Source organism: Eleginops maclovinus, chromosome 18 (assembly GCF_036324505.1).
Source record: "Eleginops maclovinus isolate JMC-PN-2008 ecotype Puerto Natales chromosome 18, JC_Emac_rtc_rv5, whole genome shotgun sequence".
Taxonomy (NCBI): Eukaryota; Metazoa; Chordata; class Actinopteri; order Perciformes; family Eleginopidae; genus Eleginops; species Eleginops maclovinus.
Window position 1 is genome coordinate 23,716,783 of NC_086366.1, and position 72,089 is coordinate 23,788,871.

At 40.2% G+C, this 72,089-nt stretch overlaps 3 protein-coding genes across 3 annotated transcripts in view; all 3 read left to right on the forward strand.

Annotated features, from left to right (window-relative positions):
- Positions 1–2,183: 2,183 nt before the first annotated feature.
- Positions 2,184–31,854, forward strand: LOC134880071 (kinase suppressor of Ras 1-like). Its single transcript, XM_063906770.1, has 18 exons — positions 2,184–2,295; positions 10,972–11,113; positions 12,191–12,566; positions 14,069–14,226; positions 14,331–14,397; positions 16,571–16,654; positions 16,736–16,797; positions 21,699–21,811; positions 22,014–22,188; positions 22,318–22,375; positions 23,281–23,337; positions 24,234–24,474; positions 25,484–25,680; positions 25,784–25,880; positions 26,479–26,612; positions 26,727–26,858; positions 27,636–27,771; positions 28,861–31,854. Exons 1-18 carry the CDS (start codon positions 2,293–2,295, stop codon positions 28,996–28,998), a joined length of 2,370 nt encoding a protein of 789 aa, XP_063762840.1. The 5' UTR covers positions 2,184–2,292; the 3' UTR covers positions 28,999–31,854.
- A 2,657-nt stretch (positions 31,855–34,511) lies between these two features.
- LOC134880128 (galectin-9-like) lies at positions 34,512–47,107 on the forward strand. Its single transcript, XM_063906857.1, has 8 exons — positions 34,512–34,618; positions 38,901–38,989; positions 39,840–40,047; positions 40,635–40,754; positions 40,930–41,211; positions 42,392–42,480; positions 45,024–45,180; positions 45,664–47,107. Exons 1-8 carry the CDS (start codon positions 34,586–34,588, stop codon positions 45,808–45,810), a joined length of 1,125 nt encoding a protein of 374 aa, XP_063762927.1. The 5' UTR covers positions 34,512–34,585; the 3' UTR covers positions 45,811–47,107.
- A 1,865-nt stretch (positions 47,108–48,972) lies between these two features.
- LOC134879752 (unconventional myosin-XVIIIa-like) overlaps positions 48,973–72,089 on the forward strand; it is a 125,068-nt gene continuing 101,951 nt past the window's right edge. Inside the window, 2 exon segments of the mRNA XM_063906248.1 lie at positions 48,973–49,139; positions 51,272–52,405. Coding sequence (XP_063762318.1) covers positions 51,380–52,405 — 1,026 coding nt within the window. The 5' untranslated portion in view covers positions 48,973–49,139; positions 51,272–51,379.

Here is a 72,089-nt window from a genome sequence, read left to right on the forward strand (position 1 = left end):
GAAAACGGGGCTGAAACAGAGGGATAGCGGACATGCTAAAATCAATGATCTGTTTGGTATTTTGAGCAAAACACGTCAGAGACATGTGTTTTTTATATATTTGAGACCTATAACATAGGCCATAACATAATAATAATAGACCTTTAATAATTAATTCCTTAGTTATCTGTAATGCAGGATGTTTCACCTGCATGGCAGAGCTGGCGACCCATGCACTGGTGCTCATTCCTGGCTTGACGAACACGGTTACAATTCTGACCTGGTGCCCATTTACCCTCGTCATCCTCTCTGTTTCTCCTCTTTCAAGTCTGTCTTAATAACTGGCACTGGTGGTCCAAAAAAAAAGGCGGCACTGTAAGGTGAACTGGGCATCACAGAAACAAGCTTGTATATTTCTTCATGTAATTCATCAGTATGCACACTTCCTTGGTTTCATATTGTGCGTGTACATTCCTGCCGTGTGTTGCTTTGGAGGAGTTGTGCAGTGCGGGATCAGACGTGTTTCCACAGTGTTACCTTGACTGGGACAGTTTAGTGAAATGCACTAAGAGGGAGAGAGAAAGAAAGCTGCCAGCTCCTCTCAGGTTCTTACCCGAGCCAGATCCCTTCATTTCCACACAAGGCATGAATTACTGAACCTAATAGACCTGAAACAATCCGTTGATGAGCAAGCAACATTTTCCAGGGGATTTTCTGTGGTTCTGTGTTAAACTATGATAGAGGAATGAACATATCTAGATTGTATGCTGTTGGTCAGACAACCTGACGGCAAGATCCTCACTTTCATCTAATCAATCATCAGTTTCTGCCCTAATATTTAAAAAGCGATGTAATATTGTCAAAAATCTGTCAAATTAGCAATCCTAGTATCTTCTAAACTCATTCAGCACCTTCGTTCTCTAAAAGTGCAGTGCAAAAGAAAGTCTAATTTGTCCTATTTTCTACTCTCTACTTTTTCTGTTTCTCTTTTTTATAATGAAACAGCGTTGTATCATTGACATGTTGATCATTTTAACTTTAACAGAGTAAGCAGAGTGTGTCACAGTGCACCTCTGCTATAGTTGATATTTCAGTCCTAACCTGTTACCTTTAACCACCGCATGTAGAGGGTTATGATGTACATGCGGTGAAACTTCTTCTCTGTGTTGGAATTCACAAACACTGGAATGGAGAGGCGGCCATATATGTAGAGATTGAGATTTACGAATCATTTGCAGTGGTCTCTTACTTTTTCCGGAGCTGTAGATGGGGTACAGGTTTATTCAGACAGACAGTAGACAATAAAGATTTCTTTTATTAAACTTGTTCTGGTAGAAACCCAAAAATGCAAATGCAAACCCTAAAATTAGCAAAGTATGTGCCATTTAAGTACAAGTACAACCTATACGCCTGCATAAACACATAAGGCCTATAGTGGGAGTTGAGAAATTCCAAGGATCAACTTTTTTTTTAACAGCTCAAAGATACATTTATGGTCTATTTTATGTAGGTATATGGAGCCTACATTGAAGTTGGCCTTTTCGAAGGGGATATGAATGCAAGGAAGTGATTTAATCTGACATGTTTTGCCTATAAGCTTATCAGTTTGAACTATATTTCAAAGTCTGGTTGCTTAAAAATACTTTTATGCAGAACTTTTGACACAGTGTGTATTTTCAGCCTGTCCCCAGTTTCGGCTCAAGTTCTCTGTTTCCTGTCAACTATGCCCCCCCCCATGCTACTTTCCCTTGCCCTCTCATTACGATCTTAGTCTTATATGGCCTGTAGTACAGGGGCATGGTACAGAGGGAGAAGGCATGCAGAGGAAGCTGAGGATCTCTTCCAAGGTAGGGTGGGGTGCAGGACTGATTAGACATGTGCACTGAAAATGATTTAGGAAATGTAACTACAGCATGTGTTTCACAGCTCATCACAGTGATACCAAGAGGCTGCATTAGTTGTAAGACTGTTACAAAGTGGTTTAGATCATTTAAAGAGTATGCCAAAAAAGATGTCTGGCTTATAAAACAAACTTCCCAACCGGCTGACCAACCACAAAATGAAACCATAATGGACCTGATGTTTTCACAGAGTGTTCCATGGTCCGTCGCTGATGCACAGCACTGGCATGTCAGGAAGACGGAGAGACAGAGGGGGAGGGATATGTAAGAAGGAGGGAGGAGAAAAAACAGGGAGTGTGATAACAGTGCTTGGAAGATTCGTTGGCATCGTGTCAGTGCTTCCCAGCAGCCTGCTGCACTCACGGATTATTCAGAGCCTGGATTATGAGAGCAGGAAGAGACCGTCACCCTCATGGTAATGTAGCCTTGGTAATGACCTCGTCTGTGTCTGGGTGCCAGATTTCAGCACGCTGACCTGTGAGAGAAGCTGTTTCCCTCATTTCCTTATTTGACAGAAGTCCCGTAGGAGAATGACTCAAAGCTCATTTCAGCTGTTTCAGGGTGTGTGTGTGTGTGTGTGTGTGTGTGTGTGTGTGTGTGTGTGTGTGTGTGTGTGTGTGTGTGTGTGTGTGTGTGTGTGTGTGTGTGTGTGTGTGTGTGTGTGTGTGTGTGTGTGTGTGTGTGTGTGTGTGTGTGTGTGTGTGTGTGTGTGTGTGTGTGTGTGTGTGTGTGTGTTCTTCAGCTGTTTCCTTCCTGTTGATTTGGCAGCGGTGAGCTTCAGGACAGTTGGTATTTGCCTGTTAGGTGGAGGCGTTTATCCAGAGCCACGTGCCAATTAGCGTGGACTCTGATCCACTCGGCCTCCTTCACTGTTTACTCACAAGTCAGTTTCTGTGTGTTGAAGGAACCCCGTCATTAATGTCAGGGGAAGATATTTCAGGAGACGAGTGAGTGATTTACCTTCCTGGGGTTGAAGGAAAGTATTTTTCTTGTGTTCTGTCTCTCTGTGTCAGTGCTCAGGCTTTCGTCACCTGTAAACACAGGCAGCGGAGGCATGCCCAGGCACTGCCCATGTATCGGTATGCGTCAGCTATGCAAAGTGTGAAGTGTGTTACTCCAACCTTAATCTTTTACCATTTTATTTTTCATGGAAGGGGAGTTAACAGGGTCTTTACATCTAGAGAAAACTTTTACTATAACTGCAGAGAGTTGGTCGAAAAATAACTTCTTGCCTTTTGCTCACCCTATCTTGACATGTCTTAAGTGGAACGCTTACTGAGTGGTGCGGGCGTAACTCCCAAGCCCAGAAATTAGCTGGTATTTAGCAGTCTGGACTCCGTCAACAACATTTTTTTAATATTGTTTTTTGTTCAGATGCCACAATTAAGATATGTGGTAATTATAAGCTTAAGAGATGTTCACATTTTGTTTTAGGACATAAAATACCTCAGGAAACACTGATGCATGTCTGAGGCTTTCTTTCTGTCATCATTCTGAATATTAGCCGCATTTAGCTTAGCGGTGGTGACTTAAAGTCATACGACCCTGTTGTAGTTTGTTTAAAGCCTAACGTATCATAAAAAAGTGTTTGAAGAGCTCATTTTATGCAAGATTAGGAAATCAAATGAAAAATTTGTATCCCTATTTGTCCACGGAGCCCTTGCAATGCTAGCTTCCTGGCAATAATATTTAATTACTTCCTCACTCTAGTGTCTTCAGAGAGAGCTGTTTAAATCTGTTAAATAGTGTGATGTCACTTGAGACAGTGTCCGTTGCTCCTGAAGACTCTTGAGTGTTGGCTAGTAAAAGAAAGTAAAGATGTGGATTTGGAGCGGAGAGCTCTTACACAACTCTCTTCTACAGACTACGTTAGCCGCTACTAGCATAACACGAGGGAATTTCAGTGGTCGAAATGTGTTGTGGGGAATGTAGGTGCCAGGTTTTGACCAGGAATAAGTGTGTGTGTGTGTGTGTGTGTGTGTGTGTGTGTGTGTGTGTGTGTGTGTGTGTGTGTGTGTGTGTGTGTGTGTGTGTGTGTGTGTGTGTGTGTGTGTGTGTGTGTGTGTGTGTGTGTGTGTGTGTGTGTGTGTGTGTGATAAAAAGAGCATATCTTGGGTTAAAGTGCACAAATATTTATACCTTAGCTGTCCATTTTGACAACATTAAAGTTTGTGATACTACATTGTTATTATTGTTGTTGTTGTCATTATTATAGTAATATTATTATATAGTCTAAAGCAGGGGTGTCCAAACTTTTTTCACTGAGGGCCACATACAGAAAAACATACAAAGGGCTGGGCCCCTCACTAAAGGTGAAGTATATTGCCTCATAAGTTAAGATATAATCAATCAAATATGCTTAGAACTTCAATATGCTTTCTATACTGTTTAATTTATTTAGTTACAAAATCAGTTTGGAGCTCATCCCTTACAACAGAAGCCTGAGATTGCTAATAAGGGGAAATGGGAAGGGTATATTTCAAGCTTGTTATGGAAATCATTTATTTGTAATAATTTTTTTTTTTTCAACTAAGATTTGTTAGAAAATTATTTGAACTTTAATTGACTGAATTTATTTGAAAAGGGGGCTTATTAACTCATGAATACTATACCGTGTGATATATATGTTTAGATATATATTTAAGAAGTACAATATAACAAAAGCATACTTTTGGAATTTGTTGAGGGCCAATTAAAAATGGACAACGGGCTCAGTTGGCCCCCAGGCTGCAGTTTTCACACCCCTGGACAAAGTATTTTAACACATACAATCTTCCTGTTGCTAACTTGTGTGATGCTTGTTCCCACAGCCCTAACTAAGTTTTAGCAAATCCAATTGGTATAAAATAAATCCAGAGGAAGGGAGTGGATGGATAAGTTATCAGCCTGTGTGTTTGAGCCCTGTGATTGGGTGGACCTAAGCTACTCGTGGTTTGGAGTGGACCCAGTGCAAATAATTTATTGTGGGTGCCATTGTGACAGTATCTATCCAACATCGCCTTTGTTCAAATGGCAAACAAATATGTCGCCTGAGGGGTGTTTCCATAAAAAAATCGTTTTTGAAATCATTTGAAAATGTCAGGCCAAGACATAACGTGTGGCAGTGATTATAAAAGTGTGGTCAGTGCGGAAGGCATTCGGAGAAGTTGTCTGATATTTTTGGAAAAAGTTTCACAAGATGTACCACTAAGGCACCCTCTCAAAATCTCTCCAAAGTATTTTATCATAAAACCAAATCTCTTTCCTGGAATTCCCTCTGGGCATGCAGACCATCGTCATGAGTGTGGGAAGATGCTTTTTGAACTTGTGCAACCATGCCGTTTGTTGTGCTGTCAGATACTCCCAGTGATGAGTTCTATAGACGCCTCAAAGAAGCCATGCTCGGATGTTTATCTCCTTTCTCTGCTTTTCTGGACTTTGATATGTGAATTCAATTTGTAGCTCTTCTGAAGGGACTCAGACTTTCTAAGAAAGTCTGTAATTGTGCTTTAGTAGTATTAAGTTCTATTAGTTATCTGACAGGTCCCAGCTCGTTGGGAAAAGGTAAAAAACACAAAACCAGATTTACTTGTTACAGTAAAGTTGTTTGATGATAATCTCAAATTAAAGGGATACAAACAGCCGTGCTTTAAACACAAACAAAATGTTGTGTGACACTAAGAAACACAAGGACTCTTAAATAAGTGTAATGTTGTCCTCTAACAATTTGTTGACAAAAAAGCCATTTGTGATTTGTGATCTAATTGAACAGAACTATCAACAGGGCATTAGTTTGTCTAGACCAGGGGTGTCCAAACTACGGCCTGGAGGCCAACTGCGGCCCATTGTCCATTTTTAATTGGCCCTCAGCAAATTCAATATATATTTTTCTTATATTGCATGTATAAATATATGAAATATACAGTATGTGTAAAAAACAAAACAAATATCACAGTATTATTCATGTAACAATAATAGTCCCACTCTAGATTTTTTTTCCTAACAATTCTTAGGTTAATGGGCATTTTTTTATCAACTATTTGTATAACAAGCTTGAAATATATCCTTCACATATATTTTTACACAATATATAGGTACAAATATATGTAACACAGTATTATTCACGTGTTAATAAGCCCACTCTTCAAATAAATTCACTCAATTAAAGTTGAAAATGTTCTAAAAATTCTTACGTGATAAAAAAAAAGCCCATTATTTATTTCCATTACAAGTTTCAATTATTTTTGTTCCGTGCCTCAGCAGTACCAAACTTAAACATAGCATTCTGGGCGACGGGACATGAGAAAACAGATTTATTTTTGTAGTGTTTTGGGTGAGGAAAGATTGTTTTTAAGGTTAAATTACTTTTTTGGAAAGGATTTTGGAAAGTCCATTGTTTGGGAAACAATGTGGTCATGGTTAAAAGAAACAAGTCACTGGCTTTGTTCAGGTTTTCAGGAATATAACATGCTTGCTTCTTGGAATTATCACCAACTACAGTCATGATTCACACAGGTCCTCGATTGGATGACTAAATGACAATAACAGGCTGTGTTTTGCATTTGTACTGATGACAAACGCTGCTGGCAGGTCAGTCTTGACTATTTGCACATCAAAGGCAATGTTTTTCTTTTTTCTTCTGTTTTTTTTTGTTGTTATCAGATATCCCTGTCTGAGAATGATCTTCCACCCCTATACAGTGGAGATTGAGTGACATGTGAAAAATAGCATCAGTGCTTACAGAAACAAAGTTCTGGTTATTCTGGAAATTCCAAATACCCAATGATCAACAATTTTCCTAGGGACTGTTTCTTTGAGAAGGACTGGTTCCGATGAAATTGGTCAAACAGAAACCCCCTGATATCCAACTGTCTTTGTCCTGTGATGACCGTCAGGTGGGACAACATGCTCCTGCGGCATTCTGGTAACTTTTGTCAAGTAGTTTTCTAGGAAATGGGATGTAGTTTCCTGGACAAACACTTTTAATACTTTTTTTTGCTTTTTTTATTGTTTCTACTCATGCTGCAGCCTTCCTCTAACTGTAGAGCTTTTAAACAGCTTTAGCTCATTAACTTGACCGATTAGTTGCTTGCAGGATAGCCTTTAAACGTCCATTACTGGTATCCAGTTCTCATTTGAAACAATAGAGTCTTATTTCTTAGTGAATGAATATTATGGACACTAGAGGATAGAAAAGTGAATAGTTTTTGATGATTATAATATATATACAAGGGGGAGCAAAAGCCATAAGTATAATAGAACACCCCAAAGGGTCTTGACGCTGGGGGTGATGAAGAGGAGGCTGTAGATTTTGATATGATCATAACTTTAATGAGCTTGTAATGTCAGTGGAGTAGATGACTGGAGAGGGATGGGTCAGAAGAGGGTCACAGCGGTAATCCCAGAAATGAGGAGTTGCACAATGATTGGAAAGAGATCATTATGAATGAACGTACTGGGGAAAACCTCTTGTAAATATTTATTATGTGTTATTTTCTCTTATTAATCGTGGTGGGAATGTTCACTGGAGCTTCTGGTTTTATCTGATTGCTCTCATCTGGTCACTTTGGTTTTTTTCAATTGCACTCACAATCGCATTCACAGCTTTATTCAGTATATTATTAATTGGATTGAATTTTTGTGAGGTGGAAGAATCAATTATTGCCCTTCAAGGTGTTCTCCCAAGTTAAGCCCTATAGTGGCTTTCTTTCAGACTGTCTTCAGCGGCTGTATGTAGTCTTTCTGATTGACCTTGTGCTGAGCTTCATTTCATTCAGAAGAGACTTTTTTCAAAGGGTATTCATTAGATGCTGAACTCAAGTTTGGTCTCCATCTCCTTTTATAAAGATGGTTTATACCATGTCTCAAAAAGTCCACAGTAGCCAGCACCTCCGGATTCACAATTCATGCTTTAGCTCTTCAAGCTTCAGCTGCTTTAAGGCCTTTGAAATGCATGGCAGTGAGCAGCAATAAAGAAATCTACCGTTTGCCATTACCTCTTTTTTTCTGGGGCTGGTCACAAAATTGTCTAGTGAAAAATGTGTAACCAGGGTTTTTTCCAGAAAAGTATAGTATGAGGGCAATACTGTGACACCAATCTTGTATATAAGATATATACGAACATGCCGCCCGGGGAAATTCATCATTTTGACCTGAAGGCGCACGCCGAAAGTAAGAGGGTACAGTGCCCCTGTTACCCGGTTTAGACAAAACCCTGGTAACTATTTCTCTACGGACTAGGGAAAACTGCATGCCGGAAGAAAAGCTTCTAACTCCTTAACTCAAAATGCTGTAACCTCCTAGGAAAAACATAACAGCAAAGACAATGATTCAAACTAAATGCAAGCTACCTGATTTATTGAGAGCAGAGTTCATAGCATCTTATCAACCATGAAAGACCTTAAATAATCTACGGTTTGATCCGAGTAGGTCATTGGGCTGTGGAGGTATAACCAGCAGGATCTTAAAATGACTGATTCCTGATATAAGTTTAGCTGAACTTAGAGATCCCATTTTGGCACCTAACATAATTTATTTTGGAAAAGCTTTAAATTCAGACCCAGCGTTGTCTCCCATAAACGTCGCATAAAATTACTGCTACCCTGCTTGTCCCTTCCTTTTATCCCGGACACAATGCAGAAAACCAGTTGCCAGGAGATTAAGCCAATGCCTGTCCCCCATTCTCTTCATCCCACACACACACTCCAGAACGTGCACTCACACAGGGCTGAGAAAACACATTCCAGTTAAATAAAAGCAGTGTAGAGTAGAACTTGTTTTCACAGTTTGCCAGCAAATTCCAGGAACCAGTCCGGCATTTAAAACAGTTCCCAAAAAAACGAAATGGTTTTAGGCACACGGGTATTTACCACAGAAAGCCCATCACTGTTTTATTGCCCAATACTTTCTTTAGTTTGCAAATGACCAAATTGTTCCTCGATGACAACCTGGGTTTTCTGTTAATTCCCACTTTGTAAATCCAGTCCATGTTCTAGAAACCCAGCTGTCAGATGAGCCAACCTTTCACAGAATACCTACCCTTCTCTACTTGCAAAAACTCTGTTGAAGCTTGCCCTGCTGCCTAAAAATAAAGAGACTGACAACGCTTTAGATTTTATCTAACACTGTGCCCTTTAAAGTCTCTCTTTTTTCAGGTATACACAGTCTTTTACGGGATTTACTGGAGCATGGATGAAAGCCAGCTATTCAGCAGAATCAGATGACTCAGTTTTACGAGGTTTAGATAAGCAAATGACATGTTTGCTCTGAATATGATGTCATACAGTAGATAGCCCACTCACTCGTCATAAAAGGTATCCTATTAGGTTTAACCTAAGGGGTAACTTTAAAATGTGTTCTATTACAATATCAATTTATATGTAAAAACATGTTATCAATAATCTAATCCATCAGGATGTACTAGTTATATAAACTGATCACTTTCCAGGGCTTTTTGGTTATCTTAATACCAAATATAATGAAAACAAATACAAGAGAAAATAAATATCAGTGTTTGGTCTAAACCGGCACCATATACCATATATTTTTTGAAGAAAAACCCCCTTTATATCAACAAGATATTTTTTTTACTTTAGTCTATTATGTAAGACAACATAATAAATGTACCCTTAGAAACGAAGAAACTAAGATGTTTAGTTTAGTATTTAAGTATATTTTGATGCTAATACTTTTCTACTTATACTTGAGTGGCATTTTGAATGCAGGACTTTTACTGTAACAGACAGACTGTACACTCTGGTACTTCTACTTTTACAAGATCTAAGTACCCCCCTCTGCTCATTACTCCCCAAGCCTGCACACACAGACACCCAGAAACACACACATACAACCAACATCACCATGGCCATCTACCTGCTGTATATCGTCTGAGTAGTATTTAATGAATAGATAGAGAAAGTAGAATCATTTTACTGTTTCCAGTTGAACATACTATCTGTCAGGGTCAGAAACATGGAGAAGCAGCGTTCAGTTATCATGCTCCATAAAACTTGAACATTGTCCCAGAAAACTGCTTGTCTGCTGCAACCGGCAATTCATTTAAGTCAATGAAGTCTCTTCTTTTCCTCAATGCCTTCTATTAAATCAAATAACTATTCATATCTGACACTGCCCTCTGTAACACACACTATCTTATTCTATTTGAGCTTGTTTGATTGGTATTCTCTTGGCCTTTAATGACCTTCGAATCACTTCGGTATAAAAAACCTGCCTTGCCTCATAAAGTGATATTCACACTGACTTTTACTCCAGGAACGTATCTCATTTCCTGGTCAGTGTTTCATCCCTCTTCTGATTTTTGCTGAGGCCATTTTCCTCTATAGTGTATTCAATTTCTGTACTACTGTTTATACCCAAACATACATAGGTTAGTATGTGTATGCTGTATTTATATCATACTGTACATCGCAGTGCGCTTTACTGCTTATTATGTGCTTCTGGTTAGACGGTGGAGACTATTGCTACTCGGATTGATACTGTGATTCTTTGTTAGTCGCGTGCGTTCTCTGATTACGACCACGACATTCTTGCTATTAATACCATTTATTAAACCGAAATCAGTGTGTGTTTGCAACACGGTGGAAAACTGATTGCTCACACAGTATCAGTCACCCCCACCTGTGCCGGTGACGTCACCTCAATACACTGTGCGCCATCCATTGCTCAAAAACAACAACAAAAACATACAAAGGGGCACAACACGGCTTGCAATGTATTAATCTAAATAGTTATCACTGTAATGAACAGTATTTAAATTCATCTTACTGTACAAAATGTATCTTCACATTCTGTTCTTGTATGTCATATTCTATTTACGTATATAGACTTCTGCTGCCACTATTTTATTATACTTTTTATTTTATTTTATTTTGAATTTGAATATGTCTTATATAACTATGTTGCATTGTTTGAGGAGCCTGGGACCTACGATTTTCATTGCCATTACTACACTATAGCTTATGTGCATATGACATTAAGTTCTTTGAATGGTGAATCTTGAACAACACTAACTTTATTTTGTTGTCTTCATACTTGAGCCCTTACAGTCCAATTCCAATCTAATGTATGAGGGAATGTGTCATCACATTCGCAGGCTGCAGCAGGGAAGCTCTCATTGGAAGGGTCGCTGCAGAACTCCAGCTGTGAGCTGCAGGACACCATGAGACGCTCCAACTCAGACGATCGTCCTCGCCTCACTGGTGCCCTCTCCTGCCTGAAGAGTGCTAATGAAACAGGTGAGCCAGTGAGCTGCCCTGCATGCTGTGAAGGGCATATGTATAGGAAATGCATAAAATGCAATGCATTAATAGAGATAAAATAGTAACGGTAGTAAGTAGTATTTTGTTCAATCTTATGAGCTTGGTTTTATTTTTACAATGCGTTATATGGGAATGTTAAGAAATGGAAACTTGATTTGCATTTGAAACTTCATATGAAGTGTTATTTTTCAACCTTTAACATTCTTTCGTTTCAAACCAAATGCACAAAAACAACCAAACACAGAAATACAACACAGTAATGTCGCGGCTTCATTCCTCTGTTTCCTTCTAGCCACTTTTCCCCTTTTAAACATCCTATTTTTAAGAAGTTTTCCTTTACTTTATTAGTTGTACCCACAGTTGTGATGACTTGTTTGGCTTTAGATGGTGTGTCGATGCTACATGAAAACATTTTCTTTCATGTGGCCCTAATCCTCTTCCGTACTCTTTCTATCATGTTTAATGTAATATAAATGAACGGTTAAAAACTGAGTTCCAAACACCTTGCTCAGATCTGTGTCTTTTTAAAAGGCTAGCATTGTGGGAATTGTAGTCTTTCATAAGTCCCTAAGTTGACAACATTTGGCTTTCCCACAAAAACAAATAAAGGACTATAATAAGTAAAATTTGATGGATGTTTTCTTCATTTGTTTTGGTTTTGAGTGGTTGACTTGGGACACCTTAGCAGTTTAATTTTGGCATGAAAACACTACTTTTGTGTATAAACATGTTTAACTAAGGATTTTTAAGAGTTGTGAGTACAGCTATCATTTCTTGCCCATTGGCCTGGCCACTTGTTCAGAGGCATTGTATTGATATCGATCTGTATGCTGATGACACCCTGCTTTTTGTAAACATTAAATCTGGAGACAATCTGAATGTGTGTCAGACCTCAAGAGCTGGATGCCACAAAAACAACCAATGGGATCTGAGCTACTTTGTTTTGCGCTAACGTTGCTGGCAGCTTCTTTATATTCAAATATTTATTTTCATTGTGTTTGAACATCTGGCTGTATGTTCTACTCTCTGATTTGTCATCTTTGACCCTTTCAGGTGAGATGAGGCCTGCCTCCAGCTCCTGCAGCTCTGAGCCCCAACAGGACAGTGATGCCTTCTCTCCCATTAGCCCCCCCTCCGGCTTTGTCAGCCCCTCCTCCCACCTTCCGCCCACGGCCCACGGCCGCTCCATCTCCATATCAGTGGTACCTTGTTCAGGAGAACACAAACCCTCCGTATTAGCTGAGGACGCGTTCATGCAAAACACCCCTCCAGCCACTCGAGCCTCAAAGGCACGCACTTTCAGGCCCTCACAAACCCCCCCGCCAGCTTCCCACAAACTGCTGCAGCTCCTCCCCAACCTTACCCTGCCCAGAAGCAAGAGCCAGGAGTCCCAGCTGGCCAACCGCATCGAGGATCCGGCGACAAACAAGTGGGTTTAAGAATTTCTGCAGTTCTGTGTTAATGTGGTAGCGATGGTAGAGCAGAGTCTCCCTTTTTGAAATGTGCATTACCTTTCAGCTGCCAAATATCAAACAGAAATAAAAATGGCGGGAAAGGAGTGATGGCATTCAGCTGTAGCCTTAGATATTTCAATTCTAATATTTTTGATTCCCAGAAGAAGATATGTAAAAATGTTTGAGTCAGACATACTGTCGTCAAGTCAATGAAGTGACAATTTGTGGCAAATGCAACGACTTCTGCTTGAACTTTCACTTCCTGTCACATTTTACTTTCTGTAATCAAGGTTCAAAACTTCCCCATAAATACTCCAAACATCTGCAACTGATGCCAAACCTTACTGTTCTGTATGAATTCAGGAAGCAATAGAGGTTAACACTAAACCATAAATCCCCTAACCTTAACCTTGCTCAGGTCAAGATTAAGGTCAACTTTTAATAATCCCGGAGGGGAAATTCAGTTTTATATTCTCACAAGGATTTGGTGCCTTAGTCAAGGACACCTCAGTAGTGCCCGGTAGGTGAACTGGTACATCTCAAGCTACCAGGCCACACTCCATATATTTTTTGGTTCGGTCAGGACTTAAACTGGCAATCTTTCAGTTCCCAATACAAGTCCCTGAGGTACTGCCGCCCCTGGAAATCAACAACATTTTTGTCCCAACTATATAAATATATAAACAATTATTTCTAGTTAATTAAAGTGTTGTCACCTGCCTAAAATGTCAGCTTTGCACACAATACTTTAACATTACATAGCATTTAGCTGACACTTTTATCCAAAGCGACTTACAATAAGCTCAATAAAGCGTAAAGATTCAAACTAAGGACAACAAGAACAGTGCTGAAATATTTATTTCAAAAAAGCAATATCATTGTAACTGCTGATGAATAAGCAAAACTCTTAAGTGCTTTTCTTTTTTGATTATTTGCCATGTTATAAGTGAAACAGGTGTGTCCTCAGTTTGCAATGGAAAATATATAGACTCTCCGCTGTCCTGATATCAGTGAGAAGCTATTTCCACTATTTGGGAGCCAGGATAACATAAAGGTGTGTTTTTGTTGGCGTGTACCTGGTTCCACTTCACAGTGAGGGAGGAGCAAGTTGATCGGCTGAAGCAGAGCGACTTTTTCCTTCATGCAGCCTATGGGCTTAAAATTGTCAATTCTTTGCCAATAGGCTGAATATTTGAGTTTATTACCTTTCCTGTAATGCCAATGCAACGGACACACTTTACATGTGTAATCCTAATACGTATAAAAATGTACGATTTACAAAATTGTCATTAAGTTGATCATCCTGTCCAACACAGTCTCCAATGTCACGACCTTCTGTAATTTGGCATTCACACACAGAAATGAAGGAAAAAACATCAATATGTATCCTTAACTATGGTACCTATGACATGACAGTTGTGTATTCTCAGGATGAAGGGGACTGCTGTAGTAGTTGTTGGTTGCTCTGTGCTTGCAGAGGCGGTAAGAGGAACAAAGTGTTGGGTGCTCTTCATATCAACGGGAACACTCCTGACGACTCAGCGCTGCGCTCGCCGCCGCTCTCTGCTCGAACACCGGGCCCCGTCCCGGCCTCGGCCCCGTACATGATGCCCGCCACCCCCACCCTTCTGGACAGTGAGTCGCCATCACAGATTCCCGCTCTCTTTGTCCTGCTGTGATTCTGCCTCTTTTTCCTTTTGCCTCCTTTGTCTTTCTGACACATTTTATGCTCTCCACAGATGTCTCTATGCACAGGGGTTCCCCTCAGACAATGAGGAGAGACATTGGCCTGGCTGTCACACACAGGTCAGTGATCACCATCCCTACTGTCCTGTTGAGAATAAATCATTTTATCTAAAAAAGTTCTATTCATTATGCTGTGGATTCTGTCGTTATGAACTGTTGACACTGAAAGGATCCTCTTGTCGTTAGAGTGGTGTTGCAATGGGTCGGGACATTTTCTAAGTAAAGTTAAGCTCCGACATGTTGCATTATTATAATAAAAAATCATACCTGGGGCATAGGGGATAAATTCGATGTCAATCTGTGTCGGTGGTTTGATCCACAATCCCTGGTGTCAACATGTTGAAGTTTTGGGCAAGCTACTTAAAGGGGGCATATTTCGCCCATTTACAGCTACATATTTGTATTTAGTCTCTCTACTGGGACATGTCTCCATGCTTTAATGTACAAAAAGCTCTTTATTTTTGTCATACTGCCTGTGTTGCAGCACCTCTTTTCACCCTCTGTCTGAAACCAGAGCCCAGTCTGCTCTGATTGGTCAGCTGGCCTGCTCTCTTGTGATTGGTCAACATTTAGAGATGTCAGAAATTGTCCCACCTCTAAGCTTATCACCTACAATGTATGCAAGCAAATAGAAGTGTGTGTGTTACATAGTGATGTCACTATGTTATGGTAGTAAACTAAGGAGTCCAATGGAGGTGTTTCGGGCAGGGGTGTGTGGGAGAGCAACTCCCTCTGGAGGGAGCTTTGGGATTTTAGCCTTTGCAGAACATGCACAAAAACCTATATAACACACTTCAGGAAAAGAAAACCCCCAACAGCATAATAGGGCCTCTTTAAAAGCCTTCTTTATTTTGATACAGGCTATTTACCCACAGCCAAAAACACATCTATATAGTGCTGACTGCTCAGAAAAATGTCTTCCTTATTCATAATTTAGCTCTGACTCTGACACAAGGAGTAAGTAACATCACTTTATAGACCGCCAGGAAGCGATGTATGTAGCACACACAAGTGTAATAGCTAATTTCCGGTAGCTACACATCCTCTTGCACAACTCCCGCTGTGGACTCCGTGCATCTGTGTGTAGAAAATCAAGAATCTGAACACTGTAGAGCGCTCAGTGTGAACAGGCTAGAAACAGACGCGCTTCTGCCACATCTATTCTCAGCGCAAAGTCTAGTACGTACTTTCGACCAAAATACCACCAAGTAACTTACTGCTGTCTTTTTAAAATAAAGTTCCTTGCTGTTGCGCTCTGTGCTTGGCGCGAAAGTACCTCAGAAACATGCAAAGAGGATTTTAAACTCGAGAACATACCAAAGCAACTGGTCATGTGGACTCTGTCAGTGTTTTAACATTTACTGATTTACTGACTGTTAAATTACCCAGATAAAATGTGTTTAATCGTACCAAAAAATAAAGTGGGCTTTACTACTGCAATAACTTGATTAAAACCTCATTCCTGTTCTGTAGAAAGGATCATGATGGCTCTAAATAATTATTAGACTTTTTAGGAGAATTGAAAAGCTTATTCACATTTGCTAGAGAATAAACTATCACCTCCTGAAGATGAAACCATTTAAAGGAGCCCTATTATGCTCATTTTCAGGTACAGTATATAATAATTGTATGTAGTGCCTCTCCTGTGACAAGTCTCCTTGCTTAAATGTTCAAAAAGCTCTTTATTTTTCTCATACTGCCTGTGCTGCAGCACCTCTTTTCACCCTCTGTCTGAAACCAGAGCCCTGTCTGCTAGCTGACTCTGTTTTGATTGGTCAACCACTTAAAGATGTCCCGCCCCTTAGCCTTTCAAGTACAATGTGTTGGAGCACTAGCCAATAGTGATGCAACTATGTTATGGGAGTAAACAAAGGAGTCCAATGGTGGGGATTTTAACCTCTGCAGACCATTTACATGCACAAAAACCTATATAACACACTACAGGAGAGGGAATACCCCAAATAGCCTAATAGGGCCTCTTTAATTGCAGACGTTCCTTTTGCAAATGTATGTTTGTGTGTTACTACCCCTGAGATGTGTCAATGGAATTGCCAGATTGGCTTGACAATGTATCCAAATCCTCCAATGACCTTCCCTTTAGCCTCACCCTTACATTTAAGCAGCCTTGTTATGTAAAATATGGTGGTATTGCAGTCACTGAATAAAGGGCTGAATTGCCATTAGGTTAATTAATCCGGATGTCTTCGAAGACCAAATGTTTTTTCTTTTGTAGGTTTTCCACCAAGTCCTGGCTCTCTCAGACGTGCCAAGTGTGTCGCAGGAGTATGATGTTTGGTGTCAAGTGCAAACACTGCAAGTAAGAATCCTAAATACAAGCCTCTCCCCTCTGTTTGACTTCTGCTTGACATGGTTTCACATCATAACCATCTGTTCACAGGTTAAAGTGCCACAACAAATGTACCAAAGAGGCTCCCTCCTGTCGGATATCATTTCTCACATGTAAGCATCACGCAACGCCTTCTGTTTCTTGCCTTTTTTTCTCTTTTTGGAATTAGAGTGTCAGGAAAATATAGTTTTTAGTGCTTCTGTGATGTGTGTGTATCAGCTCATAACATCCAAATAAAATTACAATAAGTAATTGCATTACTAAATTGCTCCTCTGACAATTTGATCATATTTAGTTGGATGGGAAAAGAGCTAAGTCAAGTTAAGCAAGTTTCAAGGTTTCAAGGTTTCAAGGTTTTATTTGTCATATGCACAGCAGATACAGCGTATATGTTGGCAATGAAAATCTTATGTCGCGTGCTCCTCCAACAACTCAACATACATGGTGCAAATCAGATAAATAAAATAGTGAAAAAGAGAGAAGAATATTTACAATATCAACAATACAGATTTGAGGATGTGAAATATATACATATGTGGAATACATTGAAAGTATTTAAATACTTTACTCTGTGGAATGAGGAGGTATGGACAGATGCATTATGTATAACAGATGTATATGGCAGATATGTATAATATATAGATATGTGTGTACTATAAACAGATATGTATGGCAGATGTGTATAATATATATATATATATATATGTATGTGTGTACTATAAACAGATGTGAGTAGACATTCACAGAGCTCAGGAGTTCAGTAGTCTTATAGCCTGTGGTATAAAACTGTCTCTGAGTCTGGTGGTCTTGGTCCGGATGCTGCGGTACCGTCTGCCAGACGGCAGCAGACAGAACAGATTGTTGCTGGGGTGATGGGGGTCCTTTAATATCCTACCGGCCTTCTTCCTACACCGCTGGGTGTAGAGGTCCTCCATGGATGGCAACTCCGTCCTGGTGATGTGCTGAGCAGTTTTCACCACCCTCTGTAGAGTCTTACGGTTGAGGGCGGTGCAACTGCCATACCAGGCGGTGATGCAGCCAGTCAGGATACTCTCGATGGTGCACCTGTAGAAGTTGCAGAGTATCCTGGAGTCCATGTTGAACTTCCGCAGCCTGCGGAGGAAGAAGAGCCGCTGTCGAGCCGTCTTGGATATGACCCTGGTGTGATGTGTCCATGTCAGGTCCTCACTGATGTTAACCCCGAGGAACCTGAAGCTGCTGACTCTCTCCACAGGAGTCCCGTCGATGGTGATGGGTGTGTGTGCTTCTCTCTGCCTCTTCCTGTAGTCCACAATCAGCTCCTTTGTTTTGCTGACGTTGAGATGGAGGTTGTTGTCCTGGCACCAAGATGTCAGGGCTCTGACCTCCTCTCTGTACGCCGTCTCGTCGCCGTCTGTGATCAGGCCGATGACGGTCGTGTCGTCAGCAAACTTGATGATGGTGTTGGAGCTGTGTGTGGCCACGCAGTCGTGCGTGAACAGGGAGTAGAGGAGAGGGCTGAGCACACAACCCTGAGGGGCTCCGGTGTTGAGGGTCAAGGTGGAGGATGTGATGTTCCCCATCCGCACTGCCTGAGATCTGCCCGTCAGGAAGCTCATGATCCAGTCACAGAGGGCGCTGTTGAGCCCAAGGTCCCTGAGCTTAATGATGAGCTTGGAGGGCACAATGGTGTTGAATGCTGAACTGTAGTCAATGAACAGCATTCTCACATAAGTGTTCCTCTGGTCCAGGTGGGAGAGGGCAGTGTGGAGGGTGAGGGAGATGGCATCATCCGTGGACCTGTTTGCTCTGTAGGCAAACTGCAGGGGGTCCAGTGAGTCAGGGAGGGAGGAGGTGATAAAAGTTTTGACTAACCGCTCAAAGCACTTCATGATGATGGAGGTGAGTGCAACTGGGCGGTAGTCATTGAGGCAGATGGGTTTTGTCTTTTTGGGGACAGGGACAATGATGGACTCTTTAAAGCATGTGGGGACTACAGACTGGAGCAGTGACCTATTGAAAATGTCTGTGAACACATCTGCCAGCTGAACTGCACACACCTTGAGAGCACGGCCAGGGATGCCATCAGGTCCTGGAGCCCTGTGTGCGTTGATCCTTTTCAGAGATCTACACACATCTGCACTGGTTAAAACCAGTGAGCAGGGATCCTGGGCCTTTTGTGCCTCCACAGCCGGGGGCTTCTCAAAGCGTGCATAAAATGTGTTCAGTTCATCTGGGAGAGATGCAGACACTTCCTCAGCACCACTCGTTGTCCTTTTGTAGTCTGTTATTGTTTTTAGTCCAGACCACATATTTCTGGCGTTGGAGCCCTTGTAGTTCGACTCCACCTTGTCCCTGTATTGTCTTTTCGCACTGCTAATAGCTCTCCGGAGTGCATACCTGGAATTCCTGTACTCATCCAAATCACCGCCGCTGTGCGCGATGGCCCGTGCTTTAAGTTTAGCTCGGACCTCGCCGTTTATCCAGGGCTTCTCATTTGGGAATGTCCGTACAGTAATCCGCGGCACGACGTCATCGATGCATTTGCCGATGTAGCAAATGACCGCGTCAGTGTGTGTGTTTATATCGTCCTCCTCAAACACACACCACTCCGTGATGCCAAAGCAGTGGCGGAGAGCAGAGTCAGACTGCTCGGATCAACGCTGCACTGTCCTTGTCACAGGTCGGTCCCTCTTCAGTCTCTGCCGGTAAACAGGGAGCAGAAGAAGAGATATGTGGTCTGACTTGCCGAAGGGGGGGCGGGGGAGGGCTTTATATCCATGCCGGAAAGGAGTGTAAACATGGTCCAGTGTATTTCCACCGCGCGTGGGGCAGCTGACGTGCTGATAGTATTTCGGCAGGACTTTCTTCATGTTGGCTCTGTTAAAATCCCCGGCCACAATAAATGCGGCCTCTGGCCGAGAAGTCTCTGTCCTGTCGATAATCCCATACAGCTCCTCCAGCGCTGTGTTGTTGTCAGCGTGCGGCGGAACATACACTGCTGTTAGAACAACAGATGTGAACTCCCTCGGCAGATAAAAAGGCCGGCATCCGATCATGATGTGCTCTAGGCTGGGAGAACAGTCCGAAGAAATGATCTCCACATCTGAGCACCAGTTGTTGTTGATCATGAAGCAGACACCTCCTCCCTTGCTCTTCCCTGAGTTTATTGTCCGGTCCTGGCGATGAATGGAGAATCCGTGTGGAGCAATGGCGGCGTCCGGTATCGTGGGGTCGAGCCAAGTCTCCGTGAAAACCAAAACATTACAGGTCTTAATGTCCCGTTGAAATGCCACCCTGCTACGGAGTTCGTCCAGCTTATTATCCAGGGATTGGACATTTGCCAGAAGTAAACTCGGTAGAGGAGGCCTGTTTTCACGTTTCCTCAGCCTGACCAGGACCCCGGCCCGGGAACCTCGTGGTCTCTTCCTCCTGCGCTCCACAGGTAGAGCTCCAGCAGGTAAACACGGAGACTCTCCATTGTTTGCAGGTCGTCGTGGATTGTTGCTGTCCACCAGCGACCTGATGTGTAAAAGTTGTTCTCTATCATATTGGATGATAGGGCTCGCTTGGGCGGTTTGCATGTTGCAAAAAAAGTTAAAAACAACCAACAAAGTAAAACAATAAAAACACTAAGATGTGGAGTTGTTGAGGAGCTCGAGACACCGGCAGCCATCCTCGGCGCCATCACAGCACCAGCGACCTCATTCTTTTTATTTTGACTACATTCTAATGCACTTATCATACAGTACGCTTGTATCATACGACTTTATAATGTGTAAAGGTGAAACCATAAGCAAATGTTGCACCCAAGAGTTCTTATCTGACCCAGACTGCTGAAGCCATAAGCTCCACATACAGTTCGGACTGTAAACTGTGGGTTTTGCCTATTTTTGTTTACATGGAAATGCATCAGGAAGTGAACTTGTAATAGCCTTTTTCAATGCACATACAGGCCAGTGTCTGATTCTTTAAGGCCGTCTGTCCACATTAACTTACACAAATGCTCCTAGTCTTTCAATATATTGACAACGTAATTCAGATTCAATAAGACGGTCTAACTGTTCCCCCCATGCCTTTTTATCTATCTATTTATGCTACTATTGAATTGGTTTTGACATCCCAGACAAGAACCAACCCTGAGGTTTCTTGCGCTCACATTTTGTATGAATCAGAATCCGAATCATAATACCCTTATTTGTCCCACGGAAGGGAAATGTACATTGTTATATCAATTAAAGAGCCAGTGATAGCTTCATATAACTAAGAACAATGCATAACAAATATTAAAAACAAAGTAGAAATTACACAATTTTCAAAATACACAATAGACATCGAGTATCAGTACAGATTTGAAATAGCAGCCAGGTAAAATAGTATTAAAGGTGGAATTATATAATTGCACAGCTATTTACGGTCTAAGATAAGATGTACTTTATTGATCCCAAATTGGGAAATGGTTTCGTTGCAGCAGCATAAACAACAAGGCATTGCACATAAGTAGAAATAAGAGTAGAAATAAACAATTCTAAAATGTAAATATCTCAAAATAGAAATAAAACGGCATTCGAGAGTAGAAAATATACAATTTGACCGTGAAGATGACAAATGTATAAACCACCTGATAAATAAAATAAAACACTATTGAAGGCACTTGAAGGGTATGAAGCAGCTCAATCTGACAGTCGTAAAGCAAGAAAGACGATCCGTGTACAAGGATAAAGTAACAATACCCACCAGCATCAAAATCCAGAGCTTTTCTTAGTCTTACTTACGCTAGGTTCCGTTTGAAAGACACAGCCAAAAATCAAGTTTTCCCAAAAGTGTTTTCATCTGGAAGCACTCAGAGCAAAAGACACTGGGTGCATCACTTTTCCCACAAGGTGGGAAGGGCCTTCGCTCCCTCTTCATTCAACATTTGTAAAAAACACTGCCACTCAGACACAGGCCCTTTAATAGACTAGAAAATGTGTGAACCTGTCCTTTTAATATTCAATGTTCTGTAATTAAACCAATGTTGCGGTGTGATTTGCAGTGCCAAGGATGCGGCGGGCAGAATCAGTGCCATCAGACATCAATAACCGGATTGATCACACAGTCATGATCCCCCTGCAGTTCGGCACTTTACCTAAGGCAATAACCAAAAAGGTATGGACATGATCACATGTTGCTTTTGTGTGACAATGTGTTGGTAATTTTATTTTCAAAGTCATTAAGTGTGTGTGTGTGTGTGTGTGTGTGTGTGTGTGTGTGTGTGTGTGTGTGTGTGTGTGTGTGTGTGTGTGTGTGTGTGTGTGTGTGTGTGTGTGTGTGTGTGTGTGTGTGTGTGTGTGTGTGTGTGTGTGTGCAGGAGCACCCCCCCAGTTTAAGCCAGCTGGACTCCAGCAGTAACCCGTCATCCGCCACCTCCTCCACACCTTCCTCCCCAGCACATTTCCAGCTCAACAACGCCCCCAGTGTCAGCACCACACCCCCATCCAACCCGTCACCGCAGAGCTCCCGTGACAGCCGCTTCAACTTTCCAGGTCGCCAACCCGTTGAGATTTACTCACCCCTTCTGAAACCTTTTAAACATTTTAGCATTGCACATCCTCCGTTCTGACTTAATAAAGCATAAAGTGTTGAATTATGATTTCTGAATGATGTTCCAACAGATGTTCCTGACTCCACACACACTGCTGCTCAACATTCTGGCAGCTCCAATCAGTCTGGGTAAGAGAGAGCACCACAGAAATCATATTGACTGATGTGAGCTTATCGTATTTCATATAAAACAATTCAATGTAGTCTTTTATAGATAATGTAAATGTATCCAGGATATTTTATGTTGTGTATTATATGTGTTATCTGTATATTTACTGCAAATATGTTTATATTTGGAAATTCTCTGTTTATTTTTTGATATTTTTTTCAGTTTTTAAAATATTTTAATGCTTAAACACACTGCTGCTCCTGTAACCAAAGAATTTCCCATTTTCAGAGTAAACAAAACAGGAAATATCCAATGTATGTGCATTAATGTTAAAAAAACATAAATCGGTCAATGTTTGCAGATTTCAGAATCTGATCAGAACTCTTTATTTATCCCAGAAGCAATTTGATTTTGTGAAAACAAAACTTCACTGAAATAGAAGAAGCAAAAATATATTTTTTTAGAATATAAAAAAACCAAATAATAATATATGAGTTAGTCATAAGTAAGCAATTACAATAAAATCATAACTTACAAATAAAGATATTTACAGAGCACGAGAAGTTAAATATAGTTTTATTGCCACGTTTACTTTCTCAGAATCAGAATACTTTATTTATCCCAAGGACATTGGGTTACTTGAAAGTTACTCCTTTTTAGAATTAGATAAGTAAAAGATAAATAAAATACAAATATAAAATGTTGATAAAAACACAAAAGGATCAAGTAAAAATCTACAGTAAAAAGACAATATAATATATGAAAATATTCACAAGAAGTTAGAGTAAATGTCAAATAAAATATCAAATATAATCATTTAAATAAAATGTGCACATTATACTACAGTACATAGCACGTGTATTACATACAGCGGATTATAGTTAATCATTTATTAATGTTGCTATTTCTCGTTCTCTTTTCTCAGACTGTTGCAGGTGGCTTTCACTGACACACAGCTGTTAGCAACTGCAGAAAGGGGGGGTGAGTAGTGGCAGTCACTCACACAGTTACATTACCACAAACAGGAAGTGATAATAAAGACTTATATGCTTGGGTTATGGGGTTTACAGCACTTGTAAATGTACTGATGTGGAGCTCATTACTTTCTAATACTGCCATATTCAGTCATCTGTAGAGGAGCCGCGTTTCTGAGACTGACCCACCGGAGCTCATGCCATCAAATAAAATTTGAATAGAGCGCATCTGTACCAAAGCTTTACATTAAACATTATTTAGAGAAACATTATTGCAGGACACAAGTTCTTAAATATATATGTAGGCACACAGTAAGGTAAATAACCAGAATCAGAATTTGTATTTTGTTACAATTAGGTTTACACATACAAGCAATTGGCACTGTTTTATAATTGTGCATACATAAACACAGTAAAAGGAATGAATACATTTTGAAAAACAAGAAGCAAACATACAACTATTGTAAATCTATTTAATGAAACAAAGTACTCTGGAAATGAAATAGAATATGTACAGTTTGAAGAGCCGTGCAGTTTTGAAACAGGTATCATTGTGCAGAAATGTGCAAACATTCACATTGATTTGGAACATTCACAGTATTCTGTAATGTAAAAACTGTAATGTATTTGTTTTAATTTAAAATAACCATGTATTAATATTGTATTTAAAAAATGTATAGAATAAATAATAGAAATGTTGGTATTTGACTCTTGAGCTGGAACGAACCATTAGGACTGTTACATTGTGCCCATGCTGCCAATAAAGTGCCACTGTATACACTTTAAAGAATGCTTTTCAACTTCCATTTTCTTTATATTCTTCACATTTATTTTTTGATAATGACCTCAAAGCATTTGATTACTCAACAGTCCATGTTCACTTCCATTATTGTTCCATATTTCAGGAGGAGGACTACCCAGCCAAGGATGAGGAAGCAGGCGAAGAGTGTGAAACAAACCGGCGCTTTTCCCCCGAGAAGGAGGATGAGGACGGGCTGGAGGACCTGCCTTCTTCCATATGCCATCGTGGGCCCATTGGCCGCTGGAGGGGCCCACTATCTCGTAAGGCCAGCCAGACCAGCGTCTACCTGCAGGAGTGGGACATCCCGTATGAGGAGCTGGAGCTGGGAGAGCTCATTGGCAAGGTGAATACAGACGCACTAATGCTATTTCTCAGTTAGAGAACTTCCCTTAGTACACTGCATGTCGTTCACGAACAATTGCACACTGTGTCAATTTAGACCGTGTAGTGTCGTCTCAAATTGAATATTTCTGCTGTGCCTTCACCAGAAGTGACACTTGTCACTGATATCTACTAAGCTACCCAGCTACCTAGTTACCTAGATATTTTGCTAGCTAGATAGCAACGTTATTGTTCTCAGTAGCAAATCATTACAGACTGCTCAATCAACCCTATACATTTCACAGTGGCCTTTTTTCAGCACCAGTATTTATTTAAAAGTCTAAAAAACCCAAATATACAACTTTTTATATAAAGATATATATTTGACTTCTTTTGGCATAATGCTGTGTTCACCGTAGCGACCATTAACAATGACTGGTTGTGCTACTTCCGTTAAGTAGCCAAGATTGCGGTCTTTGATAGCGAGAGTCTCTGGTGTTCCACACATTGATGTACTGTATAAAGGAAACTGGATGTTTTCCGGATCCATGAGGCCCATAGCCTACATGGCAGCTTCATGCCTGAACTCAACTAAGTTAAATGGAGTCGGTAATCAACTCTGGATTTAGTTTTTAGCACATTTTACAACTTTAGGCCCCAATGAATTAAATAAGGCCTATTCATACTAGGTGGTAGATTAACAGAGGTTTCTTCACCAATGTTAATCACCCCAATGAAAAGGCTTAATTAGCCTAATGATGTGACATGACTTACAGGGAAGTTGTAGTACCACCGTTTTGCCACTATGAAAAGTTGCTTCAACAAAGGGCTAACTTCCTGGGGGCTTAGTTCCAAACTAAACTTTTTGTATGTTTTAAGAGCACCATCACAGTCTCAGTGACACTCAAACTACCCGATGTTAATACAAGTTAAAAGGGTTAATGAGACACAGCATAAATCTAAGTACATATAGAGCATAAAATAACCCTTTGGTCCAACACAGCAGACAATTTGACCTTGTGATTGTCCAGGGCCGCTGGGGGAAGGTGCATAAGGGCCGCTGGCATGGTGAGGTGGCCATCCGCCTGGTGGAGGTCGATGGCAACAACCAGGATCACCTGAAGCTCTTCAAGAAGGAGGTGATGAACTACAGGCAGACCCGGCACGAGAACGTCATCCTGTTCATGGGCGCCTGCATGGCCCCCCCACACCTCGCCATCATCACCAGGTACAGCTGCTCCCAACACAAACACATGTATGGTAAAACATATTTTTTGTAGTAGTACGTTTGATGTGTTTGCAGTAACAATGTTGCCGTGTTGTTCCTGCAGCTTCTGTAAAGGTGTGACTCTATACTCTGTTGTAAGAGAACGAGGTCACCTGTTGGACATCAATAAGATCAGGCAGATCGCACAGGATATTGTAAAGGTAAGCAACCTGTCATTTAGTTATTCATTTATGATGATTACTTATAATCTATGAAAACTAAACGCCTCAATAAAATTGTCACGGATGTGTCTCGTTTCCAAACGTTGCTATTTATTTCTGTGCCTATTTTCATTTAATGAAATACTTGTTAACAACAATTTTATAGAGCAGTTCTGGATATAAGTATTTCATGGATAAAATACTGCCCTTACGATTGGACCACACCTTTGCCAAATAAAATAACTAGTAAAACTTTATCCTTAACTATAAGTAATTATTTTCTCTCCCACATAATTCCCCCCCTGCCTGAGATGCATCCATTGGACTCCTTAGTTTACGTCTTAAACATATTGACATCACTATGTAACAAAGAGGGTGAAAAGAGATGCTGCAGCACAGGCAGTATGAGAAAAATAAAGAGCTTTTTGATCATTAAAGCATGGAGACATGTCCCAGGAGAGGAACAAAATACAAATATGAACCTGAAAAAATATGCATTAGATGTCATCTTTAAAGCCATGTTGCCCAGCCAGTAATCCAATTTGAAAAACCCATAGTCACATACAGTAACAAGAACCTTTTACATCCTTTTCTACAGGGAATGGGTTATCTGCATGCGAAAGGAATCATTCACAAGGACCTGAAGTCCAAGAACGTGTTCTACGACACAAACAGGGTGGTCATCACAGACTTTGGCCTGTTTGGGATGTCGGGGGTGGTACATGAAGGCAGGTAGGAGACCAATGAAATGATCCGCTGTAATCTGTATCTCTATAGCTAATAATGACCTGCACCTCTGGCAAACCAGCCTCCCTGTTTTAATTTGTACTGTTTGTGTGTGTGTAGAAGAAAGAACGTGTTGAGGATACCTCAGGGCTGGATCTACTACTTGTCTCCAGAGATCGTTCGAGAAATGAGCCCGGATGTGGAAGAGGACCGGCTTCCCTTCTCCAAAGCTGCTGATGTCTATGCATTTGGGTATTCAGATTTACATTCATTTATTTTACATAACATTTAAATGTGCCTTTGGCACTGATGTTTCAAACACATTCAGTGTAATATTGATGTCACCTACTCAGCTTGATTAACACAACCTCACTCTAAATACATAAATCTAAAATGTACATTTTATCATCACTAATATCATCAACACTTGTATAATAAACCACTGTATATATTATAATATACATGTTAAATGTTGTAGTACAATGTGCACATTTTAACTTTAACTTGTTGTTTATAAAAACTTTTTTTTGATAGACATTTTCCCTTAACTTCCTATGTTTCTATAAAAACCTTTAAATATTTTATTAGGTTTACTGGACATTTTACTTTAACTAGCTATGTTGACGGAATAGGATTAGGGCCAAATGTGAAAAAAAACATATATATATGAGATGAGATTTAGATATCACTTTTAGTCTGCTCTCAAAAAATGTGTCCCTGATCCTCTTCTGTTCTTTTTTTTCTACTTATCTTGTGATGATATTATTTCATTTTCAAAAGTAGCAACTTTAAAGAAACCTAATGTCCCCCGGTATGAATAAAATATTATGATTATAATTCTGATAAAGTAAGCATGGCAAGATTAAAGCAGAGTTCCTTAACAATCTTTGTCTAACCTAACAAGTTCAGTTTGACGTTTTATTCAACTGTCTGTTTGTTTAACGTTTTTTCCTGGAGCTTTATGCACCACATGGCATATTTCCTAGAGTCTAGATTGATGGAGATCTGATGTCCTTTTTGTGTCTTCAGCACAGTCTGGTATGAGCTGCAGGAGGGAGACTGGCCAATGAGCAGACAGCCTGTGGAGGCTAAGATCTGGCTGGTGGGCAGCGGGGAGGGCATCAGGGGGGTGCTGGCAGAGGCCAACCTGGGCAAGGAGGTCACGGTGAGTCTGTTACTCTGATTGTACGTCTTGTCTGTGTACCATCTCATAACAATTTACACAAAGTTACTAATATATATGTACATCTGGACATTTCACTTCAAGTTAAACAGACACTTTTATACAAATGTGTAAGCCATAAACATAACATGATAAGCACTATTCTTTTATTCATTCTTCAAGATAAAGATACATTTTAAATATAGCTGGCGTGTATAGTATAGTTGTATAACACAGTTATAATAGAGGGGTATGAGGCATGCTACAATGGGTGATCTGTTTGGTATTTTGAGCAAAAGACTTCACAGACCTGTTTTGTATAGATGTTGCCCTACAATATATTGTTCAAATATAGCATAATAGGAGACCTTTAAGTCATGTTCACACCAGCCTTGTTTAGTATGGTTGAATAGAACCCTGGTGCGTTTAAGCCCTTGGTGCGTTTCGTTTTGGGTTGGTGTGAACACATTCCGAGTCCTCTGTTGTGGATAAGCAACCAGACTCTGGTCCGCCTGAAAGTGGTGGTCTTGTGCCGCTTGCTAATGAACCCTGGAGCGGTTCATAGTGTGAACGTGAAAACATATGAAGCATAGTATTTACGCGTGATTTCCTTGTTTGTTTTTTCATCTAGGCTGTGTGACTGACCAATTGTTGAATAGCATTTCCGTGCACATGACTTTTGTTTACAGTTTATAGTCTGTTTGAGGTTTGCCTGTGTGAACGCGAACTGAACTTTCGGAAAAATGAAACCATGTAACTAATAACCTCGCTTCTGGTGCACACCAGAGAAGAGGACTATTAGCTAGTTTGCTCTTATTTTTAATGTCATTTGTCAGGGTCTATCACAGCATCTTGGTGCAGTAAATTACATTTCTCTGGGTAAAGAATATTTGTATCATCCGGGGAAATAAGTACACACTATCATAATATTAATAAGGTAATATTTCTGGGACCTGCCGGCTTTGTTCATACCAGCACAGTCTGAGGTGATCAATAAAGGAACTAGTGGTTAAGATGCTTTGGACGCTTTGTATTTATGACATCACAGTGACGGTATTAACACGTGTATGAATGCTCCTCCTCCCTCAACAGGAGATCCTGAATGCCTGCTGGTCCCCCGAGGTGGACGGCAGGCCCTCGTTCACTCAGCTGGCAGACATGTTGGAGAAGCTGCCCAAACTGAACCGCAGGCTGTCTCACCCCGGACACTTCTGGAAGACCCCTGAGTAGGTATCAAAGAACAATTCCAGGGTGGACCGACCTACAACACCAACACATCCCAGAGAAAACAGGGAGTCTTCATAATTTGATTGTAGACGGCTACATGCTTGTCATGTAAGCAGAAGCAAAGATGGAGCTCAAAGGATTTTGTAAAGAAATGTGAATATTATGAAGCTGCCCTGCTGAGTATCAAGTCATATAAATGACCTTTTCTAATGTGACTGCAATTTAAAAAAAAAAATGTTTTAATACAGATTAGTGTTGGGCCAGCTTTTATTAGAGAGATAGATTTGCAAGAGGAAGATAGGGGATGACACTCTTACAGGGACCGCAGGCCAGATTGGTTTGAGTCCCGGTACATTGTATTTTAAGGAAAGATTAAGGGAGACTTAGATTTTGCTATGCCTGATGGGATTTGTTGCTCCCTTTGTGTTTCCATCATCTGCTTTTGCATCAGATAGTATTGCTCACAGTCTTCAGTAATGTCCTCTATTGATTTTCCTCTCCGTTTCCCTCTCTGTGCTTTCCTCTCCTCTGGGTGCCGACCGATCCCACTCCGCTTGTTCCTGTTGGGTCTGATCTCCACTCCCGCACACTTTTTCACAATCCTCTATGTTTCCCTTTTCTCTTTGCTTTTCCACTTCTTCTTATCTCTGCCTTCTTCTCCTGCTGAAGGCCGTGGGATCATCATCACTGCCTGAGAGATCAGTGCCCTCAGGGTCTGCATGCACACCGTACATACATGAACAAATTCAGCAGCTGAGGCTAAAATGCTTACCAAAACATTATATCTTTGAGCACATGTTAACTATATTGTTTAAAAGGACGGGTTCCATCAGGTCCTGCTGTTAATGTGTGACTGATAACTGTTTTGATTAGCACTGTTATCATGATTTTGCGTACATGTGATTAAATCTCAACATGCAGGTTATGACGGCAGTCTGTTAGAGGGTCATGTGACAGAGGGATAGAGAATATGTAAGATCCCTTTCTGTGCTCTTTCCAGGTAGGCTTATTCAACTTAAAATGTACAAAATAACTGTCGCACACACCGTTCGTGGAGATATTGTCATATCATGACGATGCCTTTAATGTTAGCAGCTACTTTCTCAGTGTTAACATTGGAGGCAGGTTTCCTTTTGTTAACCTACGTACCAGCTGGTGCCTCCCACGTTCCAACCACAAGCTACTTTTTCCAATACAATTCACTTCATTTAGTTTCTATGTTTTTAAAGCGACTTACATACACTTAGGTTACACGGTAGACCAATTAAACTCATTGCATCAAGTCCTAATTGTTTGAGAAGAAAAGATAAACAGGGTATGTTCTCCCAAATTAGAAAAAATGCTTTTACTCCCATAAGGTAAATATCTATCCGTGACGTTATGTTTTATTATTAAAGGTTTAGACAAATGAAATCTCTCTCTGAAACTACTTCCTTTGGAAACTGGCATTTGGGAAGTCTAAACCAGAGTGACCAGAATGCATTCTCAGTAAATAGGAGCCCAGTGAAGGCAACCATCACTGAGGTCCATACTTCAATGTCTTAACTACCATGAGATGCGATGACACACTTTTTTCAGATATTCATGGTCCCCAGATGATGAGTTATTATAATTTTGGTGATTAGCAAATGCTTCATGTAGCACCATAATCCAGTTTCACCATTACTTTATGACCAATACCTTCTGATTTAAGAACAGTCCCATCAGCATCAGCTGACAAAACTAAGATGGTAAACAAGCAACATGCTGCCTAGACAATAGCATCTTAGCATTGTCATTGTGTGTAAGATATTAGCATTTAGCAAAGCGCCACTATAATAGATAGTCATCACAAAAGAAAAATAAATAGTTTGTTCCTTTGCAATTTTGGTGAACTTTCCTTGGAAATGTTTTCTCCCCGAATATATTAAACAATATTAAAACATTGCCTTATGCTGAACATCAAATTATACTTGACATGATGCATGAAACAGCCCTTCAGATTCAGGCCTTCACGATCGGCGGCTCATAAATTACTATACGTTTGGCAGCTTGGGCATTGGCTTGCTGTAACAGAGAGATAAAACTGTCACATGACTTGCTGTTTCAATACATTTGACATCATCTATAGAGTGGTGCAGCGATGAGGTCATTTTTGTAGGCGGACCCGGCAGTTAGCATGACAGGACTCCCTTCGACAAAAAGCCAACGAGATTTTTCCATCAGATTTTGGAAGAACAAAACGATAAAATCTCCTTAGACATTGAGACGAGGGAATTGGAAGTGGTAACTAATTCCTGCACCGCTCTATGGATCAAATGGCAAGTGATACCTCCAACACTGAGATTTCATGAGAGCTATTAGCTATTTAAGTCTTAATGACCACAATGAGCTGTGGACAAAACTGGAATCCATAAAGTAATTTGCCACAGGTTTAGTCTTTTCTTCCCATGACTGCACTCTGCCACACATCATGTTTGGAATGTGTGTGTGGGTGTATGCATGCATGCTTGCATATGTGGATGTTGTTTCCTCTGGCAGGAAAGCAATGTACACTTGGTTTTTGTAATGGGGGCTTTGTGATCATGAACATGATCAAACCGTGATGTTTTAAGTATATGTGTATATACAGTGATTGAGTTTGTATTTAATTTACTGTGTTTGTACAAGGGTTTCAATTTCAGAGCATTTTAATTGGTACTGTATAGAGATTTTAGATTTGAACTACTGTGGAAACTGTTTGTATATTGGTGTTATATTTTTTAGGGTTGTGGTTGAATGTGTTGATAGTGGGTTTTTTTCTGAGTATTTTTGTAAAGGATGTGATGCATTGTAAGCTCAAGGTCTGAACAATTGAAGACATTAAAGCCTATTTCCAGATCTCTTTGTGGTTCTTCTTGTATTACAATACATTCTATGTATCAGATGATACAACTTCGAGGGGAGCTGACATTAACATTTTTTATATAAAGTAACACGATTATACAATCAGGTTTTAAAGACACATTTAGCAGCAAGAAAACGTCTTTTCCAAATACAAGATTTAAGAGATGACCGTTGCATTCAGGACCACAAAAACAGTAAGGTATATAACAAATGAAACAAAGAGAAAAAATGATAAATTAATTTAAATCAAAAACTTTCAAGAAAAATTCCTACCTCTGAGTCCCAGTGCTGTAGCCGAGGATGAAACTTCTGTAGAAGTTTGCAAAACCAGGAAAGTTGTAGCTGTTAACGCAAGGCAGGGACCGGCCACAACTTTAAGGCTGACACATTGGCGGGGTCTATCTGCACGCTTCCCTTTCCCACGATGTACTCAAGGAAGAAGGCCGATGAAACTGGAACTCACACTTTTCAGACATGAGGAACAAGTTCACCAGAGCGCTGAAAGACCCCCAAGATATAATGCACATGTTTATACTTAGTCTTCGGGAAGATATGGATAACATCCAGATAGACAAAAACATTCTTATTTAACATATTACAAAGCACGTCATCGATCAAGGCTTGGAGCACAAATGGGACATTGCTGAGGCCGGAAAGCTCCAAATGTTCATAGTGTTCTGTGGCGGTGTTTAATGTTGTCTTCAACTCATCGCCGTCCCGGATTCTGACCAGGCGCTGTGTAGATCCAACTTGGTGAAGATTGATTTGCAGCAGCTAAAATGCAGTCGACATGAGTGGAAAGGGATACTGTTTTTTAACCCTGATGTCTTTAAGGCCCTCGTAGTCGATGCAATGCCTCAGATCCTTATCTTTCTTCTACAACTATTCCGATAGCGGATGTAAGAGAATCATTAACGTGTCAGGTGTGTTCAAAAAGCAGAAGTATTTCACACCAAAGCATTCATAAGGTTTGCAGGGTCAGACTAGTCATTACATTTATGTAGGCAATTGACCTTTTATGAAGTCTTACACACTACAAGTCCTTGACACACACACACACGTATCTTATCTGCAGTCATTTTTCCTTCCAAGCAAAACTTGGAACAGCTAGTCATTCATTAACTTCTCTGATCTTATGCCATAGTTCTCTCTTGCAAATTCAAATAACATCCTTTAAAATGTTACATAAGTTTAATATAATCAGTGAGACATATTGATGTCAATTTAGAACATCTTTGAGTTTTTTGATGCCTTGTTTGTAGCTAGTTTTGATATGTATTGCCTTTTATTGTTCTTGCTTGCTTTTCCCTCTCAAGTTAATTAACTATCCAAACATATCATGATGTTATCAATATCATCAAAAAGATGTACCCATTCTGTTTTATGACCAATAAAACTAGTTTTTGTTTTTATCAAAAGAGGACCAGACTGGGGAAAGTACACTCACATGACTTCCTTTTCCTACATCCTGTCGCAACCTTCCAACTGACTACACATGGCCAATAATCACGTAATAGCTTGGGGGCTACACCTTGTGAAAAATACTCGATAAAGTCAGTATAAAGCACCTGGTGGTAGGGCACAGTAGCAATCAGACTACTGTAAGGGGCATGTGAACGTAATAAATATGCAGATAATGACACCTTCACACAAAATAAAAGCTGCTTATGAGCTGTCTGTTTGTATCTAGCTTTGGCTCAACTTTTTATTGCTTGCAACTTATGTTTGTAACTTCATTGATACACTGCCTGGCCAAAAAAAAGGTCACACACTAATATTTGTTGGACCGCCTTTAGCTTTGATTACGGCACACATTCGCTGCGGCATCGTTTCCACAAGCTTCTGCAATGTCACAACATTTATTTCTGTCTTGCATTAATTTTTCGCCAAGATCTTGTATTGATGACGGGAGATTCGGACCACTGCGCAAAGTCTTCTCCAGCACATCCCAAAGATTCTCAATCGGGTTCAGGTCTGGACTCTGTGGGGGCCAATCCATGTGTGAACATGATGTATCATGCTCCCTGAACCACTCTTTCACAATTTGAGCCCGATGGTTCCTGGCATTGTCATCTTGGAACATGTCCGTGCCATCAGGGAAGAAAAAATGCATTGATGCAATAACCTGGTCATTCAGTATACTCAGGGAGTCAGCTGACCTCATTCTTTGGGCAAATAACGTTGCTGAACCTAGACCAGACCAACTGCAGCAACCCCAGATCATAGCACTGCCCCCCACAGGCTTGTGACCTTTTTTTGGATGGGCCGTGTATTTTATGGCATGAAGTTTTATAAAACTGGCAGATCTTAACTGTTTTTATTTCTTATACATTTTGAGATATCTGTCACTGAAAAATACTTTTTAAAACCAAAAAGCCCACAATGGGAATACAGGTGATATAATCTGAGGGGAAAAGGGAATGGAAGAAATGATCATAGTTAGTCATAATAATTATAGTGGAAATTAAAGGAAGTTGTTCTTCTGGTTACAGTAAACGATATGGACTTCCATGAAACTTAAAAAAACTATCTATGCATTCCTGTTATTTTTTTTCAAAGATTTTCCGTTGGAGGAGCGGGCTCAGACAGAGCTAAAGCTACTGTGAATGACACACCCTACGGGAAATCGAAACCTAACTGCAATAAAAAAAAAAAGACTCCCATTTTGCATCAGAGTCTGCATTACACAGCCGATCAGGAGTCGTGTGCATTATAATTCGGGACAATGGCTTACAATCAGACACCTTTTTATAACCCAGTAAGTAATTATAACTTATTTTCCTCTCGTCTTTGGAGTTCATCTTTTTTTCCTGACAAACTATGTGTATATTTGTGAAGGCTCCTCAGCTCGGTTATGAAAGGTCCGCTACACAGCCACGCATAAGGAAACGCGCATTCTATGGAATGAGCAACACATTACCTATTGTAGTCAAGATTGTGTTGCAGATCAGCACAGTTTTAAACATGAAAACAATAATGGGACCTTTTAAACAATAGGCCTATCTGCTCTTAGTTGCAAAAAATAGCCTTAATAATGCAGTTTTCATTGTAAAGCGATGTCATAGGTCAGGCTTCTAAGGTTTTTCTAGGGTTATTTTGAAGTGTATTCCGTTACAATATAACTTCCTGTAAAATTTCATCAGTAACCTTAACAATATAACAGTAATGTAAACTGATTACTTTCTTTAAGATGACCTAAATATCAAATACAATGCAAAAACGAAAAACGCAATAAGAAACAATTATTATCATAAAGCAAACACAGTATTTCTGATCAACAAATGATGTGTCCTCCAAAAAATTACGAAAAAAGATTAGCCTAAATGAAAACTAAAAAGTAAATTCAGGCAGTATGCATTACTTATTTTTACTAAAGTGTTGCATAACAAAATAGTTGTTACCTGTACATGCTTTTTATAATTAGATATTCAACCCTTGGATAATAATGATTGTATTGTATATGTTTGTATTTAAAACAAACCCATGTTTGTTCAAACACTGCTTCATGACAGTTTAAAAAAAAAGAAATGCAAATAAATTAAGAGTATTTGAGTTCATTTTCCTGTCATGATAACTATCTCCACTTTTAGGCCTACCTAAAAGCTCTGCTTACAGAGATGCACTTTCTCTCTTATTTATTTATTTACCGCGATTCAACACTTCTAAGTCCTTCTGTATCTGAGTTTTGTTTTTGCCGTTCAGAAGCAGACCTTTCCCTTCAACGTCACATTGTGAGTGCAGGAAAGCCCGCCTCTGGTACTGCAGGATCTGCATTCTGATTGGCTAAAGAAAAGCTCTGTGTAACGAGTGGCCTGAAACTTGTTTTTTGTTAACCTTCTGTGAACTGGGATACATATGCTCAAAAAAACCCACATAATTAAAATTCAATATGAACTGAGGAGCCGCATGAGACTGGGAAAAGAGCCGCAGGTTGGCCACCCCTGTACTAGATGAACTACATTATTCAAACGTTTACATTCACTTTGGATAATAACACGGGAGACATAAACGGAGTGCTCTCTTTTCCACTCTCCCTCTCGTCGTATCCGTCTCATGCAGCTCAATGATCCAGTAATGAGTGACCCGACAGTGAAGAATAAACACTTTTATAACTAGTTTAGCTAGTTCGAGATGTAGATAAGATAGTTAAGTGTGTTAGGCAAGGGCGTCAGCAGTTTTTTGAATGTGGGGGGGACACATTTTTGTGGGGGGTCTGGGGGTCCTCCCCCATAAAATTTTGAAAGAAGTAGATTCAATTTCCCGCATTCTGGTGCATTTTACATTCAAAATGATCTCCCTCTTTCATTGTTTTTCCTTGGAGCCGGCATGGTCTGCAATTACTGACTACTATTATGTTTTGGTGTAATACACAGAGGACTGACACTGACAACTTTTTTGGCACTTTATTTTCTTTTAATGAGAGCAAAATATGAGGATTTAAAAAATCAAAGAGTGAATTAGAAAAGAACGAGGTAAATTTGAGGCAACATATAGCCCTATTTTAATGTCATGCAACAAAAAATCTCTTGAAAAAAAAGTTATGAGGAAACATAAAATGCGTACCTAGTCTACTCAGAGCCTATTACAATCAAACTTAGCCCTCTTCAGTGCCCTGCAGAACATAAAACTATAACTCAATACAACCTTACAACCTGTTAAAGACTTGCTTTTACTATCTCCAACCTTTCCCCAAAATAGTTGATTTCCATTTGTTTTGTCCTTTCATTAAATGTTCTATATCTTCTCCTATAATCATATTTCTCCCCTATTATCTGTATCATGCCTACAGCAGGATTTTTACAGTTAGAACAAAAGTAAGAGATCATACAAAGGCTCCAAAAGTGTGACCTCTTTTGTCATTTGCCGACACAAATGACTGGCAAATCTCCCCTAAGTCAAGTTTGTCAAGATGCTCCTGGTGGATGTGACAAACAGCCACATTGTTCAAGCGCTTTTGAGACATTAAAGAGCGCAGCCACGTCTTAAGCCTTTTCAAGGCACTAAAACTTCTCTCAGCTTCTGCTGAGGAGCATGGCACAACAAGAAGAAGCCTGACCAACACTTCTACTTGAGTGAACAAACCTCGAACCTCTGGCAGCATAGCTCTCAGGGTATCCACCACTTCACTGACCGTGCTGCAGGGATACTGAAGTTTGAACATTGCCAGCTGTACCTCCAAAGAATGGTGGTGTAGTTCTGGGTAAGAACTGACCACATCCACATCCTCCACCTTTCCCGTTATTAACACCCTTTCCAGTATGTTGAGTGTTTGGAAGCTGCTCTGGTCAAAGCGCTTTGTCAACTGGACCTCAACTACATCCAACATTTTAAAGAATTCTATTCTGTAGAACTCCTCAGGGGAAGTAGGTCTAAATGCAGGTGCATTTCCTGTGAAGCGCTTTGGGGGTCTCCGGATATGAGGAGTCTGGATAGCCTCAATGTCCAACTCCTGGATCATATCACAGGCTTGGGTATATACACGATGAAATGTTTCATCAGATCTCTTTACTTGAATTGTGTTTTTCACACAATCAACCGCAGCCAGCATCCCTGAGACACTCACTGTCTTGCATTGAAGGGAGCGGTTGAGACATTCAAGTTCTTTTAGAACTTCAAGGGCCATAATCAGGCTGAGCAAAATGTGCCCCTTCTGAAACCTCTCCAGAAGCCCCCTTGCAGTTATGCAAGTGTCAGAGGAACCAGATGCCATTTCCTCAAGACTGACCAAAATCTTTTCATATTGATCTACAACTGCCTGAATAGCTACCACCCTCATGAGCCATCGTGTGGGGCAGAGGGGCCTCAGAGTTCTGAAACTCCCTTCTTCCGACTGGGCAACCTCCTTAAATATTGTCTTATATTTCCCAGATAGATGGTACAGGTTGCCAAGTTTGTGGACTAAATCCAGCGCATCAGACACAATAGTGCTTGTGCTACAGGCTGTCTGAGTCACCAGATTAATGCAATGAGGACCACAATGAACGTAGAGAGCAAGAGACTGTGTTTCCTTTATGACTGCCTGAACGCCTTTAGCTCCACCTGCCATATTGGCTGCCCCATCATAGCTCTGCCCGCGAAGGCAGGATAAGGGCAGGTTCAATCGAAGGAGGACATCAGTTGCCATCCGAGCCAACTCTTTCCCTGTTGTTGAGGAGACTTGATAGAGGCCTACAAAGTCCTCATGAGGTAGCAAATCACTATCTACATAGCGTAGGCATATGGCCTCTTGTTCATTCCCAGACAAATCTTGTACTCCATCAATTATGATGGAGTACATGAGTGTGGACACCTCATGTATTTCCTTTGATATTTTTCGCACAACGGAGTTGCCCATCAATTTAGCATCTCATTCTGCACTTCTGGACTTGTGTAATGGTTACAGGGCTTACTGAGCCAAGGCTTTAGAACATCCTCTGCTCTAAGCTTTAGTAGCTGAACAAAGTGTGTATATATATATATATATATATATATAGCTGATCTAGCTCATATTTGGTTGATTCCAACGTGCAGTGGGTGGGACATGTCCCCCCCCAATACTATTGTGGCGACGCGCATGGTGTTATGTCTTTAACTTGAAGTACGTTATTTGCTCCGCACACCGGTCCTGTCACAACGGGCGGAGCTGCGGCGGTGATCATGTAGAGCTGCATGTTCTCCATCAGCAGAGATGTAACCAAAATACTTCCAAATTTCGTTTCTTGCTTCTTTTTTGTCACCAAGCATAGGCGCATCGGCAATAGCAGTTTCACTTGCAGCCATGCTCTTGTTTTGTCACATGATATGACAGCTAGAGCGTGCATGAGAGAGGGAGGCACAGGCACGGCTGCAGGGAGTGGAAGCAGAGCGCTTAAGACACACAGGAAATACGGCTCTTAATAAAACAATGTCATTCTTAAAGTTGAAGCTTTATCCCAATTTTATCTTGTAATAAAAACTACTGGGGACATTTGATTAATACAGTCCCATATTGCAAATGAAGAGGCTTCATACTAGCAAAAATAAGTATATTGACGGTTAAAATAAAAGTCTGTCCTTTGCAGAGTATCCCCTTCACCGGATCAATCCAAGGTGGTCTACAGGAGGGGCAGATCATCAGCCTCAATGGACGAACTCTGTCTGGTATTGATAGGTAAGACTGTTCTTTTCATCTCTTAATTTCTCAGCTGTCCTAACATGTGATGGCAGGTAAATATAGAAAACGTACATTTTCAAACAACATTTCAACCCAAATAAACTTTCAGAATAAATAAGAGGCCTACTTAAACAAAAAAAAAAGTATCCTTTTAACCATGACGAAAGAAACCACTGGTGTGCAGATATCCACGGAGATATGTCAGTCAGACAGACATAGATTAGAAATGTGTGTGCCACCTGGGTCTCAGAAGGGGGAAAAACAGAATCAGTTGAGTGTGAATGACAGACCCAACGGGATTGGTGTACAGAGAAAAAGTAGGGGACCCAGGATGGAGCCCTGAGGGTTTGACAGAGATCCTCTCCAAGCCTGTAGTTACTGTCTTTGATTTAGGATGTATGTAATTCATTCTGACTTAGTTTTAAATGTTAATTTAAATTAGGATACATTAATGCATTACAATTAAAAGGTAGATCAATGTGTTTTTATTGTGTCTGCTACCCACTGGTTTCTCTTCATCTCCCAATTCATTCAATGTAATCCAATCGTGTTCACTTTTGTTTACTATCAGAAGATCACATTGCAGTTGATTGAAGCGATGAATGTTTTTCATTTTGTTTAATCTAATATCAGTCCAATTAATAAATGACTGTCTTAAAGAAAACCTTTGTTATTGCCAAACGATTTGTTTGAAGCAGTCAAAAACTCTAAGGGGCAGTTTAGCAGTGTTTGTTACTATGCATGAAGTTATATATTGGCCATTTATACACCCTTTTAAATCATAAAAAGCTAAACAAAATGAAACTTTTTTTGTAGACCATTAATAATGACCCCTGTTGTTCTCCAGGTTCCATGTGAATTTACAGTGTGGATCTAAGACCAATGCGGACATCGCTCTCCACTTTAATCCACGATATGACAGCCACCCTGGTTATGTTGTTACCAACACTCTCCAAAATGGCCACTGGGGCTCTGAAGAGAAGAAGTCCAACTCTCCGTTCCCTGCTGACTCTACCTTCAGCCTCAGCATCACAGTGACCCGGCAGGCCTACCAGGTCTGTTGCTCTAATGTCATTCAGGCTGATTTTACTTCACTTAATTTCCAAGTTTTATGAGTCTCTTCTGTGAGCGACTTTGTTACAGCAAGTGTTATCATGCAAATATTAATTGAATATAAGTTTACAACCACATAATATCCCATAATGTTTTCCGGCAGTCTCACTGAACCTGAGTTTTTTTACGATGAGTAGTTATTATTTTGAGTTACCTATAGTTCATAGGGTCATTTGTTTCTTGATGTCAGCACGAGACAATGCTAACTGATTATGCAGCAAATATTGATTTGAACACATTTAAAATACCCTTTTCAGGATGCTATCATAACCTCCCAAATGTGAATACTGTATGTATCATCTGAATTTGGCAAAAACATTTTCATATTCTGAAAGCCAATATTTTATTTGAATTTATGATGATGAAAACCCACTGTCCAGGATCCTGCCGTGTTACTGTTGTGTTATTAAATAGATTGTAAGACATTTAAAACACCCTTTACAGGTTGCTACTTTTATATAAAGGTATAATTTATGTGCATGCTAAATATTTTTCTGTGCATGAATAAAGTTCCATATTTTATCTCCAGCTGATTGTCAATGGCTGCCACTTCATGGAGTACAGGCACCGTATTCCTTTTCACCAAGTGGACACCATTTCAGTCAGCGGGAAAGTGGAAATTTCCAACATTGCCTTCCAGAATCCCATGGTGAGCATGCTCCCACAGTTATGCCTGGCATTTATTGTGTTTTATGAACTTTATGTCGATGCTCTTGTTACAAATCATCCCACACCTTGACAACACGTAGAGTATGTCAAAAGTGTTACAGAAGTTTTGAATAACTTTAAAGTTATTCTCTCCTGTGTTTCCTTCTCCTGGACAGCCGGCGTTTCCTGCTCAGCCGGCATTTGCAGCCCAGGTAGCCTATCCCACCCAAGCTGCCTTTCCTTCTTATCCTGGATTCCCTGTGCAGCCTGGATTCCCTGTGCAGCCTGGATTCCCTGTGCAGCCTGGATTCCCTGTGCAGCCTGGATTCCCCTCACAACCTGGATTTCCCTCACAACCTGGATTTCCCTCACAGCCTGGATTTCCAGCACAATTTGGATTTCCCTCACAACCTGGATTTCCCTCACAACCTGGATTTCCTCCACAGCCTGCAGTCCCAGTAAGTATCAGGCAAAAAAAACCATGTTGGTCAAGTTAAAGTGTCAGTTGACACAATAATAAAAAAAGATAATAATGACATATGTTTCCCTGAAATCTAGTGCTACCTGGTCATGTAGATGGCCAAGATGCTTAACCCCAGATGCTTAAGCCAAGTTCATTGTGCTGCACCGGAAAAACATGACAAAACAAAAGTTGAAATCGATTACTGTAGTGCCGGAAGGACTGCATACACGGAAAAAGAATGATGAATTATATGGATTGATAATATGAAAATACAAAATCAGGCAGCTGTGTCACTCAACATGAGTCCACCTCCTCGCTTTTTACTGGAGAACCCCAACCCCCTTTCAGAAGGCAGCCAGTTGATTGTGTAATAAACGCATATTGTGCAGTATTTCTGGAGAGGGAACCTTAAAGTATATTCCTTGTTGCATGAAGCATTAGAACAATAGTTATGGTAATATATTTCCACACAAAAGAACATTTTAAAATCCTTTTTCATAAGCCAGGTACCCCGCCCCAGAACATTCAAAGTTTATGAAAGACAAGCTCAAGTGTCTCATTAAAAGCTCTAGTCTTAACAAAAGATGTTGAAACCGCTGGAAGAGAGTCTTAATATTATTGTTTTTCACTGACAATAAGTGTCAATGTCAAGTTTAAATGGATTTTTATTAATGGAGTGCTACAGTTGACTTTCATTTAAGGAGCAGTGTAATACTATTACAAAGGGTTTAAGAAAATATGTAGGCGATTCATCACAGATGAGTGAGGGGATTGTTTGCTAATATGTTGATATTGCATACAAACCACTGTAGTAATCAAGACTGAGTGATCCAAATTGTGATTTCTTAGAGATAATGTACACAGCTTGGTGACACTCTCTGAACTTTGTGTGTAACGTGATGATGTGTTGGGAAACCAGACATGGTGACATTTTGTTTTCCAATATAGCTCAGACTTTCGCAAGAGTGGCTTACCTTAAAACAAATGATTGCGCAGTATAGGCAAATATTTATTTTGTGTCCGGTGAACGCACCTGCAGTGATGCAACAGGAGAAAGCCGTATCCCTGTCTGGAGAAATAACAAAGCAGCAGCACTGTTATCAACTTTCATCCATAAATTAACTTAGTCATGGATATTTGTATCAGTGATTTATTGTCGTTTCATCTCTGTGCAGGCTGTCCCATACAAGAGCATGATCAGCGGTGGACTGAAACCTGGCCGGACTATCACTATCCATGGGACCATTCTCCCCCAGGCCAACAGGTCTGACCCCATTAATAACAAAAACAAATTATAGAACCGGCACAACACAACACTACACCTCAACCCTGACGCCTATGCACGTAACGGAAATCAGAAATGAGGAATAATTCTAAACCAAGTAAAAGATAGATAATCGAATACAGATCAGAGTCAGAAACACGTGCCAAGTAGGTTAACACGTACAAAGAATTTGTCTTGGTGTACATGGTGCATACATAAACACAGTTAAAGAAGATAAAAAGTAAGAAAAAACAACCAAATCAATAAATAAAAACAATTGAAACTATTATACGTTCAGATAAACAAAATTATTTACATGAAATCTGGATATACCAAAAAAACGACGTGCAGTATACTGTTGCAAACTACTTGGAATAATAAAATAAAATATCAAAGGTGTGCAGTATTGTAATGGAAATGGATCAGAGGTAGCTTGTGTACAAATGTGCAGAAGATGAACATTTAATTTAATTCCATTATTGTCTTCGTACAAGACCAACAACATTTTAAAAGCAATCCTGTCAGTGCATATCCATGAATACACAATGATTGTAACCACAGTAATCTAACTTTTTATTTAAAAAAAGGAGCAATACTACATATTAAAAAGTATGCATTCAAAATCTTCAAAAATATCGCCTTCAAAATATACTTAAGAGCAAAAGTATTTAATGTCTTAATGGCCCATTTCAGAATATATCAATGAAATGACTGGACCATACATTTTCATATTGTAAGTACCTTATAATCTCACTTAAGTACAGTACTTGATTAAATGTACTTCATTACATTCAACCAACGACAATATTTGTTTGGGTTTGCAGGCCAAAGAATACTAAAGCTAAAACTACTTTAGTTGTTTGTGCACAACTTTAACCATAAAGAAGAAATTGTCTGGTGTAAATTTGCCTGGAATATTAATCAGCACCTTCAATTTAATACCTGTATTCACAGTTCAAAAACAAGAACAAAAATAAGACTGGATGAAATGGAGTGGAGATATGAGAAATGGGACACCAAGAACAAATATCTGAAGCTTTACTATAAATGATCCCAAAACATGCAAAGAGGGTAAGAGGTCCCTAGACAATCCAGTGTATTCAAGCTCTGATATATTTGTGCCAGCCATGCGTCAAGGGATACAAAATGTGGCTTGTGTGACCTGTTGCTGTCTTGTCTTCGACCTGCGTGACCCTCAGGAGGTGCTGGATCTGGTTCATCCTGCTAATAATGCCTCATGACTAACTCTTGGTGTCGGAACTGTTCCTTTTGTTCTGTTTTCAAGAAGTCAGGTTTCCTCATTCCTGCAACAAGTGTTTCCGGGAAAGGTTTCTCATGTTAAGGTCACAAGATGAACGATATTAGACGTTGCTGCCAAGAAAAGAAAACTCACATTCTTTGCTGATTGAACACACATTTTTTCAACTCAATTCACAACTGGGTTTTCTGCTAAGAGTGCTGTTTTCTGGAACATTTTCTTCCACTTTGACTTTTTCATTGGTTTAGTAGTCGTTCCTGTGATTTCTCAAATGGCCTTGACCTGTGAAAAAACTTCAATCTTGGACAGCCCACATACCAGGGCTCAGTCCAGGCTGCAGAGGACAATGGTTTGAATCCGACCCGTATCAGAATAAATGCACTGGTGGCCCAAAATGATCTTTAAATGGGCCCTATTATGCTTAGATTCAGATTCATTTTTGTATTTTGTGCCTCTCCTGTGACATGTCTCTATGCTTTAATGTTCAGAAAGCCTGTGCTGCAGCACCTCTTTTCACTCTCTGTCTGAAACCAGAGCCCAGTCTGCTCTGATTGGTTAACTGGCCTGCTCTGTTGTGATTGGTCAACTGCTTAGAGATGTCCTGCTATTTAGCCATCACATACAATGTGTTGGGGCACTAGACAATAGAAGCATGAGTGTTACATAGTGATGTCAAACAAATTAGAAAAATCTGTCATGGTTGAAGTGTAGGACCCAAACGCAGCATAAAAACAAAGGAGGCAGCACAAGACAAGAGACAGCTGGGGTGGGGAAGTGAAACACAGGGGCAGCATGTGAACACAATAAGACAATCTGGCAGAGGATCGAAACTAAAGACAGGAAGTAAAACTAGACAAGTGATACATTTCCAAGTAAAACAAAAACTATAGATGCAAAACTAAGATTGTTATACAATTGAGGGGTTTCAGGTAGGGGGATGTGTGGAAGTGAAACCCCTCAGGTGGATCTTTTGGATTTTTTACATGTACCAAAAACTATATAACACACTACAGGAAAGGGAAAATTCCAAAAAGCATAATAGGACCACTTCAAAATTCAGAACTTAAAAATGCAGTGCTGTCTTCAGACACCTTTTCTTAGATTTGGATGTTTTTATTGCTTAGGTAGTCCTTCCTGTGACTTGGCCACTGACCTGGGTTCGAATACGACCCAGGCTCGAATGATAGCACTGGTGGCCTGAAAATAATCTTTAAACAAACAAATGAAAAACAAACAAACTTGAATCTAAGTAAGCATTTACATCATGCTCTGTCTTTCCTCTCAGGTTCAAAGTGAATCTCAGCCATTCCTCTGGCATCGCTCTGCATTACAATCCACGCTTCGACGAGAACACTGTGGTCCGAAACACCAGTCAGGGGGGGAAATGGGGCAGTGAGGAGCGTGGCGGAGCGAAGCCCTTCAAACGGGGGAAGCCTTTCACGGTAACACTGCAAACACTGATCACACACACACTGACCAGGGGGAACTTCATTGGTTATAGGGCTTGCATTTAGTACATCATTGTATCGTCATTTATTTGTATAGCACTTTAAACAGTACTTCACAGCACAGTTCAATAAAATGTTTACATAAATGTAAAAACAGAACCTATAAATAAGAGTACAATCGTTTAATCAAAATTGGAATTGTTACATTACACTGCATCAGTGCAAAGTTAGATGGTGTTTTCTGATTGAGGAAAACCAATGTGTTTTATTTCGGCCACTTCCTTTTTGTTTTTATTTCTGCGGATGATATGACTGCTCAAAGTCCCTTGATCAGGACTTGCTTAGCAACGGTCTACTATGGAAAAAGAGCAGACCACTGAATGCCCAAATTGACTAATCAGAATCGAGTTTTCAACTGAGCCATATTTTTAAAGTTATTTAGAAATCTAGTGACTTCCCTCTTTTCCTTTTTTTCAGTTGACTATCTGCTGTGAGAGTCACTCCTTCAGGATTGTGGCCAATGGGATGCAGGTCCACACCTATAAGCATCGTTTCTCTCCCCTCGCACAAATCAACACCGTGGAGATCGATGGGGACATCAGCCTGACCTCTGTGCTGGTGTAGACCATGTTTAGCAGATCTTACATCTTACACAAAACATGGTTTCCCTGATATTGTATATTCATTTCATGTGTATTCATACAACAAATAATCGTTTTGATTGATATGACATGCTACTGAATGATGACATTGGCTCTTAAAGGAAAATCCACCTATGATAATCATGTCCAGTCAGATCATAAATGAAGCTCATTCAGGTTATATTCAGCAGAAAGTGTGGTGTCAAGGCAAGCTGAGGAAAAAATAAGGAAACATAATCGCACATCTCAAATGCAGCTAAAAACGTGTATTTTTCTCATTCATAGTTGAAAAGTAAAGAAAGTTAGGTTGGAATACTATTGTAAATACATCATATATCATATAGCAGTCTTGTTTTGGTAGTGACTAAGTTTATCTTCAACTGTTGGAGGCTGGTATGACGGTTCATGTTAGATTTATGTATAATCAAGACTAGTTATGGAAGCATGCTAATATTGCTTACTAGAAATAAAGGCTATCAGGCATTCATTCTGCAAATATTATTTTCATAAACCAAATTATTAGACCAATTGAACAATTGACCATTGGTGGAAAAAGTACTCAGGTCCTTTACTTAGGAATGACTAAGGACTTAAAATACTCCATTTATAGTCATGAATTCAAAATGTTACTTAAGTAGAAGTATGCATGCCTCTTGAACCCTGAGAAGTTAAGAGACTCGTGGCAGAGTGTTGAAGATCTGCAGCCTCTGTCCTCTGTGGAATCGCCGGCTTTTGGAAAGCTTGTCAGCCAAATCCCCGTTAACACACCAATGATAAGGTGAGCTAACGTTGCCATAGAGACTCGTTCATATACAGCAGGTTACAGGGCCGTGCAGAGGCTCCACTAACATGTTGTTAATAACACACAGAGACGTCATGTTACCGGTATCACATGTTATGTAGCGCACTTAAACAGAGTTTAATTTCAGCATACTGCCATAGATAGCTTTAATTATTGAGCTGCAATAAAATACATTTCAGCATTTAGAGCCATACTTTTGCAGTTATTTTGGTGAAAGTAACTCAAAGTAACGCAAAAGTAGTGTAACGCATTACATTTCAGAGACAGTAATAATGTAATGTAACTTATTACTTTAAAAAGACAGTAATAAGTAATATGTACTGTATTACATTTTGGAAGTAACTTGTCCATCGTTATATAATTGCATGTTTATCAGTAGGAAATGCATGTCAAGTCTTTTTAATGTTGTTTGTCAATGTGAAACCAGTTTTAGTGTGTTTTAAAATGTTTGGTATGAAATAAAAATGATTGCATCACATCATGTGTTTTATATATATACAGTGGAGGAAATAAGTATTTGATCTCCTGCCAATTTAGTTAGTTTACCCACTTACAAAGAAATGAACAGTCTGTAATTTTTATGGTAGGTTTGTTTTCACAATGAGAGACAGAATATTTAAAAAGATAATCCAGAAATGTACATTAAAAAAAAGATATAATTTGATTTGCATTTAATTGTTGGAAATAAGTATTTGATCCCCTTGGAACAACAAGGATTCTGGCTCCCAAGGACCGGTTAAATAAGTCCTCTAGCTTTAAGAAAGTACTCCTGATGTCAACTCGTTCCCTGGATGAAAGACACCTGTCCATAGTCATAAATCAGATTACAAACTCTCCATCGAGGGCAAGACCAGAGACAAGTCTTTTGGTCATGGTAGAAGTAATGTCTAAGGACATCAGGGACAAGATTGTAGACCGGCACAAGACTGGAGTAGAAGACAACACCACCAGCAAGCAGCTTGGTGAGAAAGAGACAACTGGTTTGATTATTAGAAAATGGAATAAGCACAAAATGACCATCAATCGCCCTCGGTCTGGGTCTCCATGATCTAAGATCTCGCCTCTTGGGGCATCAACGATTATGAGAAAGGAGAAAGCAGCTTGGACCACAGTCACCAAGAAAACTATTGGTAACACACTGCTCCGTAATGGATTAAAGTCCTGCAGCACCCCTGCTCAAGAGGGCACATGTAGAGGCTGTCTGAAGTCTGTCAGTGATCCTCTGAATGATTCAGAGAAGGCTTATGAGAAGGTGATGTGGTCAGATGAGACCAACATCAAGATCTTTGGCATCAATTTGACATGTCGTGTTTGGAGGAAGAGAAATGCTGACCATGACCCCAAGAACACCATCCCCAGAGTCAAGCATGGAGGTAGAAACATTATGCTTTGGGGGGGGGGGGGGGGTTCTCTGCTAAGGGGACAAGGCGGTTCACTGCATCGAGGGGAGAGGGGGTCATGTATCGTAGAATATTGGCTGATAACCTCCTTCCCCTAAGGTATGTTTTGCAAGGGGATCAAATACTTATTTCCCCCAATTAAATGCATATTAATTTATATTAATATTATATTATATTACATTAGTTCTACCATGATCACAAGACCTGTCTCTGGTCTTGCTCTCGGTGGAGAGGTTGTAATCTGATTTATTGACTGTGGAAAGGTGTCCTTTATCCAGGGAACGAGTTGACATCAGGAGTACTTTCTTAAAGCAAGAGGACTAATTTAACCGGTCCTTGGGAGCCAGAATTCTTGTTGGTTGCAAGGGGATCAAATACTTATTTCCCACAATGAAATGCAAATAAATGTATATCTTTTTTTTATGTACATATCTGGATTTGTTTTTGATATTCTGTCCCTCACTGTGAAAACTAACTAAATTGGCTGGGGATCAAATACTTATTTCCTCCACTATATATATAAGCACACGTATGTAAAATACATTTTTATTTTTTACATTGCAACACTGCAATTGACATTGAGGAGAACATGAATGTTTGATGGCTTAAGAAGCAATGCAATTTTTGTTCAGACACGTTGCGCAAAATGTCACAAAAACGGGGGTCACCACCAAATGTAATGCATCTGTTAGAGAAACATTCAAATAATACATATTTATAATTAGCTGCAGGTAAATTCAGAAGATCATTGAAGCCATTAGGATCCATCCTCTGGGGACCATGCATGTCTGAAAACAATCCAATTTTTTGTCCAATGTGTGTTAGATTTTCAGTCTGGCACAAAGTGACCTGAAGTACAATGGTGTTTGTAGTGTTGATCCTGTTTGCAGGATGGTGTAGCAGGCGGACTGTAGCCCCCTGACTGCCCGGCAAGGGGCGCTGTCAGAGCGGCTGTCGTTTCAGCAGGGCGCCTCAGAGCAGGGCTGGCAGTGGGAGCAGCCGGCTATCATAGCGCTAGCTGAAAGCCAGTCTGCGGCTTCTGTTCCTGACGAGCCGAGCTGCGCCCAGAAACAAGGCACCAGCGGTGCTCCATAGTTGTCCTGGAGAACAGTGAGTACTTATATCTACATAAACATGTATGTGGGGCCACTGGGTGTTTGAAGGCATCCGTGTGGAGGCAGGCAGGCAGGCGGTTGGGCTCACTGGGTCATTTTCACAGGATCCCAATATGTGGTTCTTGTTCCAGGATTTGCTCCACCAAAAAGGAGGGCAGAGAACGGAGGCTGTGGCTGGAGCCAATCAAGCTATTTAGCTAGCTAGGTGGCTTAGTCCAAAGTTACAGAAAATCACTATGAATGACTTATGGCTTGTATATCTGGTGTTTTTTTTTGTTTGCGGTTTAATAAAAAGGCAAATATTTGTTATTAGTTAACGTTTACCCGCACCTACGGAACGGTAGCTTTTCGGCTAGCTAACGTAGCCGAAAAGCTACTCATATTTAGCGCTGTCATGCTTTTTGTCCCCTGACTTCACATTAAATGCGGAGTGGGGCTAATAAATGTTGCTTTGTGAACGCTTGACTGCCAGGTGTTAGCATCGTTTCAACCTCAGCAGCCATTAGATACACAGAAGAGAGCATTAAACAGCCGCACCGTTAGCGTTTAATGTCCCCTAGCTCTGGTTATTGGTTATTATGCACACCGTGATGTTGACACTAAAGCTGACCATTCACTCTAGCCCTGTCTGTAGTAGTCAAAGATAGCAGAGTTAATAACTGAAAAGCAGTGGCGTAAAGTTGCTTAGTACATTACTTGAATATGTTTTGCAACTTTGTTCTTCTACCAACTAAAATACAGAGGTTAATAGTGTACTTTTACTCTACTACATTAATTTAATACTTTTAGTTACTTTTACAGATTTGGATTACTGATGTGAAATATAAACAACACTTAAATCAGACTTTAGTTACACCTGGAGTACATTCACAAGCTACCCTGCTTTACCTGCTTTGAAAACACTTGAATGCATCAATAATTATGATCAAAAACATATAATATACATTATTCTGAATGGGCCAATCTCCATGTTGACTACTTTTGGTAGTATAAGTTTATTTGGATGCTAATACTTTTGTACTTTTACTTTTGAGTCACATTTTAATTGCTTGTAACAGAGTATTCCTGACCTCTTGTAGTTATTAATTCCACCTCTGGTGAAAAGGAGCTTTTAGGAAACACTTTTTTACTGTTCTGGTTTAAATGTCCCTATATAATCCACTGAAAGGAACTACATGTTTGTAAAATGTCAACTTCATCCTGAAGCAATGAGGGATAGGCCTAATGTTTCAGCACCCTAATAGCACTGTATTTTTACTACGATACTATTGTGTGTTTGAACACCCTTCAGCTGGGAGTTCATAGTATCCCTCAGGCCCAATCTCCCATAATGAGAGTTAGTGTTGAGAGGAGTCTGTGTGTGTCTCTCAGCAGCTAATGGGAACCAGGCTGGAGGATGCATCTGCGGACTGCTTATGTCAGTTTGTGGCAGGAAGAGTTCCTAATTTTTGAGGATTTGGAGAGACCCAGTAAAAAAACAAGGCCAGGAATGTGTTTTGATCCGAGCCCTTCCAATGAAATATCAGTGTGTTGGAGTTCTTCAGTGATGTAGGGCTGTACCTTTTTATAGGGCCATCAACACATATGTAATTGCAACTAATTTAATTTCTGATATAGTTCCAGGATGATTTATTGTCATTGTTCAACACAGGGTTACACAAGAAAATGCAGTTTTAGTCCCTTTTTATGAAGCACCTGAACAAAAAAACAAAGCTATTTTTAATGGTGGAGTGTGAAGGATGAGTTGGAGTTGAAGAGGGAAGCTGCTCAGTAGTCGTGTGGTGCAGCATCAGATACCGCTGTCCAGATGGCAGCATGGGATGTTGTCCTTTTTTAATGTCTTTCGGACTTTGCAAAGGCACCCCAAAGTGTTTAGTTCTCAATTATATTTTCGTAATGGAAAAAAAGAGTTGGTCTATAAAAATCCCAAAACTGAACAAAAGCCCTAAAAGTCATGCCAACAATATTGTCACTTCAATAATATGAAGGGTTTTGATTATTTTTTAGAAAATGTTATATTATAGGCTTTTAAAATATGTTTTATTTTTGTTCAGCTTAAAAACAACATTTTATTCAATAATATTTTGTATGTTTGACACAGTTTGTTCTCTTTGTCTGTTTCCCCAGGGGGTTCCTCCCTGTCGGTCACAACAAAATCCTCTTTGAACTGGACCTCCATCTCTGTGGAGAAAATAGATAAACGGTGGACGGAAAGGCATCGTCTAGTTTGTCACCATGTTTAATCTGATGAAAAAGGACAAGGAGAGGGAAGGGAGTAAAAAGGACAAGAAGGATAAGAAGGAAAGGATGTCTGCAGCTGAGCTGCGCAGCCTGGAAGAGATGAGCATGCGGCGTGGCTTCTTCAACCTGAAGAGGGAGTCCAAGCGTGAGTCCAAGAACAAACTGGAGATCTCCAACCCCATTCCCATCAAAGTGGCCAGCAGCAACGAGCTCACCCTCACTGACATAGAATCGGATGGCCTGAGCAACCGCAGCAGCATGGTTTTCGATGATCAGCTCAGCGCCGCCAGCTCCACCGATGACCTGAAGGGGGAGGGCGGAGAAGGACCGGATGGACGTCGTGGCTCAGTACGGGATCGCGTTGCTCACTTCGGTTCCCTCGCCAAGACCAACTCCTCTCAGATGATGAAACGCTTCTCTTTCTCCCAAAAGAGTAAAGAAGAGAGCCCTTCAGAGAGCTCCACCCCCTCGGGCCAGAACTCTGCTGCCCCGTCCCCGCAGGTGGAGAGCAAAGTCTTCAGCATGCTCCGCAAACACAGCCTGAGGCAGCAGCCTGAAGCGGCACCTGAAGCTGCACCTGAGCCCAAAAAAGTCTACATCCCTGATGTGGTCGACAAGACCTTCCCTGCTCAACTTCAGCTGCCGGCTGTGGTCGCGCCGAGCGCACCAGAGATCCGCGAGCTGGAGCTCCAACGCCGCAACACTGGTGACTTTGGGTTTTCTTTGCGTCGCACCACCATGCTGGACCACAGTCCCGACGGAGGAGTGTACCGGCGTGTGGTCCACTTTGCAGAGCCCGGCGCCGGCACCAAGGACCTGGCGCTCGGGCTGGTGCCTGGCGACAGGCTGGTGGAGATAAACGGACGCAACGTGGAGAACAAGAGCCGGGATGAGATAGTGGAGATGATCCGTCAGTCGGGGGACACGGTGAGGCTGAAGGTGCAGGCCATCCTGGAGCTGAGCGAGCTGAGCCGCTGCTGGCTGAGGAACACCGAGGGGCTGCGCAGGGAGGCCCGACATGTAAGCAGCTCTTTACAAACTCTTACTCCATCTTTGCCACGAGTGCCGCTCTCTTTCCATATCTTGGCAGGTCTTCTAATCTGAAATCTTTCACAGAGTTTTTCCATTGCCTCGTTTCAGAATCTTTTTTTACAGGCAGATCTTCTGACACACCAATGTCCAAGACGCTCATGTCTTCATGACGGGGGAGCTGATGTTTGTTTGATGACAGTAAAGTCAAGGTGGCAAGAATTACCTTGTCTCATTAGTCTTACCTTGTCTTACCACTCCTGCCACTCTTGCCTTGGCTTTAAATAGGATTTGATTCCCCGATATTATCCTTTTTTTGACGTTCCTATATTTTTTCTCAATGGATGTCCTTTCCAAAATTTCCGAGCATATTTATGATTGCGTGATTGCCTCTTCACACCTCTTATTTACTGCTATATTACCACCAGAATAACATTTCAAATCTTCATCGCTTGAAGTCGTACTCAAATTAGCTTGCATATGCTACTGATTAATGTCTCATTTACAGTTATTGTTTGTGTTTCTAAGACATGCTTTCCAAGTGTCTGATCGTGATGTAAGAGAATAGGGTATGTGGACCTTGGAACATCTAGTGGGGCTTGGGATTTGCTCCCATGGAAGAATATTTTATAAATTTGTATTGTTAAATACATTCATCTGGTGTTGAGCTTTGAGAGCATAATGACAGGCTTAGATCGCAGGAGAACTTTGTGTTTTGGGGAAACATTTCTATCCATATCAATCCAAGCCACCGCCACACCCACAACATAACCCTTGTTTAAATTCTTTTATACATCATGTTCCCTTGTATTTGGTGTCAGAGTGGATATACAATTAGCTTAGGAATTTGATTTTAACTGTGTATATGACAAAAAATCCTTTGGCTTGATATTAATGCAGATGACACTGTAAAAAAGTCACGAACCCAAAGCCGTGAGACACCTTTACCTTCAGACTTCCATTGCTGACGTATGCCAACAGTCCCAGCCAACGGTTTAGTTTTTTCATAAAACCCTAGTGGGACAAATTACTCAGTGAAAAGCCATTATTTTTGCGTTTTTATTGTTTAGTCCACGTCCTATCAGTACGTTTTGTCAGTGAGATCTCTTACTGGATTGTGTCTTACAGGGAGTCTTCACACTATCGGGAACTTGGGCTAAATTTAGCTATATTTATTTAACTTGCAACAGAAAAATGCGACGGCTGGTTTGAACCTGGCAGGTGTACAAGTTCATCATCTGCTAGGAAAACGAAGATCATGCAGAGCTTGTACAAAAAGAGTCTTTGCTGCTTTATATCGTAGCAGACTGTGTTGGTTGTGACTAAACGAACATACTGATCATATGATCTCCAATTGAAGGTATTGGAAGACTTGTGTAGCAGTTGCAGTAGCTGATTGTCCTCCCCCAGAGGACTTTGTTTGTTTGCCTCCGTTGGCTTCGGTTCAAGAGTCCTTGTGACACTGTCAGACTGAAAGGGGACTCTAACCCCCCTCAACCCCACCCCTTTTCACCACAATTGGGTTCATCTGCTCTGGGAGGCAAGGCAGAGAGGGATGTATGTTTTCCTTTTTTTCTGACAACAGACAGAAGAGGGTGTGGAAACTCTCACATAAGAGTCTTACTTTGAGTTATGTGTGGAGCTGCTATAGTGACTTCCATGGAGCAAACAGGAAGTGCACAGAGCTTTGTTTTATTGTTTAGTGTTGGGTCAGACACACACACACACACACACACACACACACACACACACACACACACACACACACACACACACACATACACACACACCCGCACACACACACACACACACACACACACACACACACACACACACACACACACCCGCACACACATTTCCTCTTCTTTCACTTCATGAGCCAGTTGGCTGATTTGTATGTGTGTGTTAAACAGCAGGCCTGTCTGTTCCTCTTTGTCCTCTTTAACGGATATCAGCGAACCGACTGCTGGTTTAAATAAAGCAGAGACAAGTAGGCAACCACTCAGTCCGACACAGTGACACTGCGCCTGCCAGGTCACAACATGTAGCTTTGTACAGATGAGTGTATTCCTGCTGTACCAGTAACTCATGGCGGTACAGTAATCTATTTTTGTTGGTCAAGGAACCAACAAAAATACCAGGAACTTATCATGGCATTGGCTCCCATCGTCAACAAGTAGATTTTTCCATTAGATATGGATTCAACCAGAACATAAGCTCAAATCTTTATTGTTAATATTGTAAATATTCTTCTCTCTTTTTGCACTACTTTATTTATCTTTTGCACCATGCATGTTGAGTTGTTGGAGGAGCACGCGACATAAGATTTTCATTGCCAACATATACGCTGTATCTGCTGTGCATATGACAAATAAAACCTTGAAACCTTGAAACCTCTGTGGCAAACAAATATTTATGATACTTATGACACATTTTGTCAATCTCCACATGTTAACAACACCTTTTAAGAAATGTGTCGTGTACATACAGCCCCGGAAAAAATTAAGAGACCACTTCAAATGTTTCTTAAATCTTTATCTCTACATGTATGGTATATAATACAAAAACAAACAAAAAAAATGTAGGAAAGACATACCTAGAAATAAGAAAACCAGAGAAACTGATAATGCTGCAGTGGTCAACAAATACAATACAAAGTGAAGCATAGCAAAAAATTAGAAATAAAAATAAGAAATATGCAGATAGTAAATAGTGCAATGTAATGGAATATTAAATGAAAATATAATATAAATGTACAATATAAAGTGTGCATTTTATGTCCAGTTGACAGAGAGGCTATGGAGCAGTATTTCAGGCTTCTAAGCAAAAACACAGTCAAAAACGATTGACTTTAAACCTGGTTTGCTAATATGCTTACACACTTCCTGTCGTAAGGACCCAGATATTAAATAATCAGCAATAGTATTGATGCCTGCAGGTCTGTTTTTATTGTCTTTTATTTGCCTTTTTCTTTTTTGTTGAATCAACTTTTGGTTTGGAATAGAAAAGTGTCAGAAAATGGTGAAAACGCCCTTCACGATTCTTCAATTGGACTTCGAGCTCAGAATTTTGTGAGGACTGTTTTAACATAACTATATGGAGAATATTTAAATGATATCCACATGTTTATGGACTGGAATAGTCCTGTTAAAGAAGAAAGATTGGGTTTGACAGTACGTTAACTGCAGCAGTTGAGGTTAAACAGCACTCAGCATTGTGTCAGTCCACCCAAAGTTGGAGACAGGAGTCTACCCCGCAGACATGAACTCGGTAAGAGTTAATGAACACAGACAGGATGCACCTTTTCTTTCGCTATGAGCGGTATGAGCCGGATATTCCAAGAAAAGCACTGGGATGTCTTAGGGAAGGAGGAAATATTTTCACCCTAAACCAACAAATAAAACAATGGCTCCAGGTTAGGTCTGATCATTTTAAGCATCAAGTGATGGAATAAAATGTTATTCTATTTATATTTAAAATGAAATCATTTAAAATGATAAGCTCTAAGAGCGAAGTTTCAGATTGGTGCTGGAAGGAATCATCAAATAAGTTAGCATTCAAGGCTTACCGGCTCACTTGTTTCAAAGTCAATGTTTTTCTTGAATATGTTTTCGGTTTAACTTCTGAAATAAGTTCTTGGGTTTATGCAAGCTTACACATTTTTCACAAATGGTTCAAGAAAAAAAATACGGCAGTACCTCACTGGTGACTCCTAAAATTCTACGTGTCTTAGAAATGGCAGGCTTCTTACAAGTGTCTTTAATGGACCACCAAATGCCATCATGCCGAACATTAGCTGCCTTTAGCTTAGTGATGTTGATGCAAAGTCATGGCACAATACATTACAGCTCAAACGCTAGCTGGAAATTGCATTTACTCTTCAAAAATCTGAAAAGTGGCGTTTATATATGGGGAATATCCTGAGGAACGAAATATCAAAGTACCACATTTTCTGCAATTATCCAACATCCAATGGAAAAATCCCTTTTTGGTTTTGTTGGGGGAGCCCTTGCAAGGCTAACTTCAAGGTCAGCCTACGTCATCACTGCACCACTGTGTAGGAATCTGTGGTGCTATGTGGAGAATCTGTGCTCAGCACTCGCATGGCAGAGACTTGCTTCAGGTCCAGCTAAACCTGATGTGCAGCATTCAGTGCTTCCAATGCAAACACAGGACAACGCAGTCTGGACCTTCACCGTCCTCAGGCTTCACTCTATAGAAGGCTTCTGTCCTGTGTCTTGTATAGGATATACCTTGGGATGTTTGATTAATAGTTAATTCAATCAATTCAGTACTTTGTATTTAATGCATTTTTAATTTAGACTCATAATCGGACAGCAGAGAGCCAGAATAGCAGAACCACCCAGAGGTCTTAAGGCCTTTTGTTGCATATTGTAGCTGTTTGGATTACAAATATTGCGACAGTTTAATCTATTTGAACTTTAATGCTGTAGAGTGGTGCAGTAATGAGTCCTAAACCCAAAAAATAGTCAGAACTTTACCTCCAATAGTTCCCTATGGTACTTTCTATTGTCACAAAGTAAATAAGTTCCTTAGTTAACCCAAACTCACAAAATATGTTATTGTACGACTAAAACATTTCAGTTAATGCCACATGTGATATGTAATTGGTGTTTGTTAACAACTAACTGAATGATACTACTACATCATCAAACCAAACACGAGTCTGCCTTTTAGCTTTTTTAGCTTAGCAGTTTTGAGGTAAACTTATTCAACTTTAACAGTATTTTGACTCAAAATGCATAAGAATAATAAAACGAGTTTGCCACATATCTTGTTTCCTGCAATCATCCGAGTTCCAATTAAAAAACCTCATCATTTTTGTCGAGGGATCCCTTGCGATGCTAACTTGCGGGTCGGCCTACATATTGGTTCATCACTGCACCACTGTATTGTCATGCATGCATTAAAAGTGACCAGTAGTATCCACTTACTTGCTTTTCTTCTCTCACTCGCCCTCTCTGCTGTCCTCCATAGTGGACCCTCAACAGTGCCTGTTCACTTTGGCACAGTCTTTGTTATTTCGATCTGTTCAGGAAGCAATTGTGACTTAACTCGTTTCCACTTTTCAGTTTTTTCCCTGCCCTCTCATACTTCTCTGCTTCCTGTGCTTGAACCATTTACTCAGAAAACCATATAAATAATGTTTTTAGACGTTACCCAGCCTACACTTAACTTTTTTCCTAAAGACGTTCCTTTTTGGCCATTATTTTAGATTAAGAAGAGACAGATTTGAAAGAGACAGAAAGTACAGTACCACCGAACTACCACTACAAAAATGTGCATCAATGGCTGGCTCAATTAATGGGGGCTTGGCTCACAGTAGGGGCTTGGCATATGGCAACTCTCTTGTCTTGCATCTAGCATCTTTCTTCAAAGTTCAATTTTGGGAATTCAATGAGCAAGGGGTAAGTTTTAGTTGACAGGAGAAGCAGAAGATTTGGTGTTGACCTCAGTGACCTTTGCTCTTGGAGTTCAGTTTTACAAGTAAGGATAAAACTAATAGTTGAATATGATTTGAAAATTGCTTTAAGGATGGTGTTCTAGTTAGCTGTTACATAAATGCATTGTCCTGGGTTTAAATCCGGACATGTTGTCTTGTGGCTTGTTGCTTTTTGTCATCATATTGTCTCCCGAGTCCAACCCCCGCCTGGAAAAAAAAGTTGAATTTAAGGCAAGGTAAGGTTTTAAACTTCTAATGAAAGGATCAGACGTCTACCTTTAATTAATTCTCATATTTCCCATATATAATAAAGACAAGTGCTGTACTAATTAGCGCTCAGGAAGCTGGCCCTGCTTTATTTGATATTAATTTAGTCTTTTGACAACCCAATTAGCCTTTTGCCAGACACTATCTTTAAGTTGCAGTGGTTGTCCAGATTGAAAGGGCCTGAAAGGAGACGGGAGTCCGGAGCGTGGGAGAGAGTGGGAGGTTAAAGTAGCAACAAGCCATCTTCACTTGGAAACAAACGGGAAGCGGGCCTCTGCCTTAAGGTCTCACTCTGGCATTTGTGGAATCTGCTTTGGAACAAATAGGCCACTTCCTGACCCTTTCCCCTGGGATTTTCTTGTGGAGGAAGAGGAATGAACTTCTGAGGCTGAGAGAGGAGGGAGGGAATGTTTGTGAATTTATTAATTGACAGGATTTCTCAAACACGTCTACATGTCTATGCTCGGAAGAAGGCTACTTTGTTCATCACTTGTTTATCTTAGGCTCCTTATATGTTTTTGACAGATATTAGTCCTTCATCGTCATTAATTTAATTGAGACCGGAACCAAAATTTGGATAATATCATTGTCGGGGTAATCATTTTCTGTACTGATGAGACTTTGGGTCTCATGGATTTTGTTTCTTGTGCCGCATTGCAGCTTTTGAAGATGCAAACGGATGCAGTGAAAGGCTAGTTTGAGTTGGCTTGGTTAACTTCAGTGTCCTTTTTAAATAGATGATGATGTAGTGGTGTGCAAAAAGGCCCTCAGTGTCAGGCCAGGGCAGACAGGAGACTGGAATGCTACAGGACAAGTTAGGAGCAATGGCATGAGTGAAACATGCACACACAATGTGTTTACACCACATCAATGTGGAAACAATGGGCCAATTTAGCACGGAGCCAATGGTAGACAGAACAGTGGATGGACCTGAGAGGCTGTCTAAAAGAAATGTGCATGCTGAGACTGTGTAGTTTATCACAGTAATGAGGTGATTGTGCTAGTTTCATGTGACGAATAAATACATTTTAAAAACTAGCGTTACAAAGTGCTTGACAAAGAACACATAATACACAACAATTAAATGATTTTTACCAATTAAAATAACATTACAGTAGTCGAACTGTCAGGAAATGAAAGGCATTAATAGTTTGAGTCTTAAAACTCAGCATTGATTTGTAATATTCCTCAGATGCTAATAGCATGACTACATGATCTTGTTGTGAGGTAAATGTGAAAGAGTGCACTCAAAATGATCTTCTGTTCTAATTCAACATGCATGAGACAGGAAAACAACCTGTATATTCATAAGTGATCATAGTGTATGTTTAAGTGTGTTGAATTTACCACTTTACGCCTGTTTTACGCAACTGATATAGTGAAATACTGTCTCTGTGAGGCTGCACTTTGAAATGTGTGTTAGCATGCTAACTAGCACCAATTTACTCAGTGAAAACAAACCCAACCTCATATTGGTGCTTGAGGTAAAGTCAGTCGATCACCAAAGTCAGTAGGATTCAGCCACTGCAAACCAGGAAAGTAGAACATGTCTTGGGAATCCATCAAAGAGGCGGTTAATTCAGTCTTTATCAAAGTGATGAAAATACCAACTGACCATCATAGACATTTCTGGAGCCACTGTAGCATAAATGCATTAAACTGATCCAAAAATACTCAACACTAATTGATACACCTATCCTCAAAGAGTTCCAAAGATGTATGGAAAAAAAAATGACCTGGAGCTAAAGATGGAGAGGAGTGATTTCACTCAACTTCCTCTAAAAAAACATAAGAATATATTTGTCTACCACTCACTTCTGGGAGGATGGTCATTGATTAGGCCCACTCCACTTCTCAGAAAGTTGTAGAAGAGGTCCGCTAAAACGTCTCGTGTGTATTGGTTGTTTTACAGAACAGTGTGGCTGCATCTTCATCAGCGGTGTAGATTAGCAGTTTATCTAATCTCTGCGGTGGTGACAGTGTGTGCCACTCATTAGTCACTCATCATTCAGGCAGGATTATGTGTGCCTGATGCTTCTTATTTACCAAAAAAAGGAGGTTAACACAACACCGTTCAGCTCTTAATCTTCTTAATCACCTCTCGTTTGGTTCCTCGGCCTCTCAGAACCAAGTAGCCAGATCAGGGAATCATAGCAGATTTCACTGTCCAGCTGGGAGCTAATCCTCACGCCTTCCATAGACAGGGATTAACCAGTGCTGCCACACAGACAGTGCCTTTGCTGCTACTGATGGGCAGTATACAGCTTAAGAGACCAATTCAGCATTATCATTTTCTCTTGTTTTGTTATGTATAGGTACAGTATGACTTTGAGTTACATGTATTCTATAAACTACTGACATTTTTCTCTGTGTTGGAATTCAACATACACTGGAATTGCTGCCATACATGTAGAAATACAGATTTAAGAACAATTTGGAGTGGACTCTTAAGTTTTTTCCGGAGCTGTATATATATACACAGATGTGGAAAGAGACTGCTGCAAAAATATCAGTTAATCTGGTTGGACTATTAATAGGTACTTGTTTGAGTTAAATTACCATTTTTAATATTCAAAATCATTTTAGAGATTGCGGGAAAAACTGGTAAACAAAAACCCAACATAAACCAAGCTTTGTTGATTGGTTTGTGATTGTCCAAATGTATCTTGGTGAATCTGGAGGTTTTGAAATGGATTCAGGTAGTTAAAATGTCGCAACAACCATAGAAGACATTAAGGCATCAATGCAGCTGGGGTAGAGTGTCTATATCTATTCTGCCGGAATTATAACTGGTTGCAATATAGCGCTTAACCTAGCACCTTTTGCCAGAGCAATCCAACACAGGCCCTACATCTTATACTTTGATTAGAAGTTGGGGAAAGTCTGTGGTTTTTAGTAAGCCAGTGTAAGGCATTAACACTGGGTGACCTACACTTATTTACAGCTATCTGAGTTTTTCTCCCGTAAGTGGCCCTTGAGCTAGTTTTCATGGCCCTAAATTATAATCTTCATCACTGTGACACGTTCTATAACATGTCTGGACATGGACACATTCTTAAATCACCCTTCTCTTTCACATGAAGAGCTTTCCTTTAAAGGGGCACTATAATGCTAACTATATTTCGCTATGTTACAGAAGTAAACAGAGGAGTTCAATGGAGGCACTAAAAGGAAACTCCCTCTGGGATCTTTAGCCTTTGCATACCATTTACATGCACTAAAACCTATAGAAAACACAACAGTAAAGGGAAAATCCCAAATAGCATCATAGGGCCTCTTCAACAAACATTGTGGTCAGGGCTGAAGCCTCTCAGTACTCGAAAGACACACTTCTATATGTACTCTGGGATATCGTATGTGTCTGTTATTTCTAGAGCCAGTGTGTGGGCACTCGGAAAGTATTTCTACTTGTTTCAGTGTGGCAGGCAGTGCCCTTGTCCATTTCGCTCTGTCCTTCCTAGCAAGTGTCCCTGTGCTGCTGTGGTGTGGGGTGTCTCCCCCTCTTTGTTCTGTAAACTGAATTATTTACAGGGATGCTGCCGGCAGGATGAATAATACAGAACAGTTCTGAGTGAAAGACTTGTCCGAGTGAAGAAGAGTTCAGCTGTTCTCTGAGAAATTACAATGAGGTGTTTGGTTTCAATGTTAGAAGAAGTGGGAAAGAGAGCAAATACACAAGTAGGAATTTATGAAACTGGAGTTAAGGATAAAACCAGTCATTTTTTAATGCAACACGACTCCCATGTCCAAGCAAACAGTGAATGTATCTTGTTTCAAGTACTGTGTGTGTATCAAAGCCTGATCTCTCTTGACTGTGAGCTCCATGATCCGCTGTGTTGCTCTGGCTCACATGTTCCCTCACTATCATGATCACACACTGAGTTATTTCCACAAACATTATTCCATATCTCTAGTTCACCGCCAGCTATCTTTAGAGAATCAAAAACAAAAGCAAGAATGAAAAATATGACAACCTGCATATTGTGAAACAAAGGCCACAGTACAGGTTAGGGTTGGGGTTGAACGTACACATACATGAATAACATCTTGTAACCATCATGACACATTGTTAAGTGGTTCGACCAAAACAAAAGCAGCCCTCGGAAAAAAACTGCTAGTATGAATACAACGTCAATCTGGCTAAATGAACAAAAGGACAGGAAATGACAGTTCAGTCAGAGCATCAAATGCATTTTAATCTGCTGCTAAAAATAATCCTGATTAAATTTCCTCTTGTCTGAGTAACACTCGCTAAAAACAACAGTGTATGGCTGCTTCAGGAAATCACTAAGGCTTTTCAAAAGTAAAACTATAAATGTATGACCCGTTGTTAAAGGTGTCTATCTACAGTAACATATTGCGGTAATCTATAAGTACAGAGAGATTAGAGGACACATTTTTGACAATGAGAAAATAAGATTTGCTCCAGCCCATGCCTTTTTAGTTAAAAAACAATTGTTATTTGTTTCTGTACAAACCATAAGCTAATGAGAGCAATATGTTGATGGTTAGTAGGGTTATTGGTAAGATCTCCATTGGGGAAAAAAGGGAGCACAGGTAGTTGATCGGTGTTCAGAATTTGATACCATGACTTGAAGGATCAGAGGTGAACTCTGGGTGGCCCTTTCTAAACCTGGACGTATACTCAAAATGTGCTCAAATCAAGACCACATTTCCCATAAACCCAGTTACTTCCTCTTCCTGCCCTCGTTCAGAAGCTGATCACCAGGCTGTGCAGTAGCACAGTGCTGACTGCGGCTGCCTGTAAACTGCTCCGTCAGCATTCTCCTTTCTCTCCACGCAGTGACTCAGCAGCACTGTCAAAGCACCTGGCTGTATCCAAGGTAACACAACGCTGCATTGTGCTGTCCTCCATCTGTTAGCAGTAGGATTTTGGGGTAGACTGTAAGTCAAAACCGGTCATAGAAAGGGCGTGATTTTTGGACTAGATACGCATGCGTGAAAAAGTTAATGTACTTTCATAGATTTTTTAAAAGATCTATATATGCTTTACAATGGAAGCATACATGGAAATATCCCTTTGAACAGTATTGGCCCCTTCAGTCTTCTAATTAATTAATTTATTCTGGGGGAATTTGCTCAATTTTATTTATTTTTTTGAAATAAAAACCCTGGAAAAAACAAAAAAATGAACAAAGGAGTCAGAGTATGTGTATTTAAATAAAGAATAACACATTCATAGAAACATAAAAGGTACATAGAATAATAAAATAAAGATGGACCAGTAGTACCAAGTTATGAAAAGAGTGTACAGCTGTGATTGACATAACATCGATAGATTTACAATAAAGACTTCAGATGGCGAATAATAATAACGAGTCGGAAGCTTTCATTGCTGAGATCACTGCCATCTGTTATGACAACAAATGCCTCTGCTAAGTTTATGGAACGCCTTTGGTAGACAGGGAGTTCCTCTTTCCCTGCGATAATTACAGGCCTGCCCTTAGCCTGCAAATATTACAAACACTAAGATACAGCAAGCAGTGTTGCATTGACTCCGCTCGTCTTATCAGCTCTCAGTCTACTGCTCAGAGACACTCTAATAAGCAGTCTAATGACTTGTATCTTGTTTAACGACTGACATGACAGCTTACCCACGATACAGATACATGTGTTGGCTGACAGCTGAGTCAACCGGAGAAAAGGTTCTACCGTTGGCTGTGGCGGGGGTACAAGCATGATTTTTGCTACCCAAAAACGTGAGTTTAAGGGTGGTCCGACATGTTACAGAACAAGATCAAAATGGTTGCAGTATTGCTTAGGGGTATCATACGCCACCCCAGACACTTTCAGATGAAGTAATTCCGAAGAAGTCTGGACATGATGTTTGTTTGTTCAAAGTGGGGTTTTTGTTTGGCTTTAAGATGTAGTTTTGTGGATCTGAACTTAGCTTAAAGTACCGTGAACTATTGACCTTTTGGACTGGACTCAATATAATGGATTGTTGCATATAAGGAGATATGGTTTGTGATTTGTTTAGGAGTGTGGAAAAACAAGTTAGTTGTATTGCAATGTTTAAAAGGGTTAGGGTTAGGGGTATTCTGAAAGATGTACCCATTTTAGGGTTTGACCAGACTTTTAAGCTTAAAATTGTGAGGCCCCTACCTGACTAGCACCCGAGCAACTTAAGCTCAAATTGCTAAAGTGAATGGTGCTTGGTGCCTTAACTTGATAGACAATATTTCCATGATGCCTAACGTTTAATCAAAATACGCCAGCCCTATTGTCTGGCCAAAGATGTTACCATGGTTTTTAAGTTCTGCTGTTACATTCCTCCTTATGCCAATGTTGGTCTGTTTTTGGTTTTTCTTGCCTAACTTAAAAGAACTACAAATGCTTTTTTGTGGTAGAGTCGTGTATCTTGAATGTAAAGGCAGTGGTTTGGCTCAGTCCAATGCCATGTGTGATTGTGGTTCGACTGCACACTCCCCTATAGATTACCTGATGTTTTGAGATGTCTGTCACCTAAATCAGAATTTTGACAATTCGGTACATTAAAGATCGGAGAACTTATTTTATTAAGTAATATAAAGGAACTGGAACTCATTTGTATATACTTTAAAGTATCACATATGTAACAAGTCAAGGAAATAGTGCAGTAAAGGAAAGACTTTCCCAGAAGGCAACAAGGCAAATCATGTGATATTTCAGACCAATCACAGACTGACAGTAGGCTGCTGGTGGGTGAAGAATTTAGCTAGGCCTGCATGCTGCTAAAGCCAATGAACTGCTTTGTTTACAGCTCATACGGGACCTTTTGTTCGTATGAAAATCAATTAAAACTGCACACATACATGCATGTTTCTTACATAATCCATCACTCAACACATATAGACCCTCTGCGTAAAAGCCACACTTCAGCACATGTTCACTGCTTTCCAGTTTCCGATTGAGCAAACAGGGCAGTGAATGGCCCTGTGTTTTATCTACTACTCCTCAGCTGACCTAAGCCCTTGGGCCACTGTCAGCCAGTGTCAGTGTGTGCGCCAGGCTCATTGTTCATGTTATCCCTGCTGTGTGGCTGTATACATGACTTTAAGCTCTCATATGGCATTGTAGTTATTAACTTATTGTATAACTAGGCTTATCGATCAGAAAGCAAAATGTAAAAATCACGTGTAAAATGTTTTGCTGGAGGGTGAAGGACACTATATGTGAACAGTGTGTCCCAGTATGGAGACATATTGCTTTTTCTGCTGAGCTCTCAAGGCTATTCACCCAACCCAAGTCACTCATCACCTTTGGTTTGCATCTGTTGACTTGTTTATTCATATAATAGAAGGCCCCGGTATCTAATCTTTAAAATATTTAATCTGTTAGCTGTTTGTACGATGTTACAATTAGAGTATATTTTCCTTTTGAGATTTGTTTTGAGATTCTTCTTAAGGACAGTTTTTTGCCACAGTAGTGGGACTCTAAGGACAGAAATGATGTGATCCACCCAAAAATACTCTTATCACATCGCTGTTCCTTCACGGATGAATTATAAAAGGGTGGTGCAGGAATAAGTCCTAAAACCCAGAAACGAGTAAGCAGTTTACCTCTTCCGGTTCTCTTGTCTCAAAAGTCCAATTATTTTTAAGTTAATACCAGAAATAAGATTTGTATTTAACACATCACTAAATAACCAGCTTTTGAATGTCTGAAGCTTCCATGTGTCAAAAAAAGCGCACAACAAGAGGCTAAATGAGACTTCTAAACGTCACCACTCAACACAAGAGTTCGCTTTTAGCTTAGCGATGGTGATGTGTAGCCATGCGGAGGTCTTGTAGCTCATCTGTAGCCTAAGGTTAGCTTCTCTTTCTGCCGATTGTAATTTTCACTTCAACCATAAATCTATTAAAAGTGTAAGTGTCAGTGTTTGCCAAAGTCTTTCTGCAATATCCCAAAATCCAATTAAAACTCTCCCATTGTTTTTGTCGATTGACCCCTTGCGATGCTAACTTCAAGATACATCATCACAGCAACACTCTTTGACTTACAGGATGGACTGACCACTCCAAATTGGGCCATCGTTCAAAGCTGTATTACTGTGGTTTATGCCCGCTGTACTTTGAGTTTAGTGCTTGTGAGCCAACATGCCAAAGTAATAGCATTTTAGCATCGTCATTGTGAACATGTTAGCATGATTCTCCCATTATGTTGGGTCCTACACTTCTGATAATGCATCTAATTGGTAGGGATGGGGAAGATAACCGATACAGCATAGTATCGATACATGGACGCAAAGTATCCATAATTTGTTATATAAACTGTTCATATTGCAAATCTAAATGAAGTGTTTGGTAACAATTGCTTTTTCAATCCCCTAGATGGTGATGAGCTCTTTCTTGTGCGGGCATGGCCATGGGTAATGTCAGTGGGATTGGCAGGAATTTAGTCAAAACAAAAATGGAGTCAGCGGATAAAGGAAATCAGAAACGCTGCATATCGCATTATATCGTATCGCAGTACTTAGCACATCGTAGAATCGCAATACTATCGTATCGTGGCTTAGGTATCGCGATAGTTTCGTATCGTGGGGTGATTCCCACCCCTACTAAATAGTGTGTTTGGTTAGTTCAAGCAGAATAACTGTCTATGTTGCTTAGACATGACAAAGCCCCTCCAGAATCACAAGAACAGTTTGTGTCCAATCGGAGGAATTACTCATTCCAAAGAACACACCTCGCTCTCATTAAGGCTAAGTTAGTAATGGTTGTGAGGAAGAAACCACTAGAATACTGGAAGAGGAGTTTGAAAGCAACACCAAGACAATTTTCGAGCATCCATTCTGAAACTCAATGTGTACAGAAGTTGCGCCCTGATGGCTTCTGTCATGCATTGTCCCCGATCATCATTACAGTCAATACTGCACATGGCATGCTCTCAGCCCCTCTTATGTCACTGAGGCTTTTAGTCCTTGGCTTGCATCCAAATATCACTACCTCATATTTGTTTTTTGAAGCGCCTGCCCTTTGACCTATAGCACGTGAGAGGAGAGGAGCTGTGTAAAAAGCATCGTCCATGTTTTGTCCTGCCCTCGCATTCCACAAAGATTACTGCAGCCAGACAGAATTAACATGCCAAAGAGGAAAACAGACATGACTGTGAAGTCTGTTTATCATGTTGTGAGATTAGATGGTTTCTTGTTCACCGTCCTTATCGGGTCGTACTCAATAAGGCCTTCATCTCAGCTTCCCGGATTGCCTGATATAGTGTGTCTTTGGTACACCTTTTCTTGCCTGTCTATGCGTTTCAACTTTATTTTTTGTTTGGATCTTTGGCCCTGTGTAGCAGGCCCCCTGTGGATTTAGTTTGCTGAAGTTAGCAGAACTAGCTTATGTCTAAAACTTTAGACAATCTGTGCATAAAATCCTTACTACAATTTGAAGGTTGCACGATTTTATAGCTCAGGAAGTTCCATCAATGAGTGATTTTACATTGATTTTTTCATTTGAGTAATTGTTTAGAACAAAATAATACTACTAATAATAACGCGTTTTATTTTAAGGTGCTTTTTTAGAAACTCAGACACTTTACAGACTTTACTTACAAAACAACACACTTGAAATATGTAAAACACAACATTAATTAGAGATTAAAATATATATGAAACTCTTACACAAATCTGATCTATATATCTATCCAAAAAACATCTTGCAAAACATAAAGGGTAATCATTTTGAGAGTTATTTCAATCTACAGTCACCATCACTGACCATACTTGTTCTGACAGGTACAGGACTGAACGTAGGGGCGTGGAGCCCCACTAATACACCACTAATATGCTGAGCGTTCCCTCACTATATCTGACGGGGTTAGTGTTTGCTTTGATTTAGCTCAGAGTTTGATGTTGATGGGAGCTGTGGCATTCCACAGAGTCAGCACACCCATCTTCGACCGACATGCTTGGACAGATTCCAGCGTTGTGGGTATGGCCTGGAAACGTCAAACATTAGAATCATGACACAACAGTCCCAATGGTATTTATGCTGGTATTTATTCTGGGATTCCTGTGGAGCCAGAAATCCTTTGTGATCAGGGACTCCCTAGCCCAGTTTTTAGAGTAATTATACAGGAATGACCAGAAGCTGATACACCCATCATGACAGGAAATAAGAAGATGACTGACACATACATGGGCCTATATAGAATGGTGCATGGGCCATATTTTTGTAGATTGATCCGGAAGTTATGGTACGTTCACAACAGAGGAATATTCTAATCACTCAAGTTTCCCCATGGCTGTCAGCTGTATTTACTCACTTCATTCAAACAAGACTTTTCTCTAGTTTCTGAACAGATATGAGGAGCTGTGAGCTCTGTGTGCTAACTGCTAACGGCTAATGGCTGATGTTTTGGTTTTCTGATTCAACGTCAGTGACGGCAGGCTGAGATCCTCACTGTTGATTGGCTTATGCGAGAACGCGTCACACAAATTCCACGCCCAAGTTGAAAATATTGAACTCTAGCAAAGAAAAAAATCTGAATGTAAAGGTGCCCTTGACAAAAGAACATTAGATTTTTCTTTTGGATTTCACAATATTGCCACAATATAACCACAACTATTAGTAGTTTAACTGTAATGCAATTTCTAAAGTTAAGTTAGCTAACATAATGCTTCAAAGGAACAACATCACAGTCACATGACTTGAGGTCACCACCACTAAGGTAAATGCGGACTCATTTTCGACCGCTAGTCCCATTTAGTCCCTTGGTATTAATCGCTGTTTTTAAGACATGTATCCACTTGAGTGAGTGAGGTAGTTACTATCATGTTTTGTCTTGGAACAAAACGTGGAAAGAGTTTTAAGACTTGTTCTTGTACATCTTTAGTGTTATTCCGGTCAGTGGTTATATTTTTAAGCCTGTCAGGTATTCGTATCTTTACCTTTTATCTCAAGACGACAAAAGTGATAGACTTTCAATCTCTGAACGATGTGTGTGTGCGAGTGTGTGATTAATCTCAATGGGATTGTTGCATTGGATCGGTCATGTGTGTTCTTGCTGCGTGCACGTATAAACTCATCTTCATATTAGCATCATGTTCACATGTACAGACAGATACATCATGCACCTCGTCTGACCTACATCTGCCATCCCACACACAGTCTCCCCCCCTTGTATTTTCTAGTACACACAGTCTTTGATTTCACCCTAAACAGACTTATGGTTTGGTTTTCCTGTAGGAACTAGATCAAGGGTTAAGTTAGGACAGTATTAAAAATGCTCTTCTTTTATATATGTTCATTGAAGAGCTATACAAAAATAAACAGGGTTTCATTTTAAGGTTAAAAGGTTAATATACTTCAGTCTAAGTCCAGTCGGGGCTTTTCATTGATATTTTTTTAACACTTGTGCTGATATAATACCAGAGTTTTGGACCCGGTTTTTCCTTCTGTTTTTTGTTGATACCTGGCAAGATATATGTAATGCCAACTTAAATACTAAGCTACAGCCAGATTAAGTATGGGAAGAGTGTAGAGCTTTGTATATTGCATGTATGTTATAAACCAATCAGAATGAAACCTCTTGCACAGCTGTGTTCTAGTATTATCAACTGTTTCAGTTATGTTGCCTTTATCAGTGTTAGTCAGTGTTATAGTGTCAATATGTTAAATAGTTTCGCATTCTATAGGTACTCCAACACTATGATCACATTGATACCGGATACCTTGTATTAATGCAAAATATTTTAAGTGGAAACAACATTAGATGCCACCCTGAAGGTTCAAGGGTTTTTATTTTCAGATGCACAGTCGCTACTGTGTAGTTATCGCAATGAAAATCTTCAACAATGCAACATAAAATAAAAGGACATAAAACAAAATAATAAAATACAAATAATAAAATAGTGCAAAATGAAACCAAGTAGTTTAAATTATAGTAAAATAGTGCAGGTATTTTGTTGGACCAGTGTATAAGTAGTGCAGATGAAGTATCAGAAAAATAAATAAACACAATAAGCTGAATTATGCATGGAATGTTGAAAGTGAAGTTTATGCAGGATTATATGTACATTTAAATATACAATAACAGAACGTAAGATTAAATATTGTACAGTGAACTACAATTAAAAACAGTTTGTTCTGCTCATCACTATTTAGATTACAAATGAAATAAATAGTGATAGCTGATGATAGAAACCTCTGGTGACAAGCTTAGTTAAACTGTGATTGGTTAGAAAGTGATCTTCAAACTGAGGCGACTACTCACTGTAAACATTGTATATATTGTATGTATTTTGGTCTATTTGGTCTTCAAAGGAACAGTCCAACATTTTGGGGCCTCTTACTCAGACGGATGAGGGCTCTGTATCAGTTTCATCTGACTGTATTCAGTACAGACTTTTGGAGGTTTTGGACATGTTTAGTCTAGTTCAGGACAAAAGCTGGAGAGAGAATTAAACTGCTTGCCTGGCTCTGTCAAGATTGGAATAAAGGCCTCAGTATAGTTTCAAATCAGTTTCATTTAATTTGTTAATGATGTCAGGGATTATAAGCAGCGAGCCGCTCATTATAGCGAGAAGAACCACGGAGAGCAGAACTTTTGAATCACCCTGAAGGGTCATTTCACGCAACATATTGATTTAAACTTGATCCTATCCTATTGCTTACACTAATTAACCAGACTTTAGACACCGTCAGGTCCCTTACCGTGTTCCCGTTAGTGTTCACTTCCTGTCCGTCTTCTTCTGCTGATTCCAGTCTGTCTTTTAACCTCTTTCCTTCAGATGTTTCCTTGTTCTCTTTTACTTTTCTTTACTGGGAACCGTTTTACCATCATCAATTCAATGGAAAACAAATGTGTTTTTTTCCCTTTTTGGGGATTGATATGGCTGCACATCGTCCCTTGAACAGATCGTCCTTAGCATCAGTCTAATATCGCAAAAGAGGCCACAGGATGTCTGTAGTCGGGTGGTGGTGGCAAAGTCTATAGAGACTTGGCTAGGGAACAAGAAGGTCATCAGTTCAAGTCCCGGTAAGATCAAGTGCTACCGAGGTGTCCCTTAGCAAGGCACATAATTGCAGCCCAATGCTCCTAACACTAGGATGGGTCAAATGCAGAGACCTGCACATTTCGCCGCTGTGGGATTATTAAAGGATTCTGATGTCCAAATTGACCAATCAGAATCAAATATTGAACAAAGTTGTGCAATGGGTCTGTTTATCATGCTTCCAAACATAAATGTAAAACCAATATGTGTTTTTTGAAACTATTATAAAACCTTGGGGGTGTGTCTGCACTCACAACAGTATTCAGATTTGGGTTGCCAGTTTTAAACTGCGGCCTACCCAGTAGCCAACCAAATCATCTGTTTGAAATTTGAATAGATTTTGTCTTTGTGCAACCGGCTGCTGGCGACGGTGATGATGAATCCCAAGGAGCACCTTAATCTGTCAGTCCAGAAAACTGACTCAGTGTGTCCTTCACAAACGTGTCCAATCCTGTCAAATCTGACCCCTGCTAGAGAAATGATTGAATGGATTGTGGTATTATCTCTGTGTGTGTGTGTGTGTGTGTGTGTGTGTGTGTGTGTGTGTGTGTGTGTGTGTGTGTGTGTGTGTGTGTGTGTGTGTGTGTGTGTGTGTGTGTGTGTGTGTGTGTGTGTGTGTGTGTGTGTGTGTGTGTGTGTGTGTGACTTTGGCATTAGCACTGTCACCATCTGCTGAGCTCCTAACAGCAGAGAGCATTCGAGAACATTGGAGTACTTTCTCCCAGGTGCGTTAGGAATGTCACATGCCATTGACGAAATTGTTCGTTTAGAGCCTAAAGCCGCACAGTGGAGGACGAGGACTGTGTGCTGTTACTATTTTAAATTGAGCTACGGACATAAATATATATATATGTGTGAGCGGGATGCAATGCGTTGAAAGCATATAAAGTACTCTCAGTTTGACACCTATAAAACTGTCGCTTTAGTCCAATCATCAGACCTCA

What these genes read in the sequence shown, in the direction of transcription:
- LOC134880071 (XM_063906770.1), top strand. An exon ending in CACCTCGCCATCATCACCAG is followed by an intron (nt 25,681 to 25,783) that starts GTACAGCTGCTC and finishes TTGTTCCTGCAG; the next exon opens with CTTCTGTAAAGGTGTGACTC. An exon ending in GGGGTGGTACATGAAGGCAG is followed by an intron (nt 26,613 to 26,726) that starts GTAGGAGACCAA and finishes GTGTGTGTGTAG; the next exon opens with AAGAAAGAACGTGTTGAGGA.
- LOC134880128 (XM_063906857.1), top strand. Translation starts at nt 34,586, where the DNA reads ATGGCTTACAATCAGACACCTTTTTATAACCCA. An exon ending in CTCCACAGCCTGCAGTCCCA is followed by an intron (nt 41,212 to 42,391) that starts GTAAGTATCAGG and finishes ATCTCTGTGCAG; the next exon opens with GCTGTCCCATACAAGAGCAT. An exon ending in AACGGGGGAAGCCTTTCACG is followed by an intron (nt 45,181 to 45,663) that starts GTAACACTGCAA and finishes CCTTTTTTTCAG; the next exon opens with TTGACTATCTGCTGTGAGAG.